This window comes from Delphinapterus leucas, chromosome X (assembly GCF_059928025.1).
Source record: "Delphinapterus leucas isolate spDelLeu-1000000601 "Yukka" chromosome X, BTC_Dleu_Yukka2, whole genome shotgun sequence".
Taxonomy (NCBI): Eukaryota; Metazoa; Chordata; class Mammalia; order Artiodactyla; family Monodontidae; genus Delphinapterus; species Delphinapterus leucas.
The window spans coordinates 82543370-82615458 of NC_143150.1; the positions used below are offsets into that span (position 1 = coordinate 82543370).

Sequence of the window (72089 nt, forward strand, 5' to 3'; positions counted from 1 at the left end):
GTTACTGCATGTTTATTTCTTAATATGATGGAAAAAATTATAATGAAATAAACTCGTCAGAGGAAATAATAAAAATGAGTAAAATTTAAAGCATAAAAATATAATTTAAAAATTATCTTATTAAATGAGTTTATTATGAAATGTAAACATAATTCAATAATAGGGAATCCATTAGTGTAATCCAACATGTAGTAGAGGTAAGAATTTTTTTAAAAAACTCTTAAAACTCAAGATCTCTACATATAAGCCTATAAGACAGACAGATCACTCCTTGCCTGAGGATGGGGATGGAGGAAGGAAGAGATTACAGAGAGGTACAAGAAAACATTTGACTGTGGTAGAAATGTTGGTTATACTAAATTTAGTGACGGTTTCATAGGTATATACATATGTCAAAACAGATCAAATTGTGCACATTAAATATGTAAAGCTCAGTGTCCTTCAATTATCCTCTAATAATGTCAAAACAAATAAATGCAAATATATATGTGTGTATGTGTGTGTGTGTGTGTGTGTGTGTGTGTGTGTGTGTGTATGACTCTCCACTAGTCCTTAAGGTGATGTTTTGTCAGTCAGTAACATTATAAAGCTCATTCCCTGGTAACTTTTTCAAGAAGTGATCATAGGAACAAAATTTTGATATCTTTCAATTTCGTAATTGTTAATACCATTATACTTGAAGATAAATTTAGGTAGATATAAAACCAGTGGATTACATTTTTTTCTAAGTATCCATGATTTTACCTCACTGTTTTCTGACATAAAGTATTGCTATCATAAAGATAACACTATCCTGATTTTTTTCCTTTATTAGCGACTTGGTCTTTTGGATTATATGCCCAAAGTAATTTTTTTCTTTTCTTTTTTAAAAAGATAGGTGACATGTAATATTATGTTAGTTTCAGGTGGACTACATAGTGATTTGACATATGCATATATTATGGAATGATTACCATAAGTCTAATAACCATCTGCCCCCTTGTAATGTTATTACAATCTTAGTGATCATATTTCTTATGCTGTATACTAACACTCAGTGGCTTACTTTTTTTTTTTATATATAACTGGAGGCTTGTACCTCTTAACCCCCTTCACCTATTTTGCTCCCTCACCCCATGCACTTCTGGCAACCATAGCTTTCTCTCTGTATCATAGTCTGTTTTTGTTTTTGTTTTTTTAGATTCCATATGTAAGGGAGATAATACAGTATATGTCTTCTTCTGACTTAATTCCCTTAGCATAATACCCTCTAGATCCATCCATGTTTCTCAAATGGTAAGATTTCATTTTGGACACTGAGACTGCTTCCATATTTGGCTATTGTAAATAATGCTGCAATGAACATTGGAGTGCCTATGTATTTTTGAATTCTTGTTTTGTTTTCTTTGTGTAAATATCCAGTATTGAAACCGCTGGATAATATGGCAGTTCTATCTTAATTTTTTGAGAAACCTCCATACTGCACCAATGTACATTCCCACTAATACTGTAAAAGTGTTCCCTTTTCTCCGCATCCCTGCCAACACTTGCTATTTCTTATCTTTTTAATAAAAGCCATGGTGATAAGTGAGATCTCATAATGGTTTTTATTTGCATTTCCCTGTGATTAGTGATAATGAGCACCTTTTCATATGTCTGTTGGCCATCTGCATGTCTTCTTTGGAAAAATGATTATTCATGTCTTCTGCCCATTTTTAAAAACATCTTTATTGAAGTATAATTGCTTTACATTGTTGTGTTAGTTGCTGCTGCATAACAAAGTGAATCAGCTATACATATATCCCCATATCCCCTCCCTCTTGTGGCTCCCTTTCACTCTCCCTATCCCACCCCTCTACATGGTCACAAAGCAGCAAGCTGATCTCCCTGTGCTATGCCCATTTTTAAATCAGGTTTTTGGTTTTAGATGTTGAGTTGCATGAGTTGTTTGTATATTTTGGATATTAACTCCTTGTCAGATATATTGTTTGCAAATATCTTCTCATATTCAGTAGGCTGCATTTTCTTTTTTTGGATAGTGTCATTGGCTGGGCAAAAGATTTTAGTTTGATATAGTCCCATTTGCTTGTTTTTGCTTTTGTTTCCCTTGTCTGAGGAGACTGATCTAAAAATATTTGCTGAGAATAGTGTAAAAGAGTGTATTCTCTATGTTTCCTTCTAGGAGTTTTGTGGTTTTAGGTCTTATATTTAGGTCCTCAATTCCTTAATTTTTAATATATGTTGTGTGAGAAAGTAGTCTGCTATGATTCCTTTGCAAGTAGCTGTCCAGTTTTCCCCCACAGAATTTATTGAAGTGGCTTTTTCCCCATTGAATATTCTTGACTCCTATGTCATAGATTAATTAACCATTAATTAATTATTTCTGGGCACTCTATTCTGTTCCACTGACCTGTGTGTCTGCTTCTGTGCAAATACATACTATTTTGAGTACTCTAGCTTTGTAGTATAGTTTGAAATCAGACAGCCTGATACCTCCAGCTATGTTCTTTCTTTAGATTGCTTTGGATAGTTGCATTATTTTGTGACACCATACAAATTTTAGAATTATTTGTCCTAGCTCTGTGAAAAATATCTTTGATAAATTGATAAGGATTGCACCAAATCTGTAGATTGCTTTGGGTAGTATTGTCATTTTTAACAATATTATTTATCCCAATCCATGAACACAATTTACCTTTCCTCTTACTTTTGTTGTCTTTAATTTCTTTCATCAACATATTATAGTTTTCAGAGTACAATTCTTTTATATATTCAATTAAAGTTATTCCTAGGTATTTTATTCTTTTTGATGCAGTTGGAGATGGGATTGTTTTCTTAATTTCTCTTTCTGATAATTAGTTATAGTGTATAGCTACACGACAGATATTGTATATCAATTTTGTGTCCTACAACTTTATCAAATTCATTTATTAGTTTTCAGATTTTGTTGGTAGTGTCTTTTAGAATTTTCTGTGTACAGTATCGTGTCATCTGAAAATAGTGACAATTTTACTTCCTCCTTTCCAACTTGGATTTCTTTTATTTATGTATCTTACCTGATTGCTGTGTCTAGGACTTCCAATACAATGTTGAAGAAAGTGGGGGCTAGGACTTCCAAATATGTTGAAGGAAAGTGGAGAGTGTGGACATTCTTGTCTTGTTCCTGATCTGAGAAGAAATGCTCTCAGCTTTTTACCATTGAGTATGATGTTAGCTGTTGATTTGTCATATATTGCCTGCATTATGTTGAGTTACATGTTTTCTATACCCACTCTGTTGAGAATTTTTATCATAAATGACATTGAATTTTGTCCAAAGCAGTTTCTGCATCTATTAAGATAATCATATAGTTTTTATTCTTAATTTTTTAATTTGGTATATCACATTGATTGATTTGTGGACATGAACCATTCTTCCACCACTGAAATAAATCCCACTTGATCATGTTGTATGAGCTTTTTACTGTATTGTTATTTTAGTGTGCTAATGTTTTGTGAGGGTTTTGCATCTATGTGCATCAGTGGTATTGGTCTTCAGTTTTTTATTGTGTCTATTTATGGTTTTGGTATCAGGGTAATGCTAGCCTCATAGAATGAGTTTAAAAGTATTCTTTCCTTCTTCAAATTTTTGTAATAATTTGAGAAGGATAGGTGTTAAAAAATGTTTGGTAAAATTCACCTGTGAAATCATCTGTTCCTGGACTTTTTGTTGGGAGTTTTGTCATAACTGATTTAATTTTATTAGTAGTAATAAATGTGTTCATATTTTCTATTTCTTTCTGATTCTGTTTTTGGAGATTGAACTTTTCTAATAATGTATCTATTTCCTCTAGGTTGTCTATTTTAATAGCACAAATTGTTCATAATAATCTCACATGATCCATTATATTTCTGTAGTTTGGTTGCAACGTCTCCTCTTCAATTTCTGATTTTATTTAATTAGACCCACTCTTTATTTTCTTGATGAGTCTGTCTAAAACTTTGTCAACTTTATCCATATTTTCAAAGAATCAACTGTTATTTCCATTGAACTTTTCTATTGTCTTTCTTTAGTATCTAGTTATTTCCACTCTGATTTTTATAATTTCTTTCTTTCTACTAATTTTGTGTTTTGTCTGTCCTTTCTCTAAATACAAAACTAAGATAAACATACAATCAGAAACAAATTGATTCAGAAAGCAAACCCTAATTCTACAGCTGCTCCCAAAGTCCACTGCTTCAATTTTGGGATTATTCATTGTCTATTCAGGTATTCCACAGATGCAGGGTACATCAAGTTGATTGTGGAGATTTAACTCTCTGTTCCTGAGGGTGCACAGAGAAATTTCTCTTTCTCTTCTTTTTCGCACAACTCCTGGGGTTCAGCTTTGGGTTTTGTCCCACCTCTGCATGTAGGTCCCCCTCTGGTGTCTGTTGTTCACCCCGACCTGAGGGGGTTAAAGGAGCAGCTGATTAGGGGGATCTGTCTCCCTCAGGCCGGGTGGAGGGAGGGTTATGGAATGTGGGGCGAGCCTGAGGTGGCAGAGGCCGGCGTGATGTTGCAACAGCCTGAGGTGTGCTGTGTGTTCCTCTGGGGAACTTGTCCCTGGATCACGGGACCCTGGTAGTGGTGGGCTGCACAGGCTCCCAGGAGGGGTGGTGTGGGTAGTGACCTGTGCTTGCACACAGGCTTCTTGGTAGCTGTAGCAGCAGCCTTTACATTTCATGCCTGTCTCTGATATCCGTGCTGATAGCTGTGGCTTGCACCCATCTCTGGAGCTGGTTTAGGCGGTGTTCTAAATCCCCTCTCCTCGTGCACCCTGAAACAATGGTCTCTTGCTTCTTAGGCAGTTCCAGACATTTTCCCGGACTCCCACCTGGCTAGTTGTGGTGCACTAGCCCCCTTCAGACTGTGTTCATGCAGCCAACCACAGTCCTCTCTCTGGGATCTGACATCCGAAGCCTGAACCTCAGCTCCCAGCCCCCACCTCCACAGCGTGTGAGTAGACAAGCATCTCAGGCTGGTGAATGCTGGTTGGCAGGGATCCTCTGTGCGGGACTCTCTCGGCTTTGCCCTCTGCACCCCTGTTGCTGCTCTCTCCTCCATGGCTCTGAAGCTTCCCCCCACCCACCCCCTGTTTCCACAAGTGAAGGGGCTTCTTAGTGTGTGGAAACTTTTCTTCCTTCACAGCTACCTCCCAGAGGTGCAGGTCCCGTCCCTATTCTTTTGTCTCTGTTTTTTCTTTTTTCTTTTGCCCTACCCAAGTACGTGGGGAATTTCTTGCCTTTTGGGAAGTCTGAGGTCTTCTGCCAGTGTTTAGTTGGTATTCTGTAGGAGTTGTTCTACATGTAGATGCATTTTTGATGTATTTGTGGGGAGGAAGGTGATCTCCACGTCTCACTCCTCTGCCATCTTGAAGGTCTGCTGTAGATATATTCTTGATGTACTTGTGGGGAGAGGTGAACTCCAGGTCCTCTTATTCCGCCATCTTAACCCTATTCATTCATCTGTTGATGGACATTTAGGTTGCTTCCATTTCTTCCCAATTGCTTTGAACATTGGCGTGCATGTATATTTTCACATTATTGTGGGCTTTTTTTTCACATATATACCCAGGATGGAATTCCTGGGTCATATGTTAAGTTTATTTTTAGTTTTTCAAAAAACTCCATAATGTTTCCACAATGGCTGCACCAATTTAATTCACACCAACAGCGTGAGTGAGGGTTCCCTTTTCTCCGCATCCTAGCCAACAGCTGTTGTTTGTGTTATTGTTGATGTTAGCCATTCTGACTTGTGTGAGGTGATATCTCATTGTGTTTTTTATTTGCATTTCCCTCATAATTACTGATGTTGAGCATCTTTTCATGTGACTGTTAACCATCTGCCTTGCCTCTTTGGAGAAATGTCTATTCAGTTCTTCTGCCCATTTTTCAATCAGGTTTTTCCTTTATTTTTTTTTGACACTGAGCTGTATGAGTTCTTTATATATATTTGATATTAACCCCTTATCAGTCATATCATTTGTAAATATTTTCTCCCATTCATTAGGTTGTCTTTTCATGTTATTGATTGTTTCCTTTGCTGTGCAAAAGCTTTTAAGTTTAATTAGGTCCCATTTGCTAATTTTTCTTTTATTGACTTGATTATAGCAGATAACTCCAAAGAAATCTTGCCATGATTTATGTCAAAGAATGTTCTGCCTAGTTTTCCTGTAGGAGTATTATGTTAGCTGAGCTTACATTTATGTCTTTTATCCTTTTTGAGTTTATTTTTGTTTATGGTGTTAGAGAACAATCTAATTTCATTCTTTTACACTTAACTGTCCAGTTTTCCCAGCACCACTTCTTGAAACACTGTCTTTTCTCCATTGTATACACTTGCCTTAGTATTCATAGATGAATACTAAGATGAATTTACCATAGATGAATTTACCATAAAAGTGTGGTTTGGGCTTCCCTGGTGGCACTGTGGTTGAGAGTCTGCCGCTGATGCAGGGGACACGGACTCGTGCCCTGGTCTGGGAGGATCCCATATGCTGTGTAGCAGCTGGGCCCATGAGTCACGGCCACTGAGCCTGCACGTCCGGAGCCTGTGCTCCTCAATGCAAGAGACCACAACAGTGAGAGGTCCGTGTACCGCAAAAAAAAAAAAAAAAAAAAAAGTGTGGTTTATTTCTGGGATGTCTATTCTCTTCTATTAATCTACGTGTCCATTTTAGTGTGAGTGCTATATGTTTTGATTACTATGTGTTTTAGTATAGTCTCAGGTCAGGGAGTGTGACTCCTCCAGCTCTTCTTTTTTCTCAAGGTTGCTTTGGTCATTCTGTTTTTTGTTTTTTTGATGCCATACAAATTTAAAATTTATTTTTTCTTATTCTGTGAAAAAATATCATTGGTATTTTGAAAAGGATTGCATTGAATCTGTAGATTCCCTTATTTAGTATGGTAGTATGGTCATTTTAACAATATTAATTCTTCCAATCAAGGGCACAGTATATCATTCCATATGTTTGTATCATCTTCAATTTCATTCAACAGTATCTTATATTTTTCTGAGTACAGATTTTTTACCTCCTTCAGAAAGTTTATTCGTAGGTATCTTATTCTCCTTGATGTGATGGTAAAATGATATTATTTCCTTAATTTCCCTTTCTAATCTTCTGTTGTTAGGGTATAGAAATGCAACAGGCTATTGTGTATTAATTTTGTATCCTGCAACTTTACTGAATTCAATGATGAGCTCTAGTAGTTTTCTTGTAACATCTTTAAGATTTTCTATGTAGAGTGTCATGTCATCTGCGAACAGTGACAATTTTACTTATTCTTTTCCAATTTGGATTCTTATTATTTCTTTTTCTTTTCTAATTGTTATGGCTAGCACTTCCAAAGCTATGTTGAATAAAAGTGGCAAGAGTGGGCATCCTTGTTTTGCCCCTGATCTTAGAAAAAATGGTTTCAGCTTTTCACTGCTGAATTAACTGTGGACATGTCATATATGACTTTTATTATGTTGAGTTTTGGTCCTTGCATGCCCACTCTGGAGAGTTTTTATCATAAATTGATGTTGAACTTTATGAAAGGCTTTTCCTGCATCTATTAAGATGATTGTATGATTTTTATTCTTCAATTTTTTAGTGTGGTGTATCACACTGATTGATTTGTGGATATTGAAGAATCCTTGCATCCCTGGGATAAATCCCAGTTCATCGTGGTGTATGATCCTTTTAATATATTATTGGATTCTGTTTACTAGTTATTTTGTTGAGGATTTTTGCATCTATGTTCATCAGTGATATTGGCCTGTAATTTTTTTTTTTTGTGATATGCTCATCTGGTTTTGATATCAGGGTGATCCTGCCCCATAGAATGAGTTTGGACGTGTTCCTTCCTCTGAAATATTTTGGAGTAGTTTTTGAAACATAGATATTACCTCTTCTCTAAGGGCTTGGTAGAATTCACCTGTGAAGCCATGTGGTCCTGAACTTTTGATTGTTGGGAGTTTTTAAATTGCTGATTCAATCTAAGTACTGGTAATTGGTCTGTTCATATTTTCTATTTCTTCCTTGTTCAGTCTTGAGAGATTGTACCTTTCTAAGAATTTGTCCATTCCTTCTAGGTTGACCCTTTCATTGGCATATATTTGTTCATAGTACTCTGTTATGAGCCTTTGTATTTCTGTCTTACCAGTTGTAACTTTTTCTTTTCCATTTCTTGTTTTATTGATGTGTGGTCTCTCCCTTTTTTTCTTGGTGAGTTTAGGTATAGGTTTATCAATTACGTTTATCTTTTCAGAGAACCATGTTGTAGTTTCATTGATATTTTCTATTGTTTTCTTTGTCTCTATTTCATTTATTTCTGCAAGATATTTATTGTTTCTTTCCTTGTACTCACTTTGGGTTTTGTTTGTTCTTCTTTCTCTAGTTGCTTTATGTGTAAGGTTAAGTTGTTTATTTGAGATTTTTCTTGTTTTCTGAGTTAAGTTTGTATTGCTATAAAATTCCCTCTTTGAACTGCTTTTCCTGTGTTCCATAGGTTTTGGATAATCATATTTTCAATGTCATCTGTCTCTAGGTAATTTTTGATTTCCTCTTTTATTTCTTTGGTAATCCATTTGTTGTTTAGTAGCCTATTATTTAGCCTCCACATGTTGTGTTTTTTGCAATTTTTTTCATTTAGTCTATTTCTAGTCTTATAGTGTTGTGGCCAGAAAAGACATTTGATATGATTTCAAATTTCATGAATTTACCAAGGCTTGTTTTGTGGCCCATTGTGTGATCCATCCTGGTGACCATTCCATGTGCACTGGAAAACAATGTGTTTTCTGCTGCCCCTATGAGACGCTCGAGCATGTCACAAGCTCTGCATCCACTGTCCTCAGAGAGAACTGGCTTCAGCTGCTGCTACAAGACCTATGAGCTCCATCCCAGGAGCACACAAGGACCGCCACACCTGCACAGCCTGTATCAATGGAATAAGGTCAATCACATGCTGAGAAAAGAGGCAGCAAGCATCCCAACTAAAAGCAGGCCCCTGATTCTGGACAAGATGGAAGAGTACAAGGACTTGAGCTCTCCTCTGCACTTGAAAACAGCAATATCACAACTAACAGCTGAACAAATATTGACAAAAAAAACTGGAACCTACTGAAAAAGAATTATATTCAAAGATAAAGAAGACATCACAACGAGATTATAGGAGGAATATTTTCAAGACATAATCAAGCCCTATACCCTCTATGTGGGCAACCCACACACTGGAAAATGATTATATCAGAGAGGTTATCTCACAAGGGTGAGAGTTCTGAGTTCCACGCCAGGCTTCCCAGCCTGAGGGTCTGGCCTTTAGAAGAGGAACCCCATAGAGAGTTTGGCTTTGAAGGTCAGCAAGGCTTGAGTATAAATTTTACAGACAGCTCATGTGGCTCAAAATTAAAAAAATAAACCCAATCAAAAACTGGGCAAAAGATCTAATAGACATTTCTCCAAAGAAGATGTACAGATGACCAAAGAGCTCATGAAAATATGCTCAATATCACTAATTATTAGGGAAATGCAAATCAAACTACAATGAGGTATCACCTCACACTAGTCAGAATGGCCATCATCAAAAAGTCTACAAAAAATAATTGCTGGAGATGGTGTGGAGAAAAGTGAACCTTCCTACACTCTTGTTGGGAATGTAAATTGGTACAACCACTATGGAGAACAGTATGGAGCTTCCTTAAAAAAACTAAAAATAGAATTAATATATGATCCAGCAATCCCACTCCTGGAAATATATCTGAAGAAAACCATAATTCAAAAAGCTTATATGCACTGCTCATTGCAGCACTATTTACAACAGCCAGGTCATGGAAGCAACTTGAATGTCCATCGACAGATGAATTGATAAAGAAGATGTGGTACATATATACAATGGAATATTACTCAGCCTTTAAAAAAATGAAATAATGCCTTTTGCAGCAACATGGATGAACTTAGAGATTGTCATACTAAGTGAAGTCAAACAGAGAAAGACAAATATATGATATCACTCATATATGGAATCTAATTTTCAAAAATGGTATAAGTGTACTAATTTACAAAACAGAAACAGATGCACAGATTTTGAAACAAACTTATGGTTACCATGGGGAAAAGTGGGGGGGGGAGGGATACATTAGGAGCTTAGGATTAACATACACTACTATATATAAAATAAACAAGGATCTACTGTATAGCACAGAGAATTTGATTCAATATTCTGTGATAACCTATATTAGAAAAGAATCAATATATGTATATGTGTAACTGAATCACTGTGGTGTACACCTGAAACTAACACAAGATTGTAAATAAACTATACTCCAATAAAATTTTAAAAATAAAATAAAATAAAAAGGAAACAATGTGTTTCCTGCTGCTTTTGGATGGAATGCTCTAGATGTATCAATTTAGTACATCTGCTCTAATGTTACATTTAAAGCTAGTGTTTTCTTATTGATTTTTTGTGGATTATATATCCATTGATGTAAGTGGGCTGTTAAAGTCCCCTGATATTATTGTGTTACTGTTGATTTCTTCTGTTATGTCCATTCATATTTGCCTTATATGCTTAGGTGTGCCTACATTGGGTACATATATATTTATAACTGTTATATCTTTTTCTTGGATTAATCCTCTGATCATTACGTAGTGCCCTTCTTTATCATTTGTAACAGTCTTTATTTTAAAGTCTATTTTGTCTGATATAAATATTGCTACTTCAGCTTTCTTTTGATTTCTATTTGCATGGAACACTTTTTTCCCATCCCTTCACTTTCATGAGTGGGTGTGGAGAAAAAGGAACTCTCCTACACCTCTGATCTATTTAGATCTTCTGCCCATTTTGTGTTGTTTTGGCTGGAGTATTTAGTCCATTTACATTTAAAGTAATTATCAATATGTATGTTCTTTTTGCCATTTTGTTAATTTGTTTTTTGTTGTTTTTGTAGGACTTTTTTGCTCTCTTCTTCTTTTGTTCTCTTCTCTTTGGATTTGATGACTGTCATTAGTGTTATGTTTGGATTGATTTTTCTTTTTTCTGCATATATTTTTGGTTTGTGGTTCCATGAGGTTTATACATAGCTGTCTATATATATATGTGTGTGTGTGTATATATATATATATATATATGTCACTTAATAGCTAATGCATTGTAAAAATCCTGCATTTGTGAATGGCCATCATTAAAAAGTCTATAAATAGACTTTTTATAGGGAGAAAAGTGTGGAGAAAAGGGAACCCTCCTACACTGTTCGTGGGAATGTAAGTTGGTACAGCTACTATGGAAAACAGTATGGAAGTTCCTCAGTAAATGAAAAATAGAGTTACCACATGATCTAGCAATCCCACTCCTGGGCATATACCCAGGCAAAACTATAATTCCAAAAGATACATACACCCCTATATTCATAGCAGCACTATTCACAATAGCCAAAACATGGAAACAAGTTAAATGTTCATTGACAGATGAATGGATAAAGAAGACATGGTACATATATATAATGGAATACTACTCAGCCATAAAAAAGAACAAAGTAATGCCGTTTGCAGCAAAATGGATGCAACAAGAGATTATCATACTAAGTGAAGTAAGTCAGACAAAGGCATACACCATATGATATCACTTATTTGTGTAATCTGAAATATGGCACAAATGAACCTATCTACAAAAGAGAAATAGACTCACAGACATAGAATTGTGGCTGCCAAGTGGGGGTGGATGGAGGGATGGAATGGGAGTTTGGGATTGGTAGATGCAAAGTATTACCTTTAAAATTGATAAACAATGTCCTACTGTGTAGCACAAGGAACTATATACAATTTCCAGGGATAAACCATAATGGGAAGAATATTAAAAAGAGAATGTATATATGCGTATAACTGAGTCACTTTGCTATACAGTAGAGATTGGCACAACATTGTAAATCAACTCTACTTCAAAAAATTTTTTTCTAAATCCTGCATTTTGTATTCTTCTCTCCTCATGATTAATGTTTTTCATATTTTATTTTGCATCTAATTTTTCTGTGTATCACTTAACTGTCTATTGTAGATACAGATGATTTTACTACCTCTGTCTTTAAACTTCCCTTTTAGCTTTGTGTGTGTATTATTTCCTACCTTTATTTTTTGTTTGCCCTTACCAGGGAGATTTTCATACCCTAATTCTCTTATTTCTACTTGCATCCTTTTATTTTTTGCCTGGAGAAATTCCTTTAACATTTGCTCTTATGCTGGTTTGATGGTGCTGAACTCTTTTAGATTTTGCTTGTCTGTAAAGCTTTTGATCTCCCATCAAATCTGAACAAGAGGCTTGTTTGGCAAAGTATTCTTGATTGTAGGTTTTTCCTTTTCATCACTTTAAGTATATCATGCAATTCCCTTCTGTCCTGCAGAGTTTCTGTTTACTTTTACCTTGATGCTTTTAATATTCTTTCTTTATTTTTAATTTTTGTCATTTTAATTATTATGTGTCTCGGTGTGTCCTTCTTTGCATTAATACTTCATGGGACTCTCTGTGCTTCCTGGACTTGAATGTCTGTTTCTTTTCCCAGGTTAGGAAACTTTTCAACTATTATGTTCTCAAATATGTTCTCAACTTCTTTCTCTCTCTCCTCTCCTTCTCCAACTACTATAATATGAATATTAGTGTGCTTGATATTGTCCCAGAGGTCACTTAAACTGTCCTCATTTCTTTTCATTCTTCTTTTCTTTTTTCCATTCAAGGGAAGTGATTTCCACTACTCTGTCTTCAGCTCAGTGATCCATCCCTCTGTATTATTTAGCTTATTGTTGATTCCTTCCTGTGTTCTTTTTTTTTTTTTCCAATTTCAAGTATAGTATTCTATCTCTGTTTGGTTGTTTTTTATATTTTCTAACTCTGTTAAAAACTTCTAACTTCTCGCTGTGTACATCCATTCTTCTCCCAAGTTCTTTTGTCATTTTTACAATCATTACTCTGTACTCTTTATTGTGTAGATTGCCTATCTCCACTTGCTGTGGTTCTTTTTCTGGGGTTTTATTTGTTTCTTCATCTAGAACATGGTACTCTGCTCTCTCATATTATCTAAGTTGCTAATTGTATTTTAATGCATGTAGTAGGTTAGTTACATTTCTTAACCTTGGAAAAGTGGTCTTCTGTAGATGTCCTATGTGTCCCAGCAGTGCACTCCCCTCTTATCACCCAAGCTATATGCTCTAGGAATTCCCCCTAAAAGGGCTGCAAGGATACTTCAGTTGTGGTGGGCTGAGTATGTGGGTTGTCTGGTAGGCTTCTTTGGCCCCTAGCCCAATTGGTTGCCAGGTCCTTCTTTGTGCAGATGCTGCTGGCTTTTGGTTGGCATGGCCTAGTCATGAGTCGGCTGGCTGCAGAACCCTAAGGGGCCCTGGGGCTAGTGCTGGTTCACTTGTGGGAGGAGTCAAGGTCCAGAAGACTCCAGGGCTCTTTCTTCCTCACTGTTGGGTGAAGCCAGGTTCTGGGGTTAGTGTGGGGCTACTGGTAGGCAGAGCCATATCCTGGGGTCTGGCCATAGGGCCCAGAGATCCCAGAACTTGTGTCAGATTGCTGGGGGGTGGCAGTTCTTGACAAAGTTGGGTATGGGTCCAGGGTAACCTGAAGTTGGTGTTGGCCAGCTAGTGGGTAGGCCCAGGCCCAGGTAGGGTCTGGCCTGATGTTGGTAGGCTGGATTGACAGGCTGAAGGATTGTGTTTTTCTTGCATCTGGTGTCTGGCCCCTGTTGTCTGTGGCTGGTCTAAGGGCTAGTGCACACTTCCTGGTGGGCAGGGCCAGTGCCTGCCCATTGATGGGTGGAAATGTGTCTTAGCCCTCTGTTGAACAGGGCTCTGTCTAGAGGTGTGTCTAGAGATGGCTGTGGGCTCAGAAAGCTTTAGACAGCCTACCTGGTGATGGGTGGGGATGTGTTCCCACCCAGTTAGTTATTTGGCCTGAGGTGTCCCAGCATTTGTGTGTGAAGGCTGTTGGATGGGGTTAGGTTTTGGCACTAATGAACTAGTGGGAGGATCCCATGATTGCTGCTGCTAGCAGCAGTGTACACAAGGTAGAAAGCTCCCAAATATGGCTTCCACCAGTGTCTATGTCCTCAGGGTGAGCCCTAGCCAACACCCCCCACCTCTCTGGGGGTCTCTCCAAGATCAACAGGTAGGTCAGGCCCAGGATCCTATCAAATTACTGCCTTTGCCCTGGGTGAGATTTTGTGTGTGCCCTTTAAGAGTGAAATCTCTATTTCCTCCAGTCCTTTGGGACTACCAAAATTAAGCCCACTGTCCTTTAAGACCAAATTCTCTGGGAGCTCATTTTACTGGTGCAGGATCCCCAGGCTGGGGAGCCCCACATGTGCTTCAGAACTCTCACTGCTATGGGGGGAGCTCTACACTATAATTATTCTCTAGTTTGTGGGTCACTCACCCTGGGATATGGGAATTGATTGAGTCTTCCCCTCTTACCCATCTCTTTGTGGTTTCTTCTTTATGTCTTTAGTTGTAGAAGATTTTTTCTGGTAGGTTTTTGTCTTATTCATGGAAGGTTGTTCTGCTGATAGTTGTGAATTTTGTGTTTGTGAGAGGAGGTAAGCTCAGAATCTTTTTACTCTACCAAGTTAGCCAATCTTGCATGTGCCCTTTTGTTGTGGTGAGGCCTGCTACTGTGGGTGCATTGGTAGGTGGTTCTATCCCCTGGCCTGGTTGACTGCAAAGTCATGCCTCCTGCAGTTGCTGTGGGCCCACTGGAAGTTGGGTAGGCTTCCAGCAACATTGGCTGCATGGTGGGGAACAACTTTGTTGCCACCCTGCTGGTGGCCAGCCAGGTCCACACACGGCCAAGGGGGGCATGAGTCTGGTGCTGGCCTGCTGGTGGAGAGGGCCAATTTCCTGCCTGGCTTTCTGTGTGGTCCTAGGTGACTCAGAGCTAGTGCTAGAAAGGCAGGGCCAGGTCCTAACATAGTTGTTTGTGCAGTCCAGTGGCTCAGGTCCCTGTATCGTTGTCTGCATGGTTCAGGGTGGCCCAAGGACAGTAGCAGTCACTGGTAGGCAAGGCTGTGTTCCTACACTAGTAGGTGAGAGGGAAGATCCCAAAATGGTGCTTTCCAGCACCAGTGTTATTGTAGTTGAATGGGCTTCCCAAAATGGCTGCTGCCAATGTCTTTGCCACCAGGCATAGTCTCAGTTACCTTCTGCCTCTCTGGGAGGTTCTCCAAGATCAGCAAGTAGTCCGACCTAGGGTCCTTCCAAATTACTGCCTCAGCATTGGCACTCAGAGCATGTGAGATTTTGCGTGCTCTCTTTAAGAGTTTAGTGTCTGTCTTCTATAGACCTCCAGCTATCTCAAATATAAGCCCTCTTGAGTTTCAAAGCCAGACATTCTGGGGGTTGTCTTCCTGGTGCAAGGCTAAGGAGCACGATGTGGAACTTGGACTCCTTGCTCTTTGGGAAGGACGACTATGATTGTGATATTCCTCCCATTTGTAGGTCACCCAGGAGTGTGGGTCCTGACTATACCCCATCTCTGCTCTTCCCACCAGTTTCATTGTGGTTCCCTGTCTTTAGTTGAGGAAAGTGTTTTCTACTAGGTCATTCTCATAGATAGTTGCTCTGTTTAAGTAGTTGTAATGTTGGTGTGTTCATGGGAGGAGGTGATTTCAGGGTCTTCCTATTTCTCCATCTTGTCTTCTCTCCCTTTTTTATTTCTTATCTTTTAAAATCAAATAATTTTACTAGAATATATCTCAATATTGGCCTTTCAGATTCATCTTCCCAGATATGTGGTGTGATTGTATAATATATGATTAAATTTGCTTTTATTATAGAAAATCTTCTCCAAAAATTAATTTTAGTGTTGAATTGAGAGAAGTATCTTAACATTTATTATAACTGTTTCTATCTAGTTGCTCCATTATGTTGCCTTTCTTCTGAAGTACTGCCTGTAGTTCTGAATTTGAACAGAAGGTATCAGTATAAGATTAAGATGCTCTGAGTTTCCCCAGTGGCCAAAGCTGTGTGATATTGGACCAAGCTATTAACATCTCTTGCCCTCAGTGTAAACAATCTTCTAGAGAGAGCAGTAATTCTCAACTGTACCTCTCATGAGAATCATGAGGGGGTGCCTGTTTAAAATACCAATTCTCAGGCTCTTAGACCTCCAGAAACTCCAAGTGTGAGACCTTGGAATAACTATTTTTAGTAAATGGCCCTGGGTGATTTAGATAATCAGCAAAGTTTGGGAAAACACTGCCTTAGAGAAACAGAGCTACTGTTCCAAAGAATTTGCGTTCAGGAGCATCAAATAAGCTAAGATGTTTACTTTTGTTAAATAGATATTGTTTCTTCAGAGCAATTTTAGATTTACAGAACAATTGAGAAGTTAGTAAAAGATTTTCCATATATTCCTCACCTATTTTCCCAGTACCTTTTTATTAATATATTATTATGGTGCATTTGTTACAATTAATGAACCAATATTGACATATTATTATTAATTAAGTTCATAGTTTATTCAGATTCCCTTATTTTTTACCTAATGTGCTGATCCTATTTAAGGATACTTCCCTAGATACATTACATTTAGCAGTTATGTCTCCTTAGGCTGTCTTGACCTGACAATTGCCCAAACTTTTCTTGTTTTTGATTACCTCGACAGTTTTGAGGAGTATTGATTAGGTATTGTGTAGAATGATCATCAATTAGGATTTGATGTTTTTTCTCATGATTATATTATGGGTTTGAGGGAAGAATATCACAGAGGTAATTCCACTTTCAACACATCGGATCATGGGTGAATACTATTAACATGATTTAGGACTGTTGGTATTAATCTTGATCAGCTAGATGAAGAAGGGTTTGCTAGGCTTCTTCATGATTAAGTCACTTTTTTCTTCCCCTTTTTATATTCTTTGGAAGGAAGTCACTCTGCACAGCCCACGCTAAAGGAGTGAGGAGTTGTGTTCCCCCACCTTGAGAGTAGAGTATCTGCTTGAATTATTTGGAATTTTGCCATGTGACAGATACGTCTTTCCTCCACATTCATTCATTCATTTATTCAATCATTCATCAATTATTTGTTTATGTGTATGAGAATGAACTCATGGGTATTTGTTTTATACTCTAGGTTAAAATTAATTATTACTTTATTTTTTTTGTTGCTCAAATTGTTCCAGGTTTAGTCATTAAGAGCTCTTTCGGTTGGCTCCTTTGTCCCTCTGACATACATCAATCAATGTGGGATTTGTTTTTTTGATGATCACTCCCTTATTTTCTGGAATTATAAGATTCTCCAGGTTTGGCTTATATATTTCCTGTTTCAATCTTAGAATCAGATATTTCTTCAATGTTTCCTATCTCCCTTTATTGGAGAATGGTATTAGAAACCAAGATTTGGGCATTAGGTGTACTCATTGCTCTTGGAGTGTTGCTTGCTTTAGGCCCTCTCATTTCTCCTTTATACTTTTGGTTGAATTCTCTAGTGAAACCATCTGTCATTGGTGATTTTTTAAGGTTACCTATCCAGTTTCTTTAATAAACATAAGCCTATTCAGATTATCTATTTTTCTATTGTGAGTTTTGATACTTATCCATCTTTCAAAGATTTGTCCATTTTATCTGAGTTTTAAAATTTGTAGGCATAGAATTGTTGATAGTATTCCTTCTTATCCTTTTAATTTCTGTGGTAACAGTAGTGATGACACCTCTTTCATTTCGAATAATGGTAATTTATGCCTTTTCTATTTTTCTTAGTTAGCCTGGCTAGTTGTTTATCAATTTTATTGATCTTCTCAAAGAATCAGCTTTTTGTTTTATTGATTTTAGCATATTGCTTTCCAGTTTTCAATTTTATTGGTTCCTGATCCAATTAGAATCCTTTCTTTTCTTCTACTTGTATTAGACTTAAATTGCTCTTCTTTCTCTAGCTTACTAAAGAAAGTTAGTAGACGCTTATATTATTGATTTTAGATCGTTCTTTTCTAATATATGTACCTAATGCTATATAAATTTTTCTCAATGCATTGCTTTAATTGCATGCCACAGATTTTGATGTTGCATCTTTGTGTCCATTTTTAGGAAATTATAATTTATCTTGAGAATTTTTCTTTTACTCATGTGTTGCTTAATCTCCAAATATTTTGGGATTTTCTAGCTATCCTTTTTCTAAGGATCTCTAGTTTCATTCCATCATGGTCTGAGAACATAGGTTGTATGATTTTTCTTCTTTTCTATTTACTAAATTGTGTTTCATGGCTTATAATGCCATCTGTCTTGGTGAATATTCCATGTGAGCTTGAGAAAAATGTGTATTATGCTATTGATGGATGGAATAGTCTGTAAATGTCAATTAGACCAAGTGGATTTGGTAGTGCTGGCCAGGCCAACTTTATCCTTTTTGATTTTCTGTCTGTTTGACTGATTAATTACTGTTAGAAGGGTGTTGAATTCCGGCCTGTAATAGTGGATTTATCCATTTATCCTTTCAGTTTTATCCATTTTTGCTTCATGTATTTTGATCATTTGTTGTTAGGTGCATACATATTTATGATTGTTTTGTCTTGTCATATAATTGATTCCTTTATCATTATGTAGTGCCCCTCATTATCCTGATGTTTCCTTGTTGTGAAGGTTGCTTTGTCTAATACAGCTACTAGATTTTTTTTGTTTTGTTTTGTTTTGTTTTTGTTTGCGATACGCGGGCCTCTCACTGTTGTGGCCTCTCCCGTTGCAAAGCACAGGCTCCAGACGTGCAGGCTCAGCGGCCGTGGCTCACGGGCCCAGCCGCTCCGCGGCATGTGGGATCTTCCCGGACCGGGGCACGAACCCGTGTCCCCTGCATCGGCAGGCGGACTCTCAACCACTGCGCCACCAGGGAAGCCCCAGCTACTAGATTTTTAAAATAGTGTTAGTATGAAGTATCTTTCTCCATTGCTTTACTTTTAACATATCTGAATCTTTGTATTTAAAGTGTGTTTCCTGTCAACAACTATTGTTGGGTGTGTTGTTTTATATTTTAAATATAAATCCACTAAGACAAACTAAGTCTTTTTTGCATTTAGAAGAATTATTGTTATGGTTTGATTAATATCTTCCATGTTTCTGTTTTCTACTCTTTGCAATTGCTCTTTGTTTTTTAATTTATCCCCCTACTTTTCTTCCTTTCCTAGTTTTAATTGAACATTTTTATGATTCCATTTTATCACTTCTCTTAGCATATCAATTATACTTCTTTTTAAAATAAGTCTGCTTGTGATGCTTGATTTTTATCTTCAGACTGCTTTTTCTTGCCTTTTTGCATGCCTTGTAAGTTTTTGTTGAATGCTAGACATGATTTATTGAGTAACTGAGGAAAAAGTCTTTATTGTGAGGTTTTATGTTAATTTGGCCAAGAGTTAGACTGTGTTTAATGTGTGCTGCTACTTTACGTGCCAGATTTTTCAAATTCCTCTAGTATCATTTTGTCTCTCCTGCTGACCTTGGTCATCTACAATAATTTCTCCTTAGATAGAATTTGCATCTTCAAGCTCTTTAAGCTGTAATTCTGTTTTTATACCATTGGTAAGGTATGCATATTTCAAAATTGTTCTTATTCCCCTTTCTCTAGCATTTCCATAAGGGTAATTTTCATGATTCTTTACTGTGAGGACCTGGTGGGCTTCCTGAAGGTAAAACCCACAAAAATGTGGGAGCCCCACTAATACTGCAGTCCCCAGGGGTTTCTCACTCTCAAACTAGTCCATACTCAGCCTCCAGCATTTGTTATTATAAATAATTTAGCCTTCCTACCAGTTTTTTGCTCTAACAGATGAACAGGTATTCTGTTGCAGGTAAACAGTTATATGATTTTCTGTATTCACCTGCCTCTCCACATTTAAGGGAGGTAATTTCCCCTGTGAACTCAATTCTCTGACGGGTCCAAGAAAAGTAGCTGATATTTAGGTTGTTCAAATTATTTTGTCATAAGGATGGTAGTGATGACTTCAAATCTCTTTACATGTTAGAGTTAAAACCAGAAGTCTAATACTTTCTTTAAAGGTAGTGGATTTATTAACTTCTGGTTTATGAGGGATGGGGAATAAACAATTATTAAACAAAAATCCTAGATACATACATACATTAACCTTTGAAATGAAACTGGAATATTTCAAATATTGGTATTTCTTGTCTTTTCCTCAATATTTCCTATGGAATATCCTCCAAATTATGCTGTTTTGTTCTAAATATGGCCTGAATCATCACACACACACACACACCGAATGCACACAGAATTTCCTACATATATTTCTCACTTAATCCTCTCATAAAAGTGCTAATTTTTAAAAAAATAATTACGTAGCATAGATGACAAAGGCCCACTAAAATGTGATACATTTCTACATTTTATTTTACAGGATTATATGAGAGACTTCAAAGTCTAACCTTCAAAGAGTTAGCTTTCTTTTGTGAAAATCTTCACATTTCTAGTTAATATTTTAATAAAATATTGCACATAATTTTTATGGAGGAAACTCCACTGTTTTACATAAAGGTAGTTTTAATTTAGGAGAATTAAATAGTGTCTTGTCTTTTAGAAAAATTAGTCTAGTTGCCAAGACAGTAGGTAGGGTGCTAATATGTAACCTATAGGTAATATTCACTCAATGCACAGCTTTCTGAGGCACTAGGATTATAGTTGTGAAGAAGATTAGCACAATCCTTCCTCTCAGGGAGCTTATGCTTTAGTAAGACAATTATATGATATAGTGTGATGAAAGCTATAGTATTATGGTTCAGTGATATATATATATATATAATTACATATATATTACATATTACATAGATACATACACACACACACACACACACACATATATATATCCAGAAATGAAAGAAGTTCATTCCAATTCCAAGAAATGAAAGAAGTTCGTTCAGTGTGGCAGGATTATATTCGAAGGGCAAGAAGTAGAAACTGGAGGGCTTCCCTGGTGGCATAGTGGTTGAGAGTTTGCCTGCAGATGCAGGGAACACGGGTTTGTGCCCCGGTCTGGGAAGATCCCACATGCCACGGAGCGGCTGGGCCCGTGAGCCATGGCCGCTGAGCCTGCGCGTCTGGAGCCTGTGCTCCGCAACGGGAGAGGTCACAACAGTGAGAGGTCCGCGTACTGCAAAAAAAAAAAAAAAGTAGAAACTGGAGACATAAGAAATTTGAACTTTATTCCAAGACTAACAGGAAGAAACTGAAGGAGGCTGGCTAATCAGGGCTAATCAGTGACCAAAGCAGATTTATGCTTCAGTAAGGTAATTCTAACTGCTTTGTGAAAATAAATGAATTGCAAGGAGAATTTGGAGTCAGTGACACAGGTTAAGAATGTATGGTAGGAATCCAGCCTAAGGAAAATAGTACATTGACTCAAGAATATGGCATTAAGCATGAAGAATTATGGACACTTTCTAGAAATGGTTATGAGGTTAAGTAAAAGAACATGGTGATGACTGACTGTGTGGGTAGATGGAGAGGAAGTCAGGCAATGGTAATGTACAGATTTTTGGCTTGGTCAACTGGGAGACATAATTAATATTACATTAAATAAAATAAAAATATTTGAGTAGGACACGTTCATTTTGCACATGCTAATTTGAGGTATCTGTGGAACATCTGGGCTTAGATAAATGACACTGGCAAGGCAAAACAAAATGTATTAATTCAAAGAACTCATTATTTCAGAAAGTTAAGTTGGTAAAATTATTCAGAATTACAGAAAAATTGGGTAAACTTGTATACAGATATTCTCAATATATATATCATAGAATCATTCCATTATGTCAGTACTGGTATTTATTCAAGCTCATTTGATGGAGCCTAAAATCTTTTCAGCTAATCTAACAAATAAAGTTAAATGTATTTTGGCTCCAAATTTTTATTCTTTCACTCTTTATGTTTGTACACATGATCATATTTGTTTCTGAACATTCCAGGACAAAAAGTACAAACTATTGACTTCAGGTACTCGCTAAAATCTGCATTGTAACAGATGGTAGAAATGTGGCCTATTCTAAAGAATTAATGTATGTTAAAATGATAATGTTGAAAAGTAGAAAATATTAAAGAATTACATATTTTAACTGGTAAAAATAATATATGCAAAAGAATCTATTGGACATTAGTTGATAATAATTAAATGGGTAGAAGTTTAGTGAACACTGAGCTTTCATTTAAATGAAATTTGATTAATTCAGCAGTCATTTATCTTGGCTAAAATCTAAGATGCTAAACATGTCTACTTTATTCATCTTTAACCAGGAGCCTGGGAAAGCCCAGAATGCTACAATCTTCTAACAAAGGAAAGAGGTAACTATTAATCTGAATACTTAAAACAGGAAAACAGTTATGTTTCTTTGGTTTATTTATATAGCAAACATCCTGAGATGTTCCCTAAGATTAGAACGTAGATTATAAAACAGCCAGGTGTCTTGGCCATACATTCCAAGGTTATACAGAGTAGGATGAAAATGGAGTTTTTCTGAACGTGCTTTAGTTAATAATATTTTATGTAATAATTTTATTTTAATATACCACTTAGAACGCACTTGTAAACAATTCTCTCTCATTACATTTAAACAAGAAGCACTGCTATTTCCGGAAATTAAAAAAACATCACAATAAAAATCAGGTCTTCCAGTTTAAGGAATCGTTGTATTGTTACACAAAGAGAATGATTTTGCCAGAATCTTTGATCACATCTTCAAGACCACATTTTCCTTAAATGTAATGTAGCATATGAAAATTTCAAGTGAAAAGGAACTTACATACATCTTATTAATATCATCTACAGATTTAGGGAAGACTTACTTTGTCAAACACTATATTCCATAAAAAAAGGAAAAAAGGACTAGAAAGATGTGTAAAAAGTATCAATAGTTTATCAAAATTATTTCCACAAAATATGAATTGGATATTTAAATACATTAACAGATATATTCAGAAAAATAGGCAAAGTGTTCATTGCTATTCAGCATTTAACCAAAACTTTGGAAAAATTCTAATCAAAACACCAAATAAACACAATTTCACAAATGGTCTTGAAGATATGGATTTGAATCAAAGAATGTAAAAAAAGGTAAAAGAAACTGTGAAAAAAAGAGTTAATATTGATATGTGTCAAAACCAAATAATATACTGTAATAGGAGAAAAAGGGGCTTTAGAGTCATTCAGATTCATACAAATCTCTACACAGAAATATATATGTATATATATATGGAAACTTAAAAAACCTAAATGGAGGGAATATGCCATGTTTAAGGATTAGAAGACTTGATATTGAATCCCAAATAAAATCCAAGCACTTTTGTTGTGAAAATTGACAAGCTGATTCTAAGTGCATATGAAAAGGCAAAGGGCCCATAATGGTGAAGATAATCTTAAAGAAGAACAAAGGGGGAAATTTACACTACCGAATATTAAAGCTTATTATAAAACTAAACTGTGTAAGACTATGTAGTACTGGTGCAAGGACAAACACAGATGGAACAAAATAGCACAGAAACAGACTCAAACATTTATAGACACAATATATGCGACAAAATGGGCACTGCAGAACAATGATGACAGGGTAGTGTTTTTAATAAATGAGTCAGAGTAAACTGGATATCCAAATGGAGAAAAACTGAATATTGTTGCAGCTTACCTTAGGCCATTTGCAAAAATTAATTCCAGGTAGATTATGGATATAAATGTGATAAGAGAAAAAAGTTTCTAGAAAGTAGTAACATAGAATATCTTCATAATCTTGGGGTATGCAACAGTGTTATTAAGGACAAAAAGCACAAAGCAAAACACTGTAAAACTGGACTACATTAAAATTAAAGCTTCTCTTCATCTAAAGACATTATTCACAAGATGGAAAAGAGAAGGATAATATCTTTGCCATATATTCAACCAATAGGTGCTCTTGTCTTGAACATATAAAGAACTCCTAAAAATCAGTAAGAAAAAAAGACAAAACACTCACTTAAATAAGCACAAGACTGGAACAGGTACTTTCAAAAGAAGATGTCCAAATATCCAATAAAATATTTCAAGCTCATTAGTCATCAGAGAGATGCAAATTTAAGAACAAAATGAAGTACTACTAGACAACCAATCAGAATGGCTAATGTTTTTTTTAAGTTGAAAATACCAGTGGTTGTCAAGGAATGAAGCAACTGGAACTCTTACACACTATGTTTATAAACTATTTTGGGAAACTAATGAATTTTAAACACATGCTATCATATGATCTTACCATTCTACTTCTACGTATTTAACTAACAGAAATCTATATGCAAGTGCACTGAAATATATACACAAGAATAGCATTATTTGAAGTAGCCAAAATCTAGAAACAATCCAAATGCCCATCAACTTTTGGATGCATAGCATGTGATTCTATATAGAAAATAAAATGAACTGCTACACTGAATAACACGAATGAATCTCACAAACATAATGTTGAGCAAATGAATTCAGGCACAGAATAATATTTACTATATAGTTCAATTTATATAAATTTATAAAATAGGCAAATAATCTATAATATTAGAAGAATCTATAATATTAGAATATTAGAAGAATATTAGTAATCTATAATATCAGAACCACTATATGTATAATATAGTGGTAATCACTGGGGAAAAGTGGGAACTTTGAAAGGGAGAGGATCTAAGAGGCGTAGCTGAGGAGCTGGTAGGATTCTGTTTCTTGAGCATGGTGGTGTTTACATAGTTCTTTTTTTCATGTTTGTGAAAATTCATCAAGCTATACATTCATATTTGGGTGCTTTTCTGCACATGTTATACTTCAATAAACATATTTAAATATACATCCTATAAATGAAAAAACATATGAAATGCTATGTGGTTGCTTGAAATAAAATAGAACAAGAAATAATAAAAACATATAGTTTCAAAAATGTTTACATATAGGCAGTATACTGAAAAGAATAATCAACAAACTCCAAATAAGTAAAAGGATCTGGTTCAAATAGCCATTGTAAGGGGAAAAGAACTCCTTTACATAGTATTTCTTGTGGAAATCACCATCTACTAAGAATGTCAAGTAAAATAATAAACATCTAATTTGACTATATTTTGGCATTTCATATGAGGGTCTAAATTAAGGAAACTGCTCTCTTCATTGGTTGCTTTGTATTCTGGATGATTCTTTATGTAACTAGTATTAAAGAGACAATCATTAAATTCTGTAATAATGTCTATTTTATGGCTTTATATTGTTATCTGTAACTGGAAAATACAGAAAATAGTATTGTACAAAAAGTGTGGCTGAGGGAGATCAGCTCGGTGTTTTGTGACCACCTGGAGGGGTGGGATAGGGAGGGTGGGAGGGAGGGAGACACAAGAGGGAAGAGATATGGGAACATATGTATATGTATAACTGATTCACTTTGTTATAAAGTAGAAACTAACACACCATTGTAAAGCAATTATACCCCAATAAAGATGTTAAAAAAAAAAGTGTGGCTGAAATATCTATCCAGGCATTGTTGATCAAAGACTTTTAAGAAAGTAAAAAACACGTGACTCAATTGTAAAAATGTTCTTTCGTATTTTTTTTTAACCATAGTATATCATATTTTTCAACCTTTGCAAGTAAATTTCAATGCTCTTTATTACTACCATTATTATGGTATGGAAAGTTAGTTCAATGTTAGCTGCAAATCCATGTTATATTTCACCTTTATGAAATATTTTTGTTGCGGTTGCAACAGAATATATTATGAATCATAGTCAGAAATGTCTTCCAAATAAATATTATGAAGTATTATTATATTTAAGGACTGTGTATATTTTGTATTTGGATTCCTATGTTTTAAGTTCCATAAAATGCCCTTCATAAAAATAAAATACTAGTCAATTTTTTTAAGTCTAAATTAATGACAATGTTTTAGATGGAGTTTTAAAAAATAGGCTTCTATATGTTCATAAAACATGTAAGATTATATTCAGCAGAAAACTTGATAAATATAAATGGATAATTTTAAATGATAGACTCAAATAGCTTTTTTTCCCTATGACGTTGATCTTAGCTACAAGATTACTTACTGTCTTACTCCTCAACTTTTCCAAGAGCTCTATCACTGATCTATGAAAGCGAGGAAGCCAGCCTAACTTTTTCCATTTTCAAAGCAGCCATAATTCTAAATATTTACCCTAACAGATCTCTAAGTTTTATTGCTGCCAACATACAAAGATGGTTGAGACATACTCAAATAATGTTGGAAAACATGCCCTGTGTGAAAAAACTAATTTAGTCAAAACAATTTTTAAATGGAGATAAAATACTAAATATTGACACTTGCTTTTTAACAATTATGAGGCTTGTTAAAATTTAACATAATTTTAACAATTATGATTCTGATTGAATCATTGTTAAAGTTATAACTAAATAATTAATAACTAGTGCCAGGAAGCCACAAAATATGTGAATTTAAGGGGAAAATGCTAAATCTTGTTAGAAGTAGCAAGTGTTAAGGTTTGACTGTAGTACGTGTCACCTAACTGATGCAGGTACTTTTGACAGTAAAGGACTCAGTGTGGCATTACTAAAGTTGGAACCAGCCTGGGATGAACTGCTGCTGCTACATTCACTGGACTTTCCAGGGTTCCAGGGTTCTCTGTTCTGGCCAATTTCCAAGCAGACAGGTGGCCAGTTTCCTTCTGTCATGTGAACCAAATCTCACCCTGAAGGTAACTTCCCACTCTACATTGTTAACAGAAGAGGGAGGTTAATTCTGTTTAAAATAAATGGCATTCTTTTACAATTATGCTATAAGCAGAATATCTGAAACCTTGTTTTTTTTGTTAACTTTTCTGGTTTTTCTACATCTTAGACACAAAATTGATTATCATTAAAGAAAGTTTTATTTTGCTATTCTGTAACAGAAAGTGTTAAGCTGCTGTCTCTTACCTAGAAATCAAACTGCATGCTTGCTTGTTTACTTGGACACTTCCACCCCCAATCCAGAGCACTGGTGAACTTTTAGGTTCCTTCATGTTAAAGTCTAACTCTCAGCCTCATATGTTGCATGAAATTAATTACCATATCCTTCGTTCCAGCTAGTGTATCTATAGGAGAAAGTAAATTTTGCGATTATGTCATATAATAGGAAAATAAACTTCACATACAAAAAGCATAGGCTTTAATGTTTTTTCTCATTAATAAAATGACAAAGTATAAAATCTCTAGAATCAGTTCTACACATCTCAAATCAAAGACTGTAATCTAGAAATGAATCAAAATAACGCCTACTTCATACTTGATTTTCATATTTTTTGCTACACTTTATCAAATCTAAGATACCTGTCAAAATTATAGTTTAGAATAATTTTGTTCTAATGTTTATACATTAAATGAAATATTATAATGAAATAAATATTTGATGATATTCTGTAAATTGATTTACCCTTATCAAAATTATGTCCACTCACAGAAAATAACTTTTACTCTAGTAAAATCTATAAAGTACCTCTTAGAATTCTGCAATACATTGGTTTTAATAGTTTCCCATCTAGATGATGTCTTTGAACATAAGGACAATACCTGTCACATAAGTGGTACATAAGAGGTAAAACACTGGTTAATGGATTAATGAAGTATACCTAGGTGTAATACCTCAGACTGCTTCACATATTACATGCTCAGTACATAACGGCTGATTGGTACCTTGGTAAATAAGTATAAAGGATGGTATTAAGGGACTCAGAGATTGTTGGTGCTATTAGATCACTGTATGCTTCCTTTTAAAATACTGTTAGGATATTTTCTTTAGAAAAATTGACAATTAAGGGTTTTATATATTTTTAAATGTCAGCAATTAATAAGAATGAAAAATTATTTTAGTTGACAATGTAGGATTTCTATCAAATTTACCATTAAATACAGCATAATTCCTGGAGAGTTATTCATGCTCCTTCTTTAATTTTTCACTTTTTTTTTCTTCCACTCCTTCTAGGGTTATCTCTTTTAGTGGACAGGAGAATTATAAAATGGAGAGACTATAATAGGGGTTCTCATGACTAGGTTTTTATGCCACCACTTGCCTCACAATTTTCTCTAGTGACAGAAGTGACTCTGGCTAAGGAGCCAAAAGCCAATTTCACACAGATCTCCAGGGATATTGGACTTTGACGATTCTATTCCTGCCTGCTCCTGCCTGCCTTCTCATATGTCTCCTGGATAAGAACATGAAGAGAAAAGTAAACTTAGTAATCTACCCATAATTAACTCCTGCTACTCAGTATTGATTTATATTAATTATACTACTTGGTAAAAATGCCAAGGCCAATATATTTTGAACTTATGATCAACATGATCAACAGAGTATCCGGAAAGAAACTTCTTTTTAAGCCATCGTGTTATTATGCTTCCAATTGGCAAGATTTTTAAATAAACCAACGACTGAGGAGAAGCAGAAAGGAAATAGGATTAAATTAAAACATGTACAATTATTCAAAAGGAGTGATGGCAATTTTAAACCACCATCAACAGAAGTTTAACTTCGTACCTTGAAAGTATTTCTGGAAAATGGAGTTGAAAGAGGAATAATTTGAACAAATTTGTTCAATGAAATCTTGTGAATCCATGAGATAAGTAACATTTGTCCTTTGAAAATTCAAGCAATGAGTAGAAAAAAATATAGTTAATGATTTTTTATTGGACGGAAGTTGGTTTAAAGAGTTCAAAAAAGAAGTCACAGTATAAATTCTCTTCATGTTTAAGTAATTTATTTGATGTTCGCTACTTGTGTGTTCATTTCAATCCTCGATGCACGTTAACTGCCAGACATGAAAAACAGTGCTCAATCTAAGAGGCCTTAATGAGTGACAATATTTTTGATATGTGCTTTATGAATACAAATATTTCCAAAGCAAAGATAGAAAACAATTGAATGTGTAGACACAATGAAATTCTGAGCATTTCTCTGATTTACAAAAGTATGCCTAGTTTCTGTTTATCACTAAATGAATAAAACCACTTTAAAAATAGATGTGTGTGTATGTGTGTGTATACCCCCATACACACAGTACATAAACATTTCAAAGTGACAAGTTTTTAGTGCACTGCCAAAGAGCTACAATAACTGTCATCCATAGGCATTCACATGCAAACACTACTGGGCTAGTACACTACAGCAAACACAAGTTTTAGCTGAACTCCTTGGCAAAAACTTCTAAAAAATGGAAAAAATAAAACAGAAATCTACTTCTCATCTGAACAATATAGAAAATAATGTCTTTTGCCATCTGAGTCATATATACACACAGTATTATCTAAGCTCAGAAAATAACTTCTTACTATACACACAACTGCAGTGTACACTCAGCAAATGTTATCATTGGAAGAAAATGGGCTATGAGGAGATCTGAGGAATAGTAGCAGGAAGAGATCTATCCATTAAAAAATAAAAAGTAAGGCATGGTAAGGGCTGGAATGCACATACATGGGAGTGGACTGGGGAGAAAGTAAACAGAAAGCAACAGAAACCAATTAAAGTGGAAAACAGCAGCTAGTTATGACACAGGGATAAATCATGAAAGTTGGATGGGTGGGAAGTGAGAGGTGAAAATAATTTATCTTCTTTGTTTTAAGCTATTGATATATATAGAACTGTCAGTCACTAGCCAAAGTCCATTTAGAATGTGCATTTGCTAAAATGCCATGAGCCACAGAATAAACTTTGCCAAAACTACCACATAGGGTTGCTCTGAACAACAGTTATGAAGATGTTCCACAAAATTCAAAATGCTACACTCATATAAGACAGACATTTCACACAATTTTCAGCTTCAATCTTTCCTTCCAACTCTGGGAAAATGCAAACAATGAGCTCTCCAGACCACAGAGAGTAGGAAACCTTCTCTACTCCATTATCAGTTTCTTGCAACAGCAGACTCTGCAGTTACAGCAAAGTCTAACTCTGGAATCAGAGCAAAGATGGTGACAAATTGGTCTAATGAACAGGGATGCAGATATACCTGTGAGCAATATTTCCACTCCTGGCATTAGCCACAGAAATTCCTGGGGGGAAATAATTCAGTGGAGGGAATAAAGAGATTCCCTATCTTGCTATACCCTAACTCTCACAAACCTTGTCTGGACATGAACAGGATTAAATTATCCCAATTTCTTCTTTACAGTAGGAAGGATTGAGATGGTAAAAGGATTACAAAAATTCATCAAAATATGTCAAAGCACATAGTATTTTTCTTTACATATTAAAAACTGGAAAAAGATTAAAAGTCTCAGGTGTGTTAGCTATGTGTGTGCATTGCTATGATCCTTTGACAGCTAAGAAACTGAGGCTTAGTGAAATTAATTTATTCAAGGCCACTTATCCAACATGAATTTGACCATGGGTCTGTTTCATGTCAAAGTCCTGGCTGACAATTTCTACAACAGCAAAGCCTCCCATCATCAAAAGAGGTGAGGAAGATAAATGGGGAGCAGAGTCAAAACATTTTTTGCTACTTTTTTCTTTTCTTGTTAGTTCTACCTTTAAGAAACTATTTTGGCATTGAATAATATTTCTAACAAACTTTTATACATGCCTTCAACAACATTTCTTCCTCCATTAATAGTAACTCTACAAGAACAATTCATGATATCAGAAGCACAGGTAATCATGAATTAATGCACCAATCACCAGCAGCTGCAAATATCACGAGAGAAAACCAGACATTATGTGCCACCTGCTAAAAGAACACAACACGACATATGAAACATTCCTATCCCCAAAATCATATTTCCATTCTGATCAAGTCTTTAGATCCAACTACCAAATTAAGGAAACAGAGGGTAGGGGAACTTAACACCACAGGGATGTAATTATCAAAACTTAAGACTGTGGCAAATGCTACATGTGAAACAACTTCCTTTCTTCAATGAATAAAATTGCAAGAAAAAAGACAACAGGGTAACATACAGATTAAAAAGACAGTTAAGAGGCTTACTGGGATTCTAATTGATAAAAATATGAAAACAAATAGCATTTATGAGACAATTATAAGTTGGAACCCTGACAGTATCAAAGAACTACTGTTAACTTTAAGTATGATAATGGAACTGAAGATTTTTCCAAAAGAGCCCATGCTTTATAGAAACATATACTGCATATTTATGGTTGAAATGATGTGATATCTGGTATTTATTTCAAAATAATACTGGGAGAGGGTGAGAATGGAGATTATATAAACAAAAATGTACATGAATTGACAATAGCTGAAGTTGGGTGTCATATACATGAATGTTCATTCTACTATTATGTGTAGTTTATGCATGTTTGAAGAAAAGCACATGCAACATCACTGAAAAATGTCCTAATTTTTTTCAAGGAAAGAAGCATATTATCAAGGAATCATACAGTTGAAAAGACCTTAGAAACAATCTATTCAAACCACCTCATTTTATAAATAAGGAAATTAAGGCTCAGATAGGATAAGTGACTTGCTCAGGGTCACACAACCTGTCAGTTCCAGACTCAAGATCAGAATTTAAATCTCCAAACTTGTAGCCCAGGGCTCTGTTCTTTTTCAAACCTATAAGAAATGACTGCATTTAAACATTTAGTCCAGAATACTCTTAAAATTGAGTGTCATCAATAAAGTAAGCCATGTGGCAAGGAATGAATAGAGTTTAGTTCATACCAAAAATGAGCTGCCAGTCACTGTGATAAGATCTGTTTCCTTCTGAGACCCATGGTTTCCTGCAGGATTGGAGAATGAAAACTGGGTTTCTTCCTCCTGTCCAAAGAAGTCAGAGTCAGGATGTACGTTCCATTCCGTTTTGGTTGGCGGCAGTAGTTCCGAGACATTGTTTTCACAAAGGGTGCTTGAAGGAGTCAGAGCATCTGTGTCTACTGTTAGCTTACTGCTGGGGGTCAAAGCTTGGGGCTCTTGACTCGAGGTTTTCATAGCCAAAGAGCTCAGAGATCCCAACGGCCCCGCACTTAGACTTGAGACATCATCTGTATCTAAGGGACTCTGCTGAAAACCAGCGGCTGTCGTTCCAAAGAAGAGTGAGGTATCCAGACTTTGAGGAAGGTCACTGGTGGCCATCAAGGTCTGAGGGTCCACCACCTGCCCTAAGGAATTATTATTATTATTAACAGGGAGCTTCCCTGCCAGAGTTGAGTTCACAGAAGCCACATCAATAGTCAAGATCCCAGAGTTCACCAATGCGGTGTCCAATACTGCAGCAGAACTATTACTGGGCACATCAGAGAAGAGAGACACAAGCTCTGCATCACTGAGGTCATTCTGCCCTTGGCTGGTAAGTTCACTGCTGGGCGTAAGAGAATTTGCAGCTTCTAGCTGAGCTAAGAGATCCTGGCGCAGGTTGTGCCTTTTGGCCATGTGGGTCTTCATGCTGTGCTTGGATGTGAAGAGTTTATTACAAGTGGAGACTGGACATCGGCTTTTCCAAGTGTCCACATCCTGCAAGTGTTTCTTGGAGTGAATGTAGAGACTACTGCGAGCAGAGAACCTGGCGCAGCAGCCTTCCACGGGGCACACAAAAGGCTTTGTGCCCAGGTGGGTTATGCTGTGGCCTTTCAGATGTTCGGCCCTCGTGAAAGATTTCCCACAGCCTTCTACAGGACACATGAACCTCCGGTCATCGTCGTGCTTCCTTTTGTGCCTAAGGAGTTTGGACATGCTGGTGAAGTTCCAGCCACAGCCCTCAAAGTCACAAAGGAAAGGTCTCTCACCAGTGTGGCTCCGAAGGTGAATTTTCAACCTACAAGCCTTGTCGTACTGTTTGCTGCAGCCAGGAAAGGAGCAGGAAAAGAGTTCCTGTTCCCTGAAGTGGGCGCGGTTATGGGAAAACAGGGCACTCACTGTGATAAACGTCTTCTTGCAGCCCGAAAATGCACACTGGTAGGGTCTCTCAGGTTCGAAGTGGCTGCGCTGGTGGGCGCTGAGTTTGGCCTGCGTGGGGAAGGTCTCCTCACACACCTCGCATTTGAATGAGTTCTCCTGCTCATGGCCCTTCATGTGTGCTTTGAGGTTATACACCGTGGTGAAGCTCTTGCCACAGCCCTCTGCCGGGCAGCCAAAGGGCCTCAGTTTGTCGTGTGACTGCAGGTGCCTCTTGAGCTTGTACGAGGTGGTGAAGGTCCAGCCGCAACCGCCCAGGGGGCACTTGAAGGGCCGCTGGCCCTGGCTGCTGCTGTGCGTCAGCAGGTGCACCTTCAGTTGGTGCTTCTTGGCAAAGGTTTGTCCGCACTGCGCCTCAGGACACAGGTACAGCACCACGCCCTGGCCCGGGCCTAGCGGCCCGCGGGGACTCTCAGCAGCAACCGGGCCCTCCGCCTCCTCCTCGGGAGCTGGGGCGGGCGCGGGTTCGGCCCGCTCGGCCAGCAGGAGGTCGGGCAGCAGCTCGGGACAGTCCCCAGGCTGCGCGGCGTGCGGGATCCCCGCTTGCGGGGCGATCAGACCCCCGGGCTGCGGGGCAGGGGCGACCCCAGGCGCCCAGGCTGGCGGCGGGGGCGTGGCCAGGGTGAGGAAGCCGTTCTCGAAGCGCAACAGCAGGTTTTGTTTGTGAATGGTGACGGTGCCCGCGAAGGCCGCGGCGGGGCCCAGGACTGGGGCGGGAATCGGGGCCAGGGCCGGGACTGGGGCGCGGATAGCGGACAGGGAGCTGGGGCCCAGCGCAGGGCGGCCCTCGGGGTTCGCGCCGCTTTCGTGCCCATGGAATCGTGGGCCCAGCCCGGCCTCCTCCCTCCATAGGGGCCCTGCGGCCTGGCTGGCGCCCGTGGAATCTACGTCTCCACCCACCGGGTCCAGCAGCACCAGGAAGAAGTCATCGCCATCGCAGCCGCCGCCGCCGCCGCCGCCGCCGCCGCCGCCGCCGCCGCCGCCGTCGCCGCCGCCGCCGCCGCCGCCGTCGCCGCCGCCGCCGCCGCCACCGTGATCGGGCCTCGGCACCAACGGGCTAGGGCCCGGGCCCGGGGAGGCCGCGCGGGCCACCTCACGCTGCCGCCCGGGCCCGCCATCTTGGGGGCCCCGGAGCAGCAGGAGGCGGCGCGCGGGGGCCTGGCCGGCCCGTGAGTCAGGACCTCCGTGGATCCGGCCGCCGCCCCCGGGGCTGCCAGCGCCGCCGCCCTGTCGCGACCCGCGAGCCGGGAGCAGCCTCGGGATTTCCATCTCCGCGTCCATGAGGCTCCGCTGGAACCAGAATCGCGGAGGAGGCGCGACCCCGCCCCCTGCCGCGGGCCCGAACACGTTCCTGAAAGGAAAAAAAAAAAATGTGCAATGCGCAGAAACTGGCCCTATCAGATATTAAAACGTGTTTAACGCCACCGTGATTTAAATATTCTGGTACTGGGTGTCTAGAACATAATAGAAAGCCCAGGGGCAGAGCCTCGTATACATAAATAAGTTCCACAGTTAATATTAGTAGGAAATCAAGGAGGTCTTCCCAGATACAGGGGAAGTGGTGCTGGAATGAATACCTTAGCTATCTATCTGCTAAATGCAACATAAATCGGTACCTCACTACCGATTTATGTACCAAAATAAACACACCCCCAGCCCCTCCCAGTGCTAAACATGGTGGTTAGCACTTATCCTGTATTAAACATTGTTTACTGGATGGATGGCTGGATTAATGGATGACAGAAAATTCCTGAGAGAATACACTATGTGTCAAGATTAAACAACCATAGTGCCACGAATTCCTACTGAAAAGGTTGTCTTTTAAAAAATTTTCCTGGAAAACTTCCATATCCAGAACTGTCTTGAGCAATGTCTTTAGGAAAATTTGTCGCATAGTTAAATTTTTTGTCCTGCTGGTGCAGAGACTAGATTGAGTGGGGCCGAAGCAGATTAGCACTGTTCAGCCTAGAAATGCAAAGCCTGGAGGATGAAACAATTTATAATGAAATCTGGAGAACTCAACCCACTCCTGGGTTCTCCCTATAAGGTACACAGCCTAAACCAACTCTTTGCTCTTCCACCATTGGTTGCACCATGGTAAATTTTATGTCCAATCTCACAGCATGAAGAGGACATTCCTCAGCTTACTCTAGATTCTCCAGCACACGGAGGTCTCTGGACAAGAGTACTAGTTAAATGCGAAAAGTTTAAACCCTAAGTTACTGCAGTGGACTCTCCTGAGAACAAGGCACAGATGCCTTTTGCATGCCCAATAGCCCCAATGTGCCTGCTTGCATTTAAGTGTGGTGGCCTAGTCTCACTATAATGGATTTGGCCTGTGATGCCTAATGATCTTATTAATGTTGATGATGATCCTTCAATTTGTCTGTCATCATTGAGTTGGGAATTGATATAAATACAGGGTGAATTAATCTGGCAAGAGAAAGGTTTAGAGTGATGACTAGATTATGGGACACCTATAGTTTAAGTAATCCCTTCTTTCCCCTCTTTTAATGATAATGGACACTTGCTGATCTCTTGATTAAAAGATCAAGTTTTTCATCCATAACAATTCAAACCTCATCAAAATTTCTACATCACATATTTTTCTTTCTATTACATTTTTTGGAGGAAACATTTTTTTCAAATCTGAGGTATAGAGGAAAGCATAAAATATATCTGCCAGGTTTAGATAATTTATAAAAGCAAACACCCGTGTAACCAGGACGAAGGTCAAGAAATAGACCATTGCCAGCCTTCCAGAATACATCCACCGTATTCCTCTCAATCACAAACCATACCCTCCCCTATAGATATAGTCGTTATCTTGACTTTGTGATAATCATTTCAGTGCTTTTTTTTATGACTTCACAACTTTTGTATGCATCCATAAGCAATACAGTTTATATGAAGTTATATCAACAGAATCATGCTGCATGCTCCCTTTTATGGCCTGCCTCTTTCACTGTGTATCATATTTATTTGAGAGACTCATCATGTTTTTCCTAGTAGCCGTAGATCTTTTGTCTCCATTGTTGACTAGCATTCCAGTGCATGATTTTAGCAAAGTGATTATGATATGATTATTTCATTCTACACTGGATGAACACTGGGTTCATCCAGGGTTGTTTTTAGCTTTTTATTATGAACAATGGTACAATGAACATTCTTGGACATTTTTCATGGGACTCAGGCTTAAAAGTCTCTTGGGTATACATGCAAAAACAGAATCACTGGCCCACAGAGTATGCATATCTTCAGCTTTTCTACACGATGCCAAATTGTTTTCTATAGTGGTTGTACCAATTTACAATCCCACCAGTAACACAGAGAGTTCCTGCTCCTGCACATCTTCATCTACACCAAGTATTGCCAGAATTTAATTTACTGTTTTTTACCACTGCTATTAAGTTTGGGCACATTCTCATGTTTATGAACCTCTTGGGTTTTCTCTTCTGTGAAAAGCCTGTTCATGTTCAACTCTTTCACCATTTTTCTATTCTATTTTCCATCTTGTCTTTACTGATCCAATGAGTTTTTTATGTGTTTTAAATACCAGTCCGTTGGTGGTTATATGTGTGGTCAAAATAGTCCTTTGCTTTGTTGTTTGTATTTTCTCTTGCTTTATGCCGTGCTTTGTGAACAAATCTTAGTTATAACATACTTAATTATAACATAGTCAAATTTATCATTCTTTTCCTTGTGCTTAGTGCTTTTCTGTTTCAAGAAATCTGTCCCTGCACTGGGGCAATGAAAATATTCTCTATATTTCCTTCTGAAATATTTGTGGTTTTGTCTTTCACAGTTAGGTCATAATCCACCTACAAGTGATGTTTGTGTATAGTGTTGAGTAGGGTTTCATTTTTTTTCTTCATGTGGATATCTGATTGTCTCAGTGAACCACTTATTGAAAAGTCTGCCCTTTTACTCTTGATTTGCAGTGCCACATGTGTCATAAATCACGCATCTACCTATGTATGGGCTAGTTTGTGTACTCTCTATTAAGTACCATGGCTCTATTTATCTGTCCATTTTAAATACCACATATCAATATTAATTACTACAGATCTACAAACAATTCTGATCTTTGGATAAGGCCACTCAATTCTGCCTTGTTCTTCAAGAATGTCTAGGTTATTTTTGGCCTGTCTCAACTCCACTTATATTATCAATTCATCAGAAAAGTTTCAACCAAAATCTTGTTTGAGGTTCTAATTAAGATTGCGTTGAACTTTTAGATTTGACTCCTTGTCAATATTATGGAATGTTATTGAATAGATATGGTCTATCTCTCCTTTTAATAAGAACTTCCTTAATGTGTCCCAATAATACTTCATATTTTTCCTATAAGAGGACATTTTATCTTAGGTACTTCATATTCTGCAAACACTGCCTTTGAAACGTTCATTTTGTAAATTTGTTGATGGTAAATAGAATACAATTGGCTTCTGTATATTGATATTTTATCCTACAAACAGCTATCTAAACTCTTTTATTGATTCTACCAATTTGAAAATACCTGTAGAATATAGTGTACACAATCATGTCATCTGCAAACAATGCCAGTCTTACTTCTTCTTTTCCGAGCATTTTATTCCTTCTTTTTCCCCTTACTACTCTTTCTGGGTGTTAGTGGACATTCTTACTTGATGCAGCTCTCAAAAGAAGGCTTTCAGTAATTCCAGGAATGATATTTGCTGTAGGTGTTGTGTTCTGTAGCAATCTGGATCCAATCAGGATATGGAAAGTACACAGTGGACAGGGGAATTTTAACATAAAGTGAAGCATAATGTTTAACATAAAGAATTATTAAACTATGACAAATGTAGAATATATAAGATATAGGAAAACTCTATATGGTATCCTGGGCCTGAGGGAGCATACGCAAGGAAAGACAAACTTGGAATGCGGGTCCCTCCCCAAGACTGGAGGTCACACCTCATTGGAGAAGGTGTAGGAGAACCTACTGGATGGCAGAGAAGTTTTCTGGTTTGCCAGCGCCAGAGCAGGTCTGCAGAACCACAGCTGGTCTACAGTTGCAAGGTAAGCAGGAAGGTACCCTCTGGAGCACATCAGTGTGGACAAGCCACTGCTGGTGGCCAGCATGTAGACGTGTAGTAGGAGCAAGGGTCCTGGTGGAGTTGGAGGCCTGGAGCTAACAATGTCCTATACATAGGATCCGGAGGGCCTTGGTGTTGTAAGGGCTGCAGCCTTGGGAGAAGTACAGGAGGTAACGTTAGTGGTGAGGAGGGGTGGGTCGGGAGAGCAATCAATTAGAGGAAATCAGCGGATAGGTGGCTGGCTTGGAGCACAGGATGTCCCTATGCAGAGGGCCACAGAAAGCCAATGACCAGGCCACACTCGATAGGACAGTTGTTCTGGGTACATGCTTGGGGCCGAGCACCTAGGATATCCTTACACCCACACTTCTGACAGCCAGAAGTCACAGGAGAGCCACTTTCTCCTTCAGTAACATTGTGATCACTTTGAAGGAGAGATGCTTAAAGTAATTCATCCATTATCAGAGAGAAGATATTAAAGGGTGAATTTAGAACAGGGAGAACATTAACAGCTGGCTTCATATCCTTTATCAGTTTAGGGGGGTCCCTTCTATTGTTACCTTGCATGAATGGTAGGTACCCTATCTATCATCATATTGTTTCTCTGGTGAATTAATGATTAAAGCAGCAGGACTGGCCACTTCCAGAGTTTTAATAGACTGCTTACAATTCTTGTTGCACCCACGGTTCCCTGGCCTGAAATGAGTTTTGCTGCAAAACCCAGGCTCTGGCACAAAAGGGTGTCATGGGGGTAGGGCAGAGAGCCTGTGAACTCCGCATTCTAGTCCTACCCAGGGCTTGTCTGCTCTACCTGCAAGGAGAGCCTTGGTGTGTGGTGAGATTGCCTCTTCCACCATGAGTGTGCATATCACATGTTCTCCTCAGGAATCTTCCACCATGAGTGTGAATATCACATGATCTCCTCAGGAATAGACTAGTTTATACCTGAAATGTTGCTCTACTCTCTTGGTAGCTGTACCTACCAAGATGAAGATGCTTGGATTCCATTTAAAGCCATGCTCATCAGAGCCCTGTCCATGGAGGAGCAGGGCAAAAGATTCCTGTGTTAGCCTTACAAAGTGTACGTGTTTACCAATGTTGGCAATTTGAGTGCTTTAATTGCACTTTTCTTGATTGCCTTTAGGCTCCAAAATGGACAAAAACTGATGGGGGAAAATGGCACATAATTTTGCCATTCCTAAGTGACAAATGATCTATTCTTTAGTGGTTGGACTGGCATCTTATACTGAGAAGGAGAGACAATTTAATTTTTTTTAAAACTTTTTCTTTCAGTGTGTCCATATTCAATAGATAGAATAAGATACCACTAAATCCAGAGGAAAAATACTTTTTTTAATTATTATTTTTTCTAATAATAGTTGCTCACCCTTGGAATCTTGTACTCTCTTCCTAGTACTTCCAATGTATAAAGCATATTCACTTCTGTTCAGAAGCCACACAAGACAAATTAACCCACAGCCTTCTGTTCTCACACAGGACTGGGCTGGCCTCCTATCCCCGGCACCCTGAGATCTTGAACAGGAGGACCTGAATATGAACAGCAAGTTTATCCTTTAAATGCTGGTTGGACCTGCTGCCCGGGCTCTCTTAACTGCCACCCTGACAATGATGAGACACAAATGTGAAATCTGAAACCTGCTCACTAACAAGAGGAGCAGCTCTCTAGGCCTGCCACTTGGGAAGCTGTCACCACCAGGCATCCAAGCAGGAACTCTCACTTGGTAGAAATCACTGAGAACCAGGTTTTGTGGAGATAACACACCACTAGTCTGTGGTTTCTGAAGGTGGGCCGTGTAGCTGCAGCTGCTGTGTCTCTCCCTGCAGGAAGAAGTTGAACTTGGGAGCTCCCCACAAGGCATAGACTGGGAGGGACCCATCAAGGCTCACATCTTCCCACTGACAACCAGAATGACCCCACTCCTGAACCCCAGCAAAAGTGTAACCGCTCAAGGATACATTCTTATTCGCTTTGTCCCTCGCTTCAACCTGCCATGCTCTGGCTGAGGATGCAGAGCAAGAGTTGAATTTTAGTAGTTCCTGAAAATTCACATAGTTGTTTCTCCCTTGTTCAACTGAGAGAAGAGAGGACGGTGCCAGGGTACACTCTGTCTTTACTCCTGGGGGCCAGCTCTGCTTTGGGCAAACTTGACAACTACTTAACCACAGAAACTTTCCCCATGCTCTGCATCTGCTCTCAGAATATAATACAGTTTCTGAGGATGCCCAGGCTTCCTTACATTAAGCTCCAGTTTCCCCTCAAGAATTGTATGGGTGAGAGAGTTTTCATTCACTCTCCCTTTCTTCTTACTACAAACACCCCAAACCACACTCAGGGATTGCATGGCCCCCCCAAGGCTTCACCCAGGTCCCGATTCTCTGCCATCTGCAAGCTTGGCGCATTCTGACTGGCTCAGAGGAATTTGATCTCAAGAAAAGTACTTATGGGGGCAATTCTCTCCCTAGAGAGGATCTCTCTGGGACCAGAAAATGAACCAGGGACTGATGGCCTGAGTGCTCCTCTGGAAAATCTTTCACTGTCTGCCAACAGAGGACATCGCTGAGAGGGACTGTCCTAGTTATCTGCTCAGCAGGGAACATTGAGGACCTGACCCTCTGTCTTCCTTATCTGTTGGAAGTTTAACCCTCTTCCTATCCTGACGATGGTTTAGCTTCTCAGAACGATACATGCTATATTTCACTCGTGAACTGGTGACGATGGAAAGAAAAAAAAATGAAATCGCCATCTATCCACATTTATTTTCAACTTCTGTTCATTTCACTGTTGTCCTCACCTCCCTCATCCTTCTTTTAGGAGTTTGCTCCCCAGGGCCCCACACCACAGTTAGACAGCCTCACATGGGTCTGGGCTTTGGATTTGAGTTCTCTGTGAGGTAAAGTTTGGACTCAGGCTCAGCACAGAGGGCAGGGCCTAGAGTGAAAAGAGGTTCACAAGCCAGATTGTTACTTTGGTCAAAAGAAATCTTTTCCTTGTAGCCTGCTCAGCAGGAGGGTCACTGGTTTTCGTATCATTTATCCCGCACATGCAGACGTAACATGCTTGCTTCAAGGCCCAGTGGACTCATATAGTGAATCTCCAGAGTAATGTATGACAATTTTAATGAGGCTAGAGCTGCCACTGACTATCTTTGACACAACAGGGAGCAAACCTGTCTTACCATATACAGGTATACTTTGGAGGTATTGCAGGTTCTGTTCCAGACTACCACAATAAAGCAAATATTAATAAAGTGAGTCACACGAATTTGTTGGTTTCCCAGTGCTTATAAAAGTTATGTTTACGCTCTACTGTAGTCTATTAGGTGTGCAATAGCATTATGCCTTAAAAAATATACATACCTTAAATAAAAAATACTTTATTGCTAAAAACTGCTAAAATAAATGTTTTCTTCCTCCTCAGCATCTCCCAGGCTCTCCATGCCCAGGCCGAGGATTGTTCCCAACCACTGGCTGCATTTTGCCTCAGCAACTCTTGCACATGACTTACCTTTCCAAGAAAGAAGCACTTCCCCAAGTCTACTCTGGGCTGGTATGCAACCTTAGAGTGGGATCTCAAGGGTTGAAGAGGTATTGGGAAAAAGAACTGAGGACAGAAATTGGTTGAAATTTTCTGGTAACAGAACCCAGTTAGTGTGTTTGAGTAGTTGACTTATCAAGTGATATTTGCAATAACTGCTCATCGCTTTTACATTTTCCCAACAGCAGGTTCCTAGTCCAGAGTGTTCCTTAAATATCAGACTTCTGACCCATACTTGTGCCTAGAAGTGGTTCACATCAGAATCGGACAGGCTCCTGGACCATCAAACTGAAAATCAAGACCGTACTTGAGATGCACATTACTAATACTGAAGAAAAAAAGTGTATTTATAGTGTATTTGTTTATTTATATTTGTAAAATATGACTGAGAATGCAAAATAACAACATCACATTAATACAAATAGAAAAAAAATCTTGAATATTTTGATTTTTTATTCACTTCAGAGGAAAGCTAATTGGCTAATAAGTTGACAAGTGCTTTGCAGGCCTTAAATTATTTGAAGGTTCTTTGACTCCAAACATGTTTTTACATTCCTTAAAGTTAAAAATAATCTCTAAGGGATTTGAGGAAATATGGCAGAGTAAAAGGACCTTGATCTCACCTCGTTTCATTAGAACACCAAAATCACAACTAACTGCTGACCAACCATCAATAAAAAGACTGGCACCTACCAAAAATTATCTTCTACAGCCAAAGACATAAAGAAGATACCCAATGGGCTGGTAGGAGGGGAGCAGTCGCAATATAATCAAATACCATACACCCCGGGTAGGTGACCCACAAACAGGAAAATGATTATATCACAGAAATTCTCTCAGTCTCCCCAGCCTGGGGGTCTGGCATCAAAAAGAGGAGCTCCCAGAGTATTTGACTTTGAAGGCCAGTATTGCTTCATTGCAGGACCTCCATAGGAGTGGGAGAAACAGAGACTCCACTCTTGGAGCGTGCACACAAGGTCTCATGTGCACTGGGACTCAGGGCAAATGCAGTGACTTCATAGGGTCCTGGCCTAGACCTACCTACTGGTCTTGGAGGGGATCCTGGGGAGGCAGTGGGTGGCTGTGGTTCTCTCTAGGGTCGTAAAAGCTGGTGGTGGAAGTATTAGGGAGTGTTCATCTACTTGAACTCTTGCCGGAGGCAGACATCTTGCTTGGGTAATTAGCACCTAGACCTGGCCCCACCCAATAGCCTGTAAGTGCCACTGCTGGGACTCCTCAGGCCAAACAACTGACAGGACAGGAACACAACACAACCCATCAGAAGACAGGCTGCCGAAGGACTTCCTGAGCCTACAGCCACATTTAGACACACCCCTTAACAAAGCCCTGCACACCAGAAGGCCAAGAACCAACTCCACCCACCTGTGTGCAGGCACTGGACCCTTCCACCAAGAAACCTGCACAAGCCACCAGACACAATTCACCCACCAGGGGGCAGACACCAGAAGCACGAAAACTATGTTCCAGCAGCCTGAAGATCCAGGGACACAAATGCAGGTCAGAACCTAACCTCAGGCCATCTGGTCCCTGGCCCTTGGGTGACGAGGGGGCAGTGTACTGCTGGGACACATAGGACATCCCCTATATAGGACCACTTCACCAATGTCAAGAAACATAACTAATCTTCCACTTACATAAAAATACAAATAGAAATTTAGACAAAATGAGACAGCAGATGAAGATGTTCAAGATGGAGGACCAAGATAAAACCCCAGAAGAACAGCCAAGTGACATGGAGATAGGCAATCTACTGGAGAAACAGTCCAGAGTAATGATCATAATGATGATCCAAGAACTTGGGAAAAGAATGGATGCACAGAGAGAGAAGTTACAAGAAGTTTTCAACAAAGAGTTACAAAATATAAAGAATAAGCAAACAAAATTGATGAACACAATAAGTAAAATGAAAAATACACCAGAAGGAATCAATAGCAGTATAAACGAGGCAGAAGAACAGATAAGTGAGCTGGAAGACAGAGTGGTGGAAATCACTGCTGCAACACAGAATAAATGAAAAAAGGATGATGAGAAATGAGAACAGTTTAAGAGACCTCTGGAACAATGTCAAATCCTCCACCATTTGCATTATAGGGGTCCCAGGAAGAGAAGAGATAGAGAAAGGTCCTGAGAAAACGTATTTGAAATGATAATAGATGAAAACTTCCATAACATGGGAAAGGAAATAGTCACCCAAGTCCAGGAAGCACAGAGAGTCCCAGGCAGCATTAACCCAAGGAGTAAAACACCGAGACATATAGTAATCAAATTGAAAAAATTAAAGACAAAGAGAAAATATTAAAAGCAGCAAGGGAAAAGCAACGAATAATATACAATGGAATCCCCATAACGTTATCAGCTGATTTTTCAGCAGTAAGTCTGCAGGCCAGAAGGGGGTGGCACAATATATTTAAAATGATAAAAAGAAAAAACCTACAACCAAGAAATATAGATAAATGGAACAGGATAGAAAGCCCAGAAATATACCCACACACCTGTGGTCAATTAATCTATGACAAAGGAGGCAAGGATGTACAGTGGAGAAAAGACAGTCTCTTCAATAAGTGGTACTGGGAAAACTGGACTGCTACAAGTAAAAGAATGAAATTAGAACATCTTCTAACACCACACACAAAAATGAAGTCAAAATGGATTAATGACCTAAATGTAAGACCAGATACTATAAAACTCCTGGAGGAAAACATAGAACACTCTTTGACATAAATCACAGTGATATCTTTTTGGATCCATCTCCTTGAGTAATGGAAATAAAAACAAAAATAAACAAATGGGACCTAATTAAACTTAAAAGCTTCTTGCACAGCAAAGGAAACCATAAACAAAATGAAAAGGCAACCTACAGAATGGGAGAAAATATTTGCAAATGATGTGACTGGCAAGGGATTAATCTCCAAAATATAAAAACAGCTCATGCAGATAAATAGCAAATAAATAAATAATTTGAAAAATGGGTAGAAGACCTAAATAGGCATTCCTCCAAAGAAGACATACAGATGGCCAAGAGACAAAAAAAAAGGTATTCAATATCACTAATTGTTAGACAAATGCAAATCAAAAACTACAATGAGGTATCACCTCACACTGGTTAGAATGGCCATCATCAAATTTCTACAAATAATAAATGCTGTAGAGGGTGTTCAGAAAAAGGAGACTTCCTGCACTGTTGCTGGGAAATTAAATTGGTACAGCCACTATGGATAACAGTATGTAAGTTCCCTAAAAATTCTAAAAATAGAGCTACCATATGATCCTGCAATCCCACTCCTGGGCATATATCCAGAGAAAACCATAATTCGAAAAGTATCATGTGCCCCAATGTTCATTGCAGCACTATTTACCATAGCCAAGACATGGAAGCAACCTAAATGTCCATCAACAGATGAATGGATAAAGAAGATGTGGTACATATATACGATGGAATATTACTCAGCCATATAAAAGAATGAAATAATGCCATTTGCAGCAACATGGATGACCCAGAGATAATGATACTGAGTGAAGTAAGCCAGACAAAGACAAATATCATTTGATATCAATTATATGTGGAATCTACAAAAAAAATGATACAAATGTACTTATGTACAAAACAGAAATAGACCCACAGACACAGAAAACAAACTTATGGTTACCAAAGAGGAAAGGGGCGAGGGACAAATTAGGGGTTTGGCATTAACATATTCTATATATAACACTGCTATATATGAAATAACCAACAAGAACCTACTGTGTAGCACAGGGAACTATACTCAATATTTTGTAATAACCTATAAGGGAAAATAATCTGAAAAGTAATATATATACATATATACATATATATATATATATATATATATATAACTGAATCACTTTTCTATACACCTGAAACTAACACAACTTTGTAAATCAACTATGCTTCAATTTTAAAAATTAAATAAATAAATACATATATAAATAAATAAAATAAAGACAATCCATACGTAAATTTTCATGAAGCCCTAACCACAATCATAAGAGCGACCATGTCGATCACCTCCAAAAGATTTTTATACCCCTTTTTATTGCTTTCCTCTCTACACCTCCCCATCCCTACACCTAGGCAACCACTGATCTGCTTTCTCTCACTATAAAGTAGTTTGAATTTTACTGAACTTTATATAAATAGAATCATACACAATACACTCGTTTTGTCTTTTTTAACTCAGCATAATTATTTTGAGATTTTTTTCATGCTGTTATTTAAAGCAATGAACATTTATTTTCTTGTTGTGTAGTGTTTCTTTGTATGGCTATTTGGGATGTTTTCAGTTCTTGACTATTACACATAAAACTGCTATTAATATTGATGTACAAGCCTTTGTGTCAAACTATGCTTTCATGTCTCTTAGTTAAAATCTTAAGAGTAGCAATATGGTAAGTATATGTTTAATTTTAAAAGAAACTGCCCAACTGTTTCCAAATGTCTGTAACCAAATGTACTCCCATCACATGTTCAGGAAGCCTTCATATGGTCAGTCTTTTAAATATGTTCTAACGTTTATTTTTATTTTTTTTATTTTTATGTGGTACGCGGGCCTGTCACTGTTGTGGCCTCTCCCATTGCAGAGCACAGGCTCCGGACGCACAGGCTCAGTGACCATGGCTCATGGGCCCAGCTGTTCCGCGGCATGTGGGATCTTCCCGGACCGGGGCATGAACCCATGTGCCCTGCATCAGCAGGCAGACACTCAACCACTACGCCACCAGGGAAGCCCAAAGTTTATTTTTAATTGAAGTATAGCTGATTTAAATATTATATTAGTTTCAGGTATACAGCACAGTAATTCAGTATTTTGCAGATTATACTCCATTATAGGTAATTAGAAGTTAATGGCTATAATTCATTGTGCTATACAGTGTATCCTTCTTGCTTATCAATTTTATATTATACATTTTAGCTTATATCTGTAATCCCATGCTCGTGATTTGTCCCTCCCACCTCCACTCACCCCTTGGATGACCACAAGTTTGTTTTCTATGTCTGTGAGTCTGTTTCTGTTTTGCATATACACTCACTTGTGTTATTTTTTAGATTCCACACGTAAGTGATACATACAGTTTTTGTTTACTTTGACTTACTTCAGTAAGCATAATCTCTAGTTCCAACCAGGTTGCTGCAAATCGCAGAATTACATTCTATTTTTATGGTTGAATAATATTCCATTGTGTGTATGTGTGTGTGTGTGTGTGTATATATATATATATATATACCACATTATATACATATATATTTAATATATATATACCACATCATATGTATATATAATTTATCTACCACATTATATATATATATATATACCACATTTCTTAATCCAAACATCTGTTGATAGGTACTTGGGTTGTTTCCAGTCTTGGCTACTTGACTATTTTAAATAGTTCTGTTATGAACACTGGGGGTCATGTAACTTTTAAAAGTAGTGTTTTCATTTTTTCAAAGTATGTATACAGCAGTGGAATTGTTGGATCATATGGTAGTTCTATTTTTAGCTTTGTGAGGAACCTCCATACTGTTTTCCATAGTGTCTGCATCAATTTACATTACCACCAACAGTGTGCAATTATGTTTTTTTCTCCACGTCCTCTCCAACATTTGCTATTTGTAGACATTTTGATGATAGCCATTCTGAAAGGTGTGAGATGATATCTCATTTGTTGTTTTGATTTGCATTTATCTAATCATTAGTGATACTGAGCATCTTTTCATGTGCCTCTTAGTCAACTGTTCAACTTACTGGAAAAATGTCTACTCAGGTCTTTTCCCCATTGCTTTATCATTTTTGTTTTGTTTTTTGTTTTTTACATTGAGTTGTAGGAGCTATTTGTATATTTTGGATATTAACCACTTGTTGGTCACATCATTTGCAAACATTTTCTCCCAGTCTGTAGGTTTTCCTTTTGTTTTGTCAATGGATTCCTTTGATGTACAAAAGTTTTTAATTAGATTTGGCGTGTTTATTTTTGCTTTTGTTTCTTGGTTGGCAGTGTTTTTTTCTTTCTTTCAGCACTTTGAATATATCACCACACTCTTGGCTTGCAAGATTTCTGCTGAGAAGTATACTTATAGCTTATGGGGTTATCTATATATAAACATTATTTTTCTTGCTGCTTTTACAATTCTTTTTATGTTATGCAGTTTTAGTATAGTTTGTCCTGGAAAATATTGTTTTGGGTTGAAATTTTGAGAGGACCTATTAGCTGCATGAACTTGGATGTCCACATCTTTCCCTAGATTTAGGAAGGTCTTAGCCATTTTTTTAAAAAAATAAGCTTTCTGTCCCTTTCCCCCTCTCTTCTCCTTCTGGGACTCCAATAATGAGCAGATTGTTCCTTTTTATGGTATCCCATAATTCACATAAGTTTTCTTTACTCTTTTCATTCTTCTTCTTTTTCTTTTTGCTCCTAAGACTGGGTATTTCCAGTGACCCATCTGCTACTGCACTAATTCTTTTCCCTCTTTGATTGAGTCTGCTCTTGAAGTTCTCTATTGAATTCTTCAGTCATTTTATTCTTCAACTTTAGTATTTAATTATTTTTAATGTTTTACTATTTCTTTGTTGAACACTCATTTTGTTCATGCATTGTTTTTCTAATTTTATTTAATCGCCAGTGTTTCCTGGTAATTAACTGAATTTTTAAAAGATGATTATTATGAATTCTTTTTCTTACAGTTCATAGATCTCCATTTCTTTAAGATTTAGTCATTGGAGTTTTACTATTTTCCTTTGGTGATGTAATATTTCATTGATCATCCATGATCTGTTTGGCCCTTTATAGATATCTCTACACTTGAGGAAGTAGGCGCCCCTTCCAGTCTTTACACACTGACTTGGCAGGCAAAGCCCTTCACCAGTCAGCCTGTCCAGAAATCCTGAGACGGCCATCTAATGGTGCCTTCAAGCAAAAAAACTGCCAGTCTTTTGATGGGGAGGCCTGGTGCTTGGGCACATGAGGATCAATCTGCTGCTTGTGTCCACAGGGTTGGGCCTGTAGCCTTGGTTCACTAGAGGTGAGCCTGGCACTTGGTCTGCATTAATGAGCCTAAGACCTGATTCTGCATGGGCAGACCTGGATCCTGAGCCTACAGAGGCCAACCCAGTGCCAGGAACCACTGAAGTTGGCCTGGCATCTGGTTCTTAAATCTTAAAGGGCCAGTCTGTTAGTGGGATGGGAGAGGAGCCTGGTTTGGCTGGAGCAGGCCTGGAGGCTGGGCCTATGGAAGTTGGTGGCAGGGTGAGCCTGGGGCCTCAGGGGACAGCCTAGAGTTTGGATCTGTTGAGGCTGGTCTGATGCCATGGCAGGTTGAGAACCTGGTTATTTGGGATCTAGCCTCTGTGGCCTTGGAAGCTAGCTTAATGCTGGGACATGATGGGAGCCTGGATCCATGGGAGCTAGTCTGGAGTCTAGGTCCACAGGGACCAGCTTGGTACTGGAGTGCACTAGGGTCCCAGGGTTGCCTGGTACTGAGATAGGTCAAAAGATTTGGTCTGTGGTAGTCAGCCTGTTGCTGGACTCAGCTAGGTGCCTGGATTCAATGATTTCCACCTGGAGTCTACTGCCATAAGAGTACCTAATGGCCATGGGAGCTGACTGGAAATAGGTTGGACCAAAAACCTGGGTTCTTGAGAGCCTTCCTTGAGCCTGGTGCCATGGGAACTGCCCAGGGCTGTAAGAGCCAGCGAGCATCAGGGTGGTTCCAGAGCCTAGGGCTGTGGGAATCCACTGAGAGACTGGTCCCACAGGAGTTTCCTGGTGCCATGAGAGCCACCTGGAACTGTAGGAGATGTCTGGGACTGCCAGAGTGAGCAGGTATCAAACTAAGCTGAGAGGCTGTGTTCATAGAGCCTACCAGGAGCCTGGTGCTGCAGTAGCCAGGTAGGGCCATGGAACTGCTTAGAGCTGCTGAAGCCAGAGGGTGCTGAGGTGAACTAGGAACCTTGTTTAACAGGAACCCACAGGGAGCTACCTAGAATTGCAGGAGTTAACAAAGTGTTGTGGCAGATGGGCTCCGTCATCCATGGTGAAGCTGGGTGCTCACTTCCCTCTCCTCCCATAGAGAAGTTGTCTCTCTCTGCACTGGATTGCCTGGGCTTGGGGGAGAGGTAAAGGGGGACAGTGAATCTTTATTTCTTACTCTCTTCTATGCATCTTTTATTTTCTTATTTCTGTGCCTCACCCAGGTACTGTAACCTGTCAAGTCCTTTAAAGGTATTGTTATGCATGGATAGTTGTTCAAATTGATGTTTCTTGGAAGGGGGCAAAGAGAGCTAGAAATTCCTATGTCACCATTTTGCTCTAATGTGAAAATTTAAAATATCAGCCAGGTTTTGCTAAAATGATGCTGCTATCCTGGTTGCCCCTCCCCAGGAGTATCCATTTTCTTATTATTTTAATGGACTTCCTCAATAAGGAGGTAAATTCATGGAGCAAAATTAAGGCTTTTATACTACTGGTAAGCACTTCCTGTTGGGAACCAGTTAACCTTCCTCTACTAGTACTGGTGATAAATACACCACAGTACCACCTAAGGCAAGGCACTACAAATGTACAGTCTGTCATAGGAGACTTAGATAAAGAAGGAGTACTGATTCCCACCATCTCACCTTTCAATTCCCATATACGGCCTGTGCTACAAGTCACCAATAGTAAGTGAAACCTAACTACAGACTATAGAGACTTCAGCAATGCTGTTCCCTTTGTTAGAGCGCCTTTATCAGATATTGTTGCCTTAAAGGATGCCATTAAAAACAAAAAAAAACATTTTAGTAAATCCAGGGCATCTATGGCCTCTTGAATTTGGAGTTATAAACTTAGCTAGCATATGGTATTCTGTAAAATGTGTAGGTTACTCAACAACACATTGCCTTCACCTTTGAGCATCAATAATACTCCTTTACCCAATTGCTTTTTAGATACTTCAATAGCCCTCCGATTGCACATGGGCTTTGTGGACAGACAAAGACAGCTGCCCTGCAATTTCATCAGAAACTAGGTTTTGGAATTATGTCAGTGACCTCCTCCTCATTAGACCTGACCAAGAATATTTCAGAGACTATTACTAATGTGTTGGAGAGCTCTGAGATGGTATCTTAAGTATATGTAGATTACTTAAAGCTGTTCAAAATGTTGATATAGGAAGATTTTGAACTCACCGCCTCCCATGTACACACCAAATCTACAGATACACATGGAACAATTTCTTCTGAGAAAGAGCTGAAAAGTAACTGAGTGGCTCCTTCACATGAGCAAATGAGAAAAGGGCCACATTGAGATGGGTAGGGGAGGCTGGGTGTTTTCTTGCCATAAACCTCATCCCCAGTGTAGCAATCCCAAATTAGGAGGGAATTCAAAAATCCTAAGGGTCTCCAAAGAATGAAGGGTTTGTTTCCCACATCAGACACCCCAAATGTTAAGACCTGCATTGAAGGACAAGCACCCAAAACATTTGACTTTGAAAAGCAATGAGGTTCCTGTCCAAGAGACCCAGAGAGTTGTAGGGAACTGGAAAACAGCTCTTAAAAAGCTTGCATGTAGACTAACTTACCCCAGGCCCCAAACTGAAGCAACCTTTTGAAAAGATCCCTGACTTTATGTGAAGATATTTATTCGCTAGTATTAAATCATCATCTGGAAGGGCAGGGACCTGTAGGGATACTCTCTGAGGATGGAGGTGATGGCAGACACAATTTTTTCTGCCCTTCTTCTGCCTTCCAACAGCTTTCTTTAACTCTAGATTTTTCCACCCTGGGTGGGTGGCATCTTCACACTCTCCTTCTGCCATACTTCACAGTGCCAGTATCTCCTGGAGGAAAGGTTTTACACACATCTGCTGCTTTGGTTTTTAATGACTGGTTCCCTGGTTTTTGTGACTGCTACCCAAGGGACACCCCTTTAATGCCTGGCTCTGATGGTCAGGGCGGCTTGTGTTCCTGTGTCCCACAGTAATGTAACAATTGAAGAGACGGTTCTTATCAGGTTACCACCCCTAGGGTACTACACAGACAATAGACTGAAACACACCCCACAGTTTTTCTGTGACAGGGGTCTATTTGCTTGTCCTAATGTTTTGGCCTGAGGGGCAGGCTTCAGAATTAGCACAAATCTAGAGGCCTACAGATATACTCTTGGGGAATGAAAGTTAGAGGACACTATCTCTGCACTATACATATGCCTAGCTATAACTCATTGGTATCTCCCAGAAAGGAGCTTATACACTCATCTACAGCCACAGATGACACGTCCTGGTTACCTGGTCTGGTGGTCAGCAGGACTTGTGCTTGTGGTCCCAGAGGACTATATATATTTTCATACTTTAATGGTTGCTTCATGAGAGTCTAGCTTCCATAAAGCCTGAAATTAAGTTCTGACAGAAATTCCTCCCTTTGGGACTCTGACAGTCTTGGAACACCCTCAACAACTGAAATACATTAAAAACAAAATAGGCTACTTGGACAATCACCAAGGTTTGAAAGACAAAAAATAGTTGGGCAAGGTTGAATGATATATTTTATATACTATACAAGGCCACCCTTCCAATACTGGGGGAGGTAGCTCTTTTATCTAACACATAGAAACGAACACAGAGAGTCAAGAAAAATGATAAAACCTAGGGATATGTACCCAAAAAAGAACACGATAAAACCTCAGAGAAAAACTTAATGCCATAGAGGAAAGTTATTATCTGATAAAAAGTTTAAAGTAATGGTCATAAAAATGTTAATCGAACTTGAGAGAAGAATGGATGAACACAGGGAGAACTTCAAGAACGAGAAAGAAAATATAAGAAAGTACCAAATAGAAGTCACAGAGCTGGAGAATATAGTAACTGAACTGAAAAATATACAATACAGAGAAGACCTTCAAGATGGTGAAGAGTAAGAAGTGGAGATCACCTTCCTCCCCACAAATACATCAGAAATACATCTTCATGTGGAACAACTCCTACACAACACCTACTGAATGCTGGCAGAAGACCTCAGACTTCCCTAAAGGCAAGAAACTCCCCATGTACCTAGGTAGGGAAAAGGACAAAAGACAAAAGAATACGGACAGGACCTGCACATCGGGGAGGGAGCTGTGAAAGAGGAAAAGTTTCCACACACTAGGAAGCCCCTTCACTGGAGGAGAGGGGGTTGACGGGGGAAGTTTTGGAACTACAGAGTAGAGGGCAGCAATACGGGTGCAGAGGGCAAAGAGGAGGAATTTCCGCACAGAGGATCATACCAGCCAGCACTCACCAGCCCAAGAGGATTGTGTGCTCACCCGCTGGGGCGGGTATGGGTTCCAGGCTGAGGCTCGGCCTTCAGAGTTCAGAACCCAGGGAGAGGACCTGGGTTGGCTGCGTGAACACAGCCTGAAGGGGGCTAGTGCACCACAGCTAGCTGGGAGGGAGACCTGGAAAATGTCTGGAACTGCCAAAGAGTCAAGAGAACATTGTTTTGGGGTGCACGAGGAGAGGCGATTCAGAGAAACGCCTAAAGGAGCTTCACAGACGGGTGTGAGCCTCAGACATCAGCGCAGACACCAGAGGCATCCATGAAACACTAAGGCTGCTGTTGCAGACAACAAGAAGCCTGTTTGCAAGCAAAGGTCACTATCCACACCTGGGACCCTGTGCAACCCACCACTGCCAGGGTCCTGTGGTCCAGGGACACCTTCCGCAGGAGAACACAGGGTGCACCACAGGCTGGTGCAACGTCATGCCAGCCTCTGCTGCCACAGGCTCCCCCCGCATTCCGTACCCCTCCCTCCCGAAACATGAGCGAGCCAGAGCCACCTATTCAGCTCCTACTTTAACCACGTCATGTCTGAGTGAAGAACAGACGCCCTCAGGCAACCAACATGCAGAGGAGTGCCAAATCCAAAGCTGAACTCCAGGAACGGTGCAAACAAAGAAGAGAAAGGGAAATTTCTCCCAGCAGCCTCAGAAGCAGCAGATTATATCTCCACAGTCAACTTGATGTACCATGCATCTGTGGAATACCTGAATAGGCAACAAATCATCCCAAAATTGATGTGGTGGACTTTGAAAGCAAACTTATATATATATTTTTCCTTTTTCTCTTTTTGTGAGTGTGTATGTGTATGTTCCTTTGTGTGATGTTGTCAGTAGAGCATTGCTTTTACCATTTGTCCTCGGGTTCTTTCTGTCCTTTTTGTTTGTTTGTTTTTTCTTTTTTCTTTTTTAGTATATGTATTGGCGCCTGTTATCTTTCCTGGATTTGTTTTTTGGTTTGGTTGCTCCCTTTTTCCTATCTTTCTTTCTTTCTGTTTCATTTTTTTCTTTTTAAATTACTTTTTCATTTTTAATATTTTATTTTAATAACTGTATTTTATTTATTTATTTATTTTCTCACTGTTTTTCTGAGCTGTGTGGCTGACAGGGTCTTGGTGCTCCAGCCAGTTTTCAGACCTGAGCTTCTGATGTGGGAGAGCTGATATCAGGACATTAGTCCACCAGAGACCTCCCATCTCCACGTAATATCAAACAGCAAAGCTCTCCCAGAGATATCCATCTCAATGCTAAGACCCAGCTCCACTCAAAGATGAGCAAGTTACATGCTGGACACCCTATGCCAAACAAAAAGCAAGACAGTAACACAATGCCACCCATTAGCAGAGAGGCTGCCTAAAATCATAAAAAGTTCACAGACACCATAGAACACACCACCAGATGTGCTCTTGCCCAAAAGAAAGAAAAGATCCAGCCTCATCCACCAGAACAGAGACACCAGTCCCCTCCACCAGGAAGCCTATACAATCCAATGAACCAATCTTAGCTACTGGAGGCAGACACCAGAAACAACAGGAACTACGAACCTGAAGCCTGCAAAAAGGAGACCCCAAACACAGTAAGTTAAGAAAAATGAGAAGACAGAGAAACGCACAGCAGATGAAGGAGGAAGATAAAAACCCACCAGACCAAACAAATGAAGTGGAAATAGGCAGTCTACTTAAAAAAGAATTCAGAATGATGATAGTAAAGACAATCCAAATCTTGGAAATAGAATAGAGAAAATACAAGAAACGTTTAACAAGGACCTAGAAGAACTAAACTGCAAACAAAGATTGATGAACAACACAATAAATGAAATTAAAAATTCTCTAGAAGGAATCAAAAGCAGAAAAACTGAGAAGAATGGATAAATGACCTGGAAGATAAAATAGTGGAAATTACTGCAGTGCAGAATAAAGAAAGAAAAATGAAAAGAAATGACGACAGTCTCAGAGAACTCTGGGACAACATTAAACGCACCAACATTAGAATAGTAGGGGTCCCAGAAGAAGAAGAGAAAAAAAATGGGAATGAGAAAATACTTGAAGAGATTATAGTTGAAAACTTCCCTAATATGGGAAAGGAAATAATTAATCAATACCAGCAAGCACAGAGAGTCACATACAGGATAAATCCAAGGAGAAAACGGCAAGACACATATTAATAAAACTATGAAAAATTAAATACAAAGAAAAATATTAAAAGCAACAAGGGGAAAGCAACAAATAATATACAAGGGAATCCCCATAAACTTAAGTGCTTATCTTTCAGCAGAAACTCTGCAAGCCAGAAGGAAGAAGCAGGACATATTTAAAGTGATGAAAGGGAAAAACATACAACCAGGATTACTCTATCCGGCAAGGATCTCATTCAGATTCGATGGAGAAATTAAAATATTTACACACAAGCAAAAGGTAAGAGAACTCAACACCACAAAAACAGCTTTACAACAAATGCTGAAGTAAATTCTCTAGGAAGGAAAAACAATGGAAGGTAAAGACCTAAAATATCAAACCCAAAACATTTAAGAAAATGGTATTAGGGACATATATATCAATAATTATCTTAAATATAAATGGACTAAATGCTCCAACAAAAAGACATAGACTGGCTGAATGGATACAAGAAGAAGACCCATATATGTGCTGTCTACAAGACCCACTTCATACCTAGTGACACATAGAGTCTGAAATTGAAGAGTTGGAAAAAGATATTCCAGGCAAATGGAAATCAAAAGAAAGCTGGAGTCGTAAATCTAATATCAGAAAAAATAGACTTCAAAATAAAGACTACTACAAGAGACAAAGAAGGACACTACATAATGATCAAGGGATCAATCTAGGAAGGAGATATAACAATTGTAAATATTTATGCAACCACCATAAGAGCACCACAATACATAAGGCAAATGCTCACAGCCATACAAGGGGAAATCAATCATAACACAAAAATAGTTAGGAATTTTAACACTCCGATTTCACCAATGGACAGATCATCCAAAATGAAAATAAATAAGGAAACACAAGTTTTAAATGACTTACTTAGTATTTATAGGACATTCCATCCAAAAGCAACAGAATACACTATTTTCTCAAGTGCTCATGGAACATTCTCCAGGATAGATCATATCTTGGGTCACAAATCAAGCCTTGGTAAATTTAAGAAAATTGAAATTGTATCAAGTATCTTTTCTGACCACAAAGCTATCAGACTCCATATTAATTACAGGAAAATATCTGTAAAAAATACAAACAACAAACAACTCTATGCCAATAAAATGGACAGCCTGGAAGAAATGGACAAATTCTTAGAAAGGCACAACCTGCCAAGACTGAATCAGGAAGAAATAGAAAATATGAACAGACCAATCACAAGCACTGAAATTGAAACTGTGATTAAAAATCTTCCAACAAACAAAACCCCAGGACCGGATGGCTTCACAGGCGAATTGTATCAAACATTTAGAGAAGAGCTAACACCTATCCTTCTCAAACTCTTCCAAAACATAGCAGAGGGAAGAGCACTCCCAAACTCATTCTACAAGGCCACCATCACCCTGATACCAAAACCAAGCAAAGATGTCACAAAGAATGAAAACTACAGGCCAATATCACTGATGAACATAGATGCAAAAATCCTCAACAAAATACTAGCAAACAGAATCCCGCAGCGCATTAAAAAGATCATACACCATGATCAAGTGGGGTTTATTCCAGGAATGCAAGGATTCTTCAATATACGCAAATCTATCAATGTGATAAACCATATTAACAAATTGAAGGAGAAAAACCATATGATCATCTCAATAGATGCAGAAAAACTTTCAACAAAATTCAACACCCATTTACGATAAACACCATCCAGATAGTAGGTGTAAAGAGAAGATATCTAAATATAATAAAGGCCATATATGACAAATCCACAGCCAACATCATTCTCAATCGTGAAAAACTGAAACCATTTCCACTAAGATCAGGAAAAAGACAAGGATGCCCACTCTCACCACTATTATTCATCATAGTTTTGGAAGTTTTAGCCACAGCAATCAGAGAAGAAAAAGAAATAAAATGAGTCCAGATCAGAACAGAAGTGAAGCTGTCACTGTTTTCAAATGACATGATATTATACATAGAGAATCCCAAAGATGCTACCAGAAAACTCATAGAGCTAATCAATGAATTTGGTAAAGTAGCAAGATACAAAATTAATGCACAGAAATCTCTTGCATTCCTATACACTAATGATGGAAAATCTGGAACAGAATTTAAGGCACAACTCCCATTTACCATTGCAACAAAAAGAATAGAATACCTAGGAATAAACCTACCTAAAGAGACAAAAGACCTGTATATAGAAAACTATAAGACACTGATGAAAGAAAGTGAATATGATACAAACAGATGGAGAGACATATTGTATTCTTGTATAGGAAGCATGAACATTGTGAAAAATGACTCTACTACCAAAAGCAATCTACAGATTCAATGCAATCCTTATTAAACTACCAATGACATTTTTCAGAGAACGAGAACAAAAATTTCACAATTTGTATGGAAACATGAAAGACCCAAAAGAGCAAAAGCAATGTTGAGAAAGAAAAACGGAGCTGGAGGAATCAGATTCCCTGACTTCAAAATATACTACAAAGCTACAGTAATCAAGAGAGTATGGCACTGGCACAAAAACAGTAATATAGATAAATAGAAGAGTATAGAAAGCCCAGAGATAAACACATGCATATATGGTCACCTTATTTTTGGTAAAGGAGGCAAGAATATACAATGGAGAAAAGACAGCCTCTTCAGTAAGTGGGCTTGGAAAACTGGACACCTACATGGAAAAGAATGAAATTATAACACTCCCTTACACCATACACAAAAACAAACTCAAAATGGATTAAAGACCTAAATGTAATGCCAGGCAGTATAAAACTCTTAGAGGAAAACATAGGCAGAACACTCTATGACATAAATCACAGCAAGATCCTTTTTGACCCACCTCCTAGAGAACTTGAAATAAAGACAAAAAAACCCAAATGGGACTGTAATGAAACTTAAAAACTTTTGCACAGCAAAGGAAACCATAAAAAAGATGAAATGACAGTACTCAGCATGGGAAAAATATATTTGCAAATGAAGCAAATGACAAAGGATTAATCTCCAAAATTTACAAGCAGCACATGCAGATCAATATCAAAAAAACAAACAATCCAATCCAGAAATGGGCAGAAGATCTAAATAGACATTTCTCCAAAGAAGATATGCAGATTGCCAGCAAACACATGATAGGATGCTCAGTATCACTTATTATCAGGGAAATGCAAATCAGATCTACAATGAGCTCCTCTAGGAAGATAGTGGAAGAGTAAGACACAGAGATCACCTTCCTTCCAACAGATACGTCAGAAATACATCTACACGTGGAACTGCTCCTATAGAATACACACTGAAGGCTGGCAGAAGATCTCAGACCTCCCAATAGGCAAGAAACACCCCAAATACCAGGGTAAGGCAAAAGAAAAAAGAAAAAACAGAGACAAAAGGATAGGGACGGGACCTGCACCAGTGGGATGGAGCTGTGAAGGAAGAAACATTTCCACACACTAGGAAGCCCCGTCGTGGGCAGAGACTGCGGGTGATGCATGGGGGAAGCTTCTGAGCCATGGAGGAGAGCACAGCATCAGGGGTGCAGAGTGCAAAGTGGAGAGATTCCCGCACAGAGGATCGGTGCCAACCAGCACTCGCCAGCAGGAGAAGCTTGTCTGCTCACCAGCCGGGGCGGGCCGGGATTGGGAGCTGAGGCTCAGGCTTTGGTCAGATCGCAGGGAGAGGACTGGCAGCGTGAACACAGCGTGAAAGGGGTAGTGCACCACACCTAGCCGGGAGGGAGTCGGGGGAAAAATGTCTGGACCTGTCAAAGAGGCAAGAGACGTTTTCTTCCCTCTGTTTCCTGGCCCACGAGGAGAGGGGATTAAGAGTGCTGCTTAAAGGAGCTACAAAGACGGGTGCAGGCAGCCGCTAACAGTGTGGACCCCAGAGACAGGCATGAGACGCTAAGGCTGCTGCTGCCGCCACCAAGAAGCCTATGTGTGAGCACAGGTCACTATCCACAACAACCCTCCTGGGAGCCTGTGCAGCCAGCCACTGCCAGGGTCCCGTGATCCAGAGACAACTTTACTGGGAGAAACCACGGCACGCCTCAGGGTGGTGCAACGTCATGCCGGCCTCTGCCGCCGCAGGCTTGCCCCGCACTCTGTTCCCCTGCCTCCCCCCTGCCTGAGTGAGCCAGAGACCCCAAATCAGCTCCTCTTTTAACCCTGTCCTGTCTGAGCGAAAAACAGACGCCCTCTGGCGACCTACACGCATAGGTGGGGACAAATCCAAAGCTGAACCCTTGGAGCTGTGCGAACAAAGAAAAGAAAGGGAAATTTCTCCCAACAGCCTCAGGAGCAGCAGATTAAATCTCCACAATCAACTTGATGTACCCTGCATCTGTGGAATACCTGACTAGACAACAAATCATCCCAAATTGAGGAGGTGGACTTTGAGAGCAAAGTATATTATTTTTTCCTCTTTTCCTCTTTTTGTGAGTGTGTACATGTATGCTTCTGTATAAGATGTTCTCTATATAGCTTTGCTTTCACCATTTGGCCTAGGGTTCTGTCCGTCTGTTTTCTTTTTTTTTTTTTACTTATTAAAATTTTTTTCTTAATTATTTTTTATTTCTTATTTTAATAACTATATTTTATTTAATTTTATCCTCTTCCTTCCTTTCTTTCTACTTCTTCTCCCCTTTATTCTGAGCCATGTGGATGAAAGGCTCTTGGTGCTCCGGACAAGAGTCAGTGCTGTGCCTCTGAGGTACGAGAGCCGACTTCAAGTCACTGGTGCACAAGAGACCCCCCAGCTCCACGTAATATCAAATGGCAAAAAACTCCCAGAGATCTCCATCTCAATACAAAGACCTAGTTTCACTCAACGACCAGAAAGCTACGGTGCTGGACACCTATGCCAAACAAGTAGCAAGACAGGAACACAACACCAACCATTAGCAGAGACACTGTCTAAAATCATAATAACGCCACAGACACCCCAAAACACACCACCAGACATGTAACTGACCACCAGAAAGACAAGATCCAACCTCATCCACCAGAACAGAGGCACTAGACCCCACCATCAGGAAGCCTACACAACACACTGAACCAACCTTAGGAACTGGGAAGAGACATCAAAAACAATGGGAACTACAAAGCTGCAGACTGCAAAAAGGAGACCCCAAACACATTAAGATAAGCAAAATAAGAAGACAGAAAAACACACAGCAGATGAAGGAGCAAGATAAAAACTCACCAGACTTAAAAAGAGGAAATAGGCAGACTACCTGAAAAAGAATTCAGAAAAAAAAGAGTAAAGATGATCCAAAATCTTGGAAATAGAATAGAGAATATGCAAGAAACATTTAAAAAGTCCCTAGAAGAACTAAAGAGGAAACAAGCAACAATGAACAACACAATAAATGAAATTAAAAATACTCTAGAAAGGATCAATAGCAGAATAACAGAAGCAGAAGAACAGATAAGTGACCTGGAAGATAAAATTGTGGAAAAAACAACTGCAGATCAGAATAAAGAAAAAAGAATGAAAAGAACTGAGAACAGTCTCAGAGACCTCTGGACAACATTAAACACACCAACATTCCAATTATAGGGGTCCCAAAGAAGAAGAGAAAAAGAAAGGGACTGAGAAAATATTTGAAGAGATTATAGCTGAAAACTTCCCTAATATGGGAAAGGAAACAGTAAATCAAGTCCAGGAAGCACAGAGAGTCCCATACAGGATATATCCAAGGAGAAACACACCAAGACAAGTATTAATCAAACTCTCAAAAATTAAATACAAAATTAATATATTAAGAGCAGCAAGGGAAAAACAACAAATAAAACACTACAGAATCCCCATAAGGATTCAGCTGATCTTTCAGCAGAAATTCTGCAAGCCAGGTGGGAGTTGTAGGACATATTTAAAGGAATAAGGAGAAAATCTTACAACCAAGATTACTCTACCCAGCAAGGATCTCATTCAGATTTGATGGAGAAATTAAAACGTTTACAGACAAGCAAAAGCTGACAGAGATCAGAACCTCCAAGCCAGCATTACAACAAATGCTAAAGGAACTTATCTAGGCAAGAAACACAACAGAAGGAAAAGACCTACAAAAACAATCCCAAAACAATTTTAAAAATGGGAATGGGAACATACATATCAATAATTACCTTAAATGTAAATGGATTAAATCCTCCCACCAAAAGACACAGACTGGCTGAAGGGATACAAAAATAACACACATATATATGCTGTCTACAAGAGACCCACTTCAGACCTAGGGACACACACAGACTGAAAGTTAGGGGATGGAAAATGATACTCCATGCAAATGGAAATCTAAATAAAGCTGGGGTAGCAATTCTCATGTAAGACAAAATACACTGAAAATAAAGACTATTACAAGAGAAAAAAAAGGACACTACATAATGATCAAGGGATCGCTCCAAAATGAAGATATAACAATTGTAAATATTTATGCACCCAACATAGGAGCACCTCAATACATAAGGCAAATACTAACAACCATAAAAGGGGAAATCTACAGTAACAAATTCATAGTAGGGGACTTTAACACCCCACTTTAACCAATGCACGGAGCATCCAAAATGAAAATAAATAAGGAAACACAAGCTTTAAATTATACATTAAACAAGATGGACTTACTTGATATTTATAGGACATTCCATCCAAAAACAACAGAATACACATTTTTCTCAAGTGCTCATGGAACATTTTCCAGGATAGATCATATCTTGGGTCACAAATCAAGCCTTGGTAAATTTAAGAAAATTGAAATCATATCAAGTATCTTTTCTGACCACAACGCTATGTGACTAGATATCAGTTACAGGAAAAGATCTGTAAAAAATTTAAAAAATGGAAGCTAAACAATACACGACATAATAACCAAGTGATAACTGCAGAAATCAAAGAGGAAATCAAAAAAGTACCTACAGCAAATGACAATGGAGCCACAACGACCCAAAACCTATGGGATGCAGCAAAATCAGTTCTAAGAGAGAAGTTTATAGCAATACCATCCTACCTTAAGAAAGAGGAAACATCTCATGGAAACAACCTAAGTGCCCATCATTGGATGAATGGATAAAGAAGATGTGGCACATATATACAATGGAATATTACTCAGCCATAAAAAGAAACGAAATTGAGCTATTTGTAATGAGGTGGATAGGCCTAGAGTCTGTCATACAGAGTGAAGTAAGTCAGAAAGAGAAAGACAAATACCGTATGCTAACAGATATATATATGGAATTTAAGAAAAATGTCATGAAGAACCTAGGGGTAAGACAGGAATAAAGACACAGACCTACTGGAGAACGAACTTGAGGATATTGGGAGGGGGAAGGGTGAGCTGTGACAGGGCGAGAGAGAGGCATGGACATATATACACTAACAAATGTAAGGTAGATAGCTAGTGGGAAGCAGCTGCATGGCACAGGGAGATCAGCTCGGTGCTTTGTGACTGCCTGGTGGGGTGGGATAGGGAGGGTGGGAGGGAGGGAGATGCAAGAGGAAAGAGATATGGGAACATATGTATATGTATAACTGATTCACTTTGTTATAAAGCAGAAACTAACACACCATTATAAAGCAATTATACCCCAATAAAGATGTTAGAAAAAAAAGAAAGAGGAAGCATCTCAAATAAAAAACCTAACCTTGCACCTAAAGTAATTAGAGAAAGAAGAACAAAAAAACATCCAAAGTTACCAGAAGGAAAGAAATCATAAAGATAAGATCACAAACAAATGAAAAACAACTGAAGGAAATGATAACAAATATCAATAAAACTGAAAGCTTCTTCTTTCAGAAGATAAACAAAATTGATAAACCATTAGCCAGACTCATCAAGAAGAAAAGGGAGAAGACTCAAATCAATAAAATTAGAAATGAAAAAGGAGAAGAAACAAGTGACACTGCAGAAATACAAAGGGTCATGGGAGATTACTACAAGCAACTCTATGCCAAAAAAAAGGACAACCTGGAAGAAATGGATAAATTCTTAGAAATGCACAAACTGCCAAGACTGAACCAGGAAGAAAGAGAAAATATGCACAGGGCTTCCCTGGTGGCACAGTGGTTGAGAGTCCGCCTGCCGATGCCGGGGACACGGGTTCATGCCCCGGTCTGGGAAGATGCCACATGCCACGGAGCGGCTGGGCCCGTGAGCCATGGTTGCTAAGCCTGCGCATCCAGAGCCAGTGCTCTGCAATGGGAGAGACCACAACAGTGAGAGGCCCGCATATCACACACACACAAAAAAAATATGAACAGACCAATCACAAGCACTGAAATTGAAACTGTGATTGAAAATCTTCCAACAAACAAAAGCCCAGGACCAGATGGCTTCACAGGTGAATTCTATCAAACATTTAGAGAAGACCTAACACCTATCCTTCTCAAACTCTTCCAAAATATAGCAGAGGGAGGAACACACCCAAACACATTCTACTAGGCCATCATCAACCTGATATGAAAACCAAACAAGTCAAAAAGAAAGAAATCTCCAGGCCAATATCACTGAAGAACATGAACGCAAATATCCTCAACAAAATACTAGCAAACAGAATCCAACAGCACATTAAAAGGATCATGCACCATGATCAAGTGGGGTTTACTCCAAGAATGCAAGGATACTTCAATATGCGCAAATCAATCAATGTGATACACCATATTAACAAGTGGAAGGAGGAAAACCATATGATCATCTCAATAGATGCAGAGAAATCTTTTGACAAATGTCAACACCCATTTATGATAAAATCCCTGCAGAAAGTAGGCATAGAGGGAACATTCCTCAACTTAAAAAAGGCCACATATGACAAACCCACAGCAAACGTGGTCCTCAATGGTGAAAAACTGAAACTTTTCCACTAAGGTCAGGAACAAGACAAGGTTGCCCACTCTCACCACTTTCATTCAACATAGTTTTGGAAGTTTTAGCCACAGCAATCAGAGAAGAAGAAGAAATAAAAGGAATCCAAATCGGAAAATAAGAAGTAAAGCTGTCACTGTATGCAGATGACATGATACTCTACATAGAGAATCCTAAAGATGCTACCAGAAAACTACTAGAGCTAATCAATGAATTTGGTAAAGTAGCAGAATACAAAATTAATGCACTGAAATCTCTGGCATTCCTATACACTAATGATGAAAAATGTGAAAGTGAAATCAAGAAAACACTTCCATTTACCATTGCAACAAAAAGAATATAATACCTAGGAATAAACCTACCAAAGGAGAAAAAAGAACTGTATGAAGAAAATTATAAGACACTGATGAAAGAAATTAAAGATGATACAAATAGATGGAGAAATATACCATGTTCTTTGATTGGAAGAGTCAACAGTGTGAAAATGACTTTACCACCCAAAGCAATCTACAGATTCGATGGAATCCCTATCAAACTGCCACTGGCATTTTTCACAGAACTAGAACAAAATATTTCATAATTGGTATGGAAACACAAAAGAGTCCGAATAGTGACAGCAATCTTGAGAACAAAAAATGGAGCTGGAGGAATCAGGCTCCCTGACTTCCGACTATACTACAAAGCTACAGTAATCAAGACAGTATGGTACTGGCACAAAAACAGGAATATAGATCAATGGAACAGGATAGAAAGCCCAGAGATAAACCCATGCACAGATGGTCACCTTATCTTTGATAATGGAGGCAAGAATATACAGTGGAGAAAGGACAGCCTCTTCAATAAGTGGTGCTGGGAAAACTGGACAGGTACATGTAAAAGTATGAAATTAGATCACTCCCTAACACCATACACAAAAATAAGCTTAAAATGGATTAAAGACCTAAATGTAAGGTCAGAAACTATCAAACTGTTAGAGGAAAATGTAGGCAGAGACTCTATAACATAAATCACAGCAAGATCCTTTTTGACCCACCTCCTAGAGAAATATAAATAAAAATAAACAAATGGGACCTAATGAAACTTCAATTCTTTTGCACAGCAAAGGAAACCATAAACAAGACCAAATGACAACCCTCAGAATGCGAGAAAATATTTGTAACTGAAGCAACTGATAATAGATTAATCTCCAAAATTTACAAGCAGCTCATGCAACTCAATAACAAATAAACAACCCAATCCAAAAATGGGCAGAAGTCCTAGATAGACATTTCCTCAAAGAATATATACAGATATCCAACAAACACATGAAAGAATGCTCAACATTATTAATCATGAGAGAAATGCAAATCAAAAGTACAATGAGATATCTTCTCACACCGGTCAGAATGGCCATCATCAAAAAATCTAGAAACAATAAATGCTGGAGAGGGTGTGGAGAGAAGGGAACACTTTTGCTCTGCTGGTGGGAATGTAAATTGATAAAGCCAGTATGGAGAACAGTATGGAGGTTCCTTAAGAAACTACAAATAGAACTACCATATGACTCAGCAATCCCACTACTGGGCATATACCCTGAGAAAACCATAATTCAAAGAGTTTCATGTACCAAACTGTTCCTTGAAGCTCTGTTTACAATAGTTATGAGATGGAAGCCACCTACATGTCCATGAGCAGATGAATGTCTAAAGAAGATGTGGCACATATATACAATGGAATATTACTCAGCCATAAAAAGAAATGAAATTGAGTCATTTGTAGTGAGGTGGATAGACCTCGAATCTGTCATACGGAATGAAGTAAGTCAGAAAGAGAAAAAAAATACTGTATGCTAACACATATATATGGAATTTAAGGGAAAAAATGGTCATGAAGAACCGAGGGGTAAGACGGGAATAAAGAAACAGACCTACTAGAGAATGGACTTGAGGATATGGGGAGGGGGAAGGGTGAGCTGTGACAGGGCGAGAGAGAGGCATGGACATATATACACTAACAAACGTAAAATAGATAGCTAGCGGGAAGAAGCCGCATAGCACACGGAGATCAGCTTGGTGCTTTGTGACCACCTAGAGGGGTGGGATAGGGAGGTTGGGGGGGAGGGAAACACAAGAGGGAAGGGATATGGGAACATATGTATATGTATAACTGATTCACTTTGTTATAAACCAGAAACTAACACACAATTGTAAAGCAATTATACTCCAATAAAGATGTTAGAAAAAAAGAAAGCTACAATGAGTTATCAACTCACACCGGATATAATGGTCATTATAAAAAAATCTAGAAAAAATGCATGCTGGAGAGCGTGTAGAGAAAAGGGAACTCTCATACACTGTTGGTGGGAATGTAAATTGATACAGCCACTATAGAGAACAGTAGGAAGGTTTCTTCAAAAACTAAAAATAGAACTACCATACGACCCAGCAATCCCACTCCTGTTCTTATACCATGAAAAAACCATAATTCTGAAAGAGTCATGTACTGCAAAGTACATTGCAGCTCTAATTACAATAGCCAGGACTTGGGGGGGATTGAAGTGTCCATCAAAATATGAATGGATAAAGAAGATGTAGCACATAATACAATGGAATACTATTCAGCCATTAAAAAAATGACATTGAGTTATTTGTAATGCTTTAGATGGTCCTAGAATCTGTCATACAGAGTGAATTAAGTCAGAAGGAGAAGAAATACCATATGGTAACATATATATATATATGAAATTATATATATATATAGTTCTGAATAACCTAGGGAGCAGGACAGGAATAAAGACCCAGATGTAGATAATGGACTTGAGGACACAGGGATGGGAAGGTAGCTGGGGTGAATTGAGAGAGTGGCATGGACGTATATATACTACCAAATATAAAGTAGGTAGCTAATGGGAAGCAGCTGTATGGCACAGGGAGATTAGCTTTGTGCTTTGTGTCCACCTAGAGGGGTGGCATTAGGAAAGTGGGAGGGAGCTGCAAGAAGGAGGATATATGTATATATATATAGCTGATTCACTTTGTTATAAAGGAGAAAGTAACACAGCATTGTAAAGCAGTTATACTCCAATAAAGATGTTTAAAAAAAAATGCAAGGCGAGAGTTGAGGAACATGGCGGAAGAGTAAGACGTGGAGATCACCTTCCTCCCCACAGATACATCAGAAATACATCTGCACGTGGAACTGCTCCTATAGAACACCCACTGAACGCTGGCAGAAGGCCTCAGACATCCCAAAAGGCAAGAAACTCCCCACGTACCTGAGTAGGGCAAAAGAAAAAAGAAAAAAACAGAGACAAAAGAATAGGGATGGGACCTGCACCACTGGGAGGGAGCTGTGAAAGAAGAAAAGTTTCCCCACACTAGAAAGCCCCTTCGCAGCTGGAGACTGCGGGAGGCGGAGTGGGGAAGGTTCGGAGCCACGGAGGATAGGGCAGCATCAGGGGTGCGGAGGACAAAGTGGAGAGATTCCCGCACAGAGGATCTGTGCCCACCAGCACTCACCTGCCCGAGAGACTTGTCTGCTCACCCGCTGGGGCAGGAGGGGTCTGGGACCTGAGGCTCTGGCTTCAGTCGGATTGCAGGGAGAGGACTGGGGTTGGCGGCGTGAACAGAGCCTGAAGGGGTTAGTGCACCACGGCTAGCCATGAGGGAGTCCGGAAAAAAGTCTGGACCTGCCAAAGAGGCAAGAGACGTTTTCTTCCCTCTTTGTATCCTGGTGCACGAGGAGAGGGGATTAAGAGCGCTGCTTAAAGGAGCTCCAGAGACAGGCACGAGCCGCGGCTAACAGCGTGGACCACAGAGATGGGCATGAGAAGCTAAGCCTGCTGCTGCCGCCACAAGAAGCCTGTGTGCACGCACAGATGATGACTAGCCTGTGAAACCCGCCACTGCCAGGGTCCCGTGATCCAGGGACAACCTCCCCGAGAGAATGCACGGCGTGCCAGAGGTTGCTACAATTTCAAGCTGGCCTCTGCCGCCGCAGGCTCGCGCAGCATCCGTATCCCTCCCACCCACGGCATGAGCGAGCCAGAGCCCCCGAATCAGCTTCTCCTTTAACGCTGTCATGCCTGAGTGAAAAGCAGATGCCCTCAGGCAACCTACATGCAGAGGGGGGCCAAAACCAAAGCTGAACCCCAGGAGATGTGTGAACAAAGAGGAAAAAGGAGAATTCTCTCCCCGCAGCCTCAAGAGCAGCAGATTAAAACTCCACAATTAACTTGTACCCTGCATTGGTGGAATATCTGAATAGACAAAGAATCATCCCAAATAGAGGAGGTGGACTTTGGGAGCAAGATATATTATTTTTACCCCTTTTCCTCTTTTTGTGAGTGTGTATGTGTATGCTTCTGTGTGAGATTTTGTCTGTAAAGTTTGCATTTAGCATTTGGCCTACGGTTGTGTCCATCCATTTTTTTGTTTTTTTATTTTACTTCTAAAAATATATTTTTCTTAATAATTATTTTTTTATTTTATATTTTAATAGCTTTTTAAAATTTTATATTCTTTCTTTCTTCCTTTCTATTTTTTATCACTTTTACTCTGAGCCGTGTGAATGAAACGCTATTGGTGCTCCAGCCAGGAGTCAGTGCTGTGCCTCTGAGGTGGGAGAGCCAAATTCAGGACACTAGTCCACAAGAGCCCCACCAGCTCCACGTAATATCAAACAGTGAAAATCTCGCAGAGATCTCCATCTCAACACCAACAACCAGCTTCACTCAATGACCAGCAACTTACAGTGCTGGACACCCTATGCCATACAACTAGCAAGACAGGAACACAACTCCACCCATTACTAGAGAGGCTGCGTAAAATCATAATAAAGCCACAGACACCCCAAAACACACCACCAGACGTGGACCTGCCCACCAGAAAGACAAGATCCAACCTCATCCACCAGAACACAGGCACTAGTCCCCTCCACCAGGAAGCCTACAGAAAACAATGAGCCAAACTTAGCCATTGGGGACAGAAACCAAAAACAACGGGAATTACGAAGCTGCAGCCTGCAAAAAGGAGACCACAAACACAGTAAGTTAAGCAAAATGAGAAGACAGAAAAACACACAGCAGATGAAGGAGCAAGGTAAAAACTCACCACACCTAACAAGAGGAAATAGGCAGTCAACCTGAAAAAGAATTCAGAATAATGATAGTAAATATTTTCCAAAATCTTGGAAATAGAATAGAGGAAATGCAAGAAACATTTAACAAGGACCTAGAAGAACTAAAGAGGAAACAAGCAACGATGAGCAGCACATTAAATGAAAGTAAAAATACTCTAGATCAATGGCAGAATAACTAAGGCAGAACAATCGATAAGTGACCTGGAAGATAAAAGAGTGGAAATAACTGCTGCAGAGCAGAATAAAGAGAAAAGAATGAAAAGAACAGAGGACAGTCTCAGAGACCTCTGCGACAACATTAAACACACTAACATTCAAATTATAGCGGTTCCAGAAGAAGAAGAGAAAAAGAAAGGGACTGAGAAAATATTTGAAGAGATTATAGTTGAAAACTTCCCTAATATGGGAAAGGAAATAGTTAATCAAGCACAGAGAGTCACATACAGGGTAATCCCAAGGAGAAACACGCCAAGACTCATTTTAATCAAACCCTCGAAAATTAAATACGAATAAAACACATTAAGAGCAGCATGGAAAAAACAATAAATAACACACAAGGGAATCCCCAAATGGTTAACAGCTAATCTTTCAGCAGAAACTCTACAAGCCAGAAGGGAGTGGCAGGACATATTTAGAGGTATGAAGGAGAAAATCCTACAACCAAGATTACTCCATCCAGCAAGGATCTCATTCAGATTTGATGGAGAAATTAAAAACTTACAGACAAGCAAAAGCTGAGAGAGTTCAGCACCACCAAGCCAGCTTTACAACAAATGCTAAAGGAACTTATCTAGGCAAGAAACACAACAGAAGGAAAAGACCTACAATAACAAACCCCAAATAATTCAGAAAATGGGAATAGGAACATACATATTGATAATTACCTTAAATTTAAATGGATTAAATGCTCCCGCCAAAAGACACACACTGGCTGAATGGATACAAAAACAAGACCCATATATATGCTGTCTACAAGAGACACACTTCATACCTAGGGACACATACAGACTGAAAGTGAGGGGATGGAAAAAGATATTCCATGCAAATGGAAATCAAAAGAAAGCTGGAGTAGCAATTCTCATATCAGACAAAATAGCCTTTAAAATAAAGACTATTATAAGAGACAAAGAAGGACACTACATAATGATCAAGGGTTCGATCCAAGAAGGAGATATAACAATTGTAAATATTTATGCACCCAATTTAGGAGCACCATAATACATAAGACAAATACTAACAGCCATAAAAGGGGAAATCGAAAGTAACACAATCATAGTAGGGGTATTTAACACCCCACTTTTACCAATGAACAGATCATCCAAAATGATAATAAATAAGTAAACACAAGCTTTAAATGATACATTAAACAAGATGGACTTAATTGATATTTATAGGACATTGCATCCAAAAACAACAGAATACACATTTTTCCCAAGTGCCCAAGGAACATTCTCCAGGATAAATCATATCTTGGGTCACAAATCAAGCCATGGTAAATTTAAGAAAATTTGAAATATTATCAAGTATCATTTCTGACAACAACACTATGAGACTAGATAGCAATTACAGAGAAAAATCTGTAAAAACTACAGGCACGTGGAGGCTAAACAATACACTACTTCATAATCAAGTGATCACTGAAGAAACCAAGGAGGAAATCAAAAAATACCTAGAAACAAATAACAATGGACACACGACGACCCAAAACTTATGGAATTCAGCAAAAGCAGTTGTAAGAGGGAAATTTATAGCAATACAATCCTACCCTAAGACACAGGAAACATATCAAATAAACAACCTAAACTTGCATGTAAAGCAATTAGAGAAAGAAGAAGAAAAAAACCCCAAAGTTAGCAGAAGTAAAGAAATCATAAAGATCAGTTCACAAATAAATGAAAAACAAATGAAGGAAATGATAGCAAAGATCAATAAAACTAAAAGTTGCTTCTTTGAGAAGATAAACAAAATTGATAAACCATTAGCAAGACTCATCAAGAAACAAAAGGAGAAGACTCAAATCAGTAGAATTAGAAATGTAAAAGGAGAAGTAACAAGTGACACTGCAGAAATACAAAGGGTCATGGGAGATTACTACAAGCAACTCTATGCCAATAAAATAGACAACCTGGAGGAAACGGAGAAATTCTTAGAAATGTAGAAGCTGCCGAGATTGAACCAGGAAGAAATAGAAAATATGAACAGGGCAATCACAAGCACTGAAACTGAAACTGTGATTAAAAATCTTCCAACAAACAAAAGCCCAGGACCAGATGGCTTACAGGCGAATTATATCAAACATTTAGAGAACAGCTAACACCTATACTTCTCAAACTCTTCCAAAACATAGCAGAGGGAGGAACACTCCCAAACTCATTCTATGAGTCCACCATCACCCTGATACCAAAACCAGAAAAAGATGTCACAAAGAAAGAAAACCACAGGCCAATTTCACTGAAGAACATAGATGCAAAAATCCTCAACAAAATACTAGCAAACAGAATCCAACAGCACATTAAAAGGATCATACACCATAATCAACTGGGGTTTATTCCAGGGATGCAAGGATTCTTCAGTATACACAAATCAATCAACGTGATACACCATATTAAAAAATTGAAGGAGAAAAACCATATGATCATCTCAATAGATGCAGAGCAATCTTTCAAAAAAATTCACCACCCATTTATGATAAAAACCCTGCAGAAAGTAGGCATAGAGGGAACTTTCCTCACAATAATAAAGGCCATATATGACAAACCCACAGCCAACATCATACTCAATGGTGAAAAACTGAAAGCATTTCCACTAAGATCAGGAACAAGACAAGGTTGCCCACTCTCACAACTCTAATTCAACATAGTTTTGGAAGTTTTAGCCACAGCAATCAGAGAAGAAAAGGAAATAAAAGGAATCCAAATCGGAAAAGAAGAAGTAAACATGTTCACTCTTTGCAGATGACACGATACTCTACATAGAGAATCCTAAAGATGCTACCAGAAAACTACTAGAGCTAATCAATGAATTTGGTAAAGTAGCAGGATACAAAATTAATGTACAGAAATCTCTAGCATTCCTATACACTAATGATGAAAATTCTTAAAGTGAAATTAAGAAAACACTCCCATTTACCATTGCAACAA

The 72089-nt window shown here is 38.8% G+C and overlaps 1 protein-coding gene across 1 annotated transcript; it reads right to left on the reverse strand.

Annotated features, from left to right (window-relative positions):
- Positions 1 to 15611: 15611 nt before the first annotated feature.
- LOC111170761 (zinc finger X-linked protein ZXDB) lies at positions 15612 to 34215 on the reverse strand. The gene has a single exon (XM_022566306.2). It carries the CDS (start codon positions 34164 to 34166, stop codon positions 31650 to 31652), a length of 2517 nt encoding a protein of 838 aa, XP_022422014.2. The 5' UTR covers positions 34167 to 34215; the 3' UTR covers positions 15612 to 31649.
- Positions 34216 to 72089: the final 37874 nt, after the last annotated feature.

Coding starts and splice junctions, on each gene's coding strand:
- LOC111170761 (XM_022566306.2), bottom strand. CDS start 34,166: ATGGACGCGGAGATGGAAATCCCGAGGCTGCTCCCGGCTCGCGGGTCG.